At 38.3% G+C, this 67,576-nt stretch overlaps 2 protein-coding genes across 2 annotated transcripts in view; one reads left to right on the forward strand and one right to left on the reverse strand.

The window, feature by feature from the left end:
* Gzmk (granzyme K) overlaps positions 1-7,552 on the reverse strand; it is a 10,368-nt gene extending 2,816 nt beyond the window's left edge. The window contains exons 1-4 of the mRNA XM_027938137.3: positions 7,387-7,552; positions 6,975-7,122; positions 1,312-1,462; positions 310-579 (exon numbers count right to left, since the gene is read on the reverse strand). Coding sequence (XP_027793938.2) covers positions 310-579; positions 1,312-1,462; positions 6,975-7,122; positions 7,387-7,447 — 630 coding nt within the window. The 5' untranslated portion in view covers positions 7,448-7,552. The remainder of the gene's footprint in view (positions 1-309; positions 580-1,311; positions 1,463-6,974; positions 7,123-7,386) is intronic.
* A 21,109-nt stretch (positions 7,553-28,661) lies between these two features.
* On the forward strand, positions 28,662-36,269 carry Esm1 (endothelial cell specific molecule 1). The gene is made up of 3 exons (XM_027938156.2): positions 28,662-29,184; positions 32,469-32,618; positions 34,790-36,269. The coding sequence occupies exons 1-3, from the start codon at positions 28,884-28,886 to the stop codon at positions 34,888-34,890; spliced, it is 552 nt and encodes a 183-aa protein (XP_027793957.1). The 5' UTR covers positions 28,662-28,883; the 3' UTR covers positions 34,891-36,269.
* Positions 36,270-67,576: the final 31,307 nt, after the last annotated feature.

Here is a 67,576-nt window from a genome sequence, read left to right on the forward strand (position 1 = left end):
ACTTTTCCTCCTCTACAATTGTTCTGGTCAGATCTTTTAGTCACAGCAGTGAAATAACTGACTAAAACACCTGTAAAAATTGTCAGATACAGTCTACTTTCCTGATTAACAATTTAATGAGTGTTTATTAAGCATTGGGGAAAGTTCTTCCCATTCAAATTGGCATATGTGAAAGAACAGAGGGTAGAAATGAAGAGTACATTTCTAGAAGTGCGGCTTTGTGTTCTCCAGGCCTCCCCTCAGTGCTAGTAGGCACACAGTCTTGACTGCAGTACTCTGGAGATGCCTGTCTGAATGAGAGACTCTTACCTGGCAGGAATCCTTATTGCCTTTGGTGTCTCCTGCGCATATCATGTCTTTGGTTATAATAGGATTGTGGTTGTAATAATTTTGGCTGTTACAAAGTTTTCGATCTATGATGGTAACAGTGACTTCCTGAAGGGTATCAGAGATGCTGAAAACTTTTGAGTCAGTGGTTCCCCAACCAGTAACCTGGCATTTGGTGCCAGATCTAATATAGTTTGTGGATCTTGGGTGGAGCAACTGGACATGCTTGTTGAGGTTTGCGGCCCTGTGAAGCTGACAGAAAAAAAGTGAATGAATCATCGTTCTTTCCCAGCAGTATTCTGCTATTAGCCTGTGCATTGAATGTGTGGTCCCTCTGTCTTAGAAGGGCATCCCTTCTTCTTGAATCTACTTTGGTGGTAGCCTGCAGCTGCATTTGTGGTTGTTACTTTCCTGAACATGCTTTCTATTCCCTGTGGAATTTACTGATGCTCAGGGAATTTTGCCCAGTCTCAAGCAAGTGGCCTTTGCCCTGCCTTGGATGGATTTCTGTGAAATAACATTCAGGGGTCATGACTTTGAGGGCTGGGCTGTTTTCTGCTGAATAGGACCCTTGAGTATGGTCTAGACCAAATTTGGATTAGACAAAGTATGGTCTAGACTAAGCTGTAACTCACTTCTGAGTCCATGAAGTCACTTGGTTGGCTCTTGTATAAATGACTGTTGATTTTCCAATTGTTCATGAGAAAAGCATTTGAGAAAAAGCTTTTATTGTGAATCCTTGGGCTTGTGGGGATGTTCCTCTCTTACATATGGAGATTCAGAGTTGGCTTTCCTCATGTAACTGCATCCCTGACCTATTCTTTTAAGGTGATGAATAGAATAACATGAGTCCTTACAGAATTTATCATGATTACCTCAAATATGGGAAGGGTACTATCAGAGTGCTTCCTTGTAGATCCTTCAATTAACTGAACTATACTGTATAAGAATGTTGGAGAAATTGATGCAGACAATGATACATACCTTTACTAGCATGATGTCATTTGATTTAGAATTTGATCTAAGTCTTGAAAATGGTATGAATTTTTTAATCTCAAATGTTTGTTTGGAGGGCTCATTCTTTGACAGAGAATGTGCTCCTAAAACCACTGTGGGAAATTGGCCTTTGACCAACCTATAAAAGAAAGCAGAGAATGGCAGTAACAGAATGATTTCCAAATCCTCCGATGGGGAGCAGAGATGGCAGAGAGAGTCATAGACACAAAACCAAGCACATATTCCAGTATAACCTGTTTAGGATTGGGTAGAGTAACAGAGGTATCAATGGATTCCATCATGAATGAAAGACATCAAGAGCCAAATGATATGCCTGCAACCCCATTCTAGTCCAATTCCCCAGCGTTGTTAAAGAATATCAGAACTTGGACCTGATTGTGAGAAAAAAACTAGTGAGTTCCTGATTGACTTAGAGCAAGTTAACAATAAAATTGTGTTCATTTATGTAAAAATGAAGGACATTATACATCTTGAGTTTGTGGTTTGAGATTTATGCCAACATAAAAAAATAAGGGATTTTTTATTGTGCCAATATATACACATATATCAAAATATCTCATTTTAGCCATTTAAAAATATATAAATGATTTATACATAAAAATATGTGTGTATGTGTATATATAGCTGTTTATCCACCACTATCATTCATCTATAGAAATTTTTACCCCAATACTGGAGATTGAACCCAGTATCCCTGTACCACTGTACTACATTCTCAGTTCTTTTTATTTTGAGACAGGGGCTCACTTAATTGCTAAGACTAGCCTTGAACCTGTGCTTCTCCTGCCTTAGACATCCAAGTTTCTGAGATTACAGGTATGCACAACCAAGCCCAGCTTCCACCCTCTTCCCATTATTAGGTGTTTAAATGATTAAGATAAAGACTCAGCTCTATCCATGTTCATCTCTATGTTGACATCTGATCTCAGGCATCAGGAGATCCAATACATGGCAGTCAAATATGCTCAAAAGTCCTGTCTTCGCAGTTAGAAACATGATTTGGATGAGAAAGAAAAACTTTCATCAAGGTGAAATACTTGCCTATTTGAAATGAAGATATCTTAAGACTAGTAGCAATTGGTGATTCCATTGTGGAGATTTATAGGGTACAGCCAGGGAGTCAGATTAAGAAACAAAGTTTTTTTTTTGTTTTGCTTTTTGAAAAAAAAAATCTGATTGTACACAATTCTAATACTAGTTTCTGATTTACTTGTATGTTTTATAAAGTTATATTTATAGCCACTGGTGAAAATGGAAATGATTTAAAAATAGTTTTTGGTAACATCTCAGAGCCTTTGTATGCTACAGATACAGCCCCTTGCAATGTGCATCTTTTTGGAAGCCATCTTAAATCCTGTTTTGGTACAAGGAAGGTTATAAAAATAATTATATTTATTCATTTGCATATATTGATTTCTTTGCTATTTGAAAAGGGATCAAGAAATAAATCAGTGAAAACACATATACATACAGATTGCTAAATATTCATAAAATTAAGAAGGGCACCGAAACATACAGACAAAGGAAGAAATGACTGTTTCAGGTTGGGAGAATGTGCACATGACTCTGGTGGGAAGGATTTTGTACATGTAAGACCTGTGACTGCCTGGAATTACCACTTCTTGGTTTCTACCAAAAGAGTTTATTTTGGGAATTCCAGTTCTATTTGTTGAAAAGTTTGCCTATTGCAAAATCAGGATGGGTATGAAATTTCTCTTAGGATACAGATTGGATTTCTTAGGACTGATTCAAATTCAAATTCAACATACCCACTAACCCCAGAACTTTGGAGGGGAAGATGATATAAAATCCTCAGGATTAACACTCACAGAAAAGTGGGTATCTGCATAAACAACTCATACAAGGAAGGCTGTGAAGGACAAATCCTGAGTGTGGAAGATGGATTCTGATGAAGGGAGGGCTGTCAAGAAAATTTCTTGTTTTCTTTCATATTTTACTCATTTCCTTAACTAGCTATTGCTTTGGACATGTTTTGATTATTTTTGTCTCCACTGGGACAGGCTAAAACCAAAAACAACCCAAGCAGACCATTGTGCTTTCTGAACTTTCAATTTCTAGATACGTTTCAACTGTAGACTCTGTCCAACAAGGTCAATTTTTCTGTTCGTTGGATACCTGAAATTGCTTGAGTTGTAGGACTCCATTTCTTTAGCTAAACCTGGAATTCACATAGAGGAGAACTAATAATACAAGTGTTATTTATTTGAACAGTTTAGGATTTCTCCAAGAGTGGTCTTCAGAGCTGCATCAGAATCATCTGGAGCTGTTTGTTTAAAATGGAGTTTCCTGAATCTCACCCTGAACTTATCTGAAACAGAATTACACATAGAGCAGAGCCATAGTATTGCTTGTAACAATGTTTTTTCACCATCTGCTCACAATGTGGAAACACTGTCTCAATTGATCCTAACAATACCTTTCTTGGAGTTGTTAAAACTGTTGAGTGGTATATTCCTCGCTAGTAAAGGGGTGTTCTCTGACTGTTCTAAAGTGTCACATTGCATAACTGGGGGAATCAGGACCCCAGTCCAGCTTTTATGATTCCAATTCCAGTGCTCTTTCCTCAACTCCTCATTAAGTGCCATGCCAAGGCCCCGTCAAACCTCTTATTTCCTCTGTCAGCATGTCATGATGCTGAGAAGTACTTATGTTTAGACCCACTCCAGAGGCCTGGCAGCAAAGGCAGGGTTCCCATGTCTTGGAGGTCTCTCTTGCTTCAGAGACTTGAGATTTTCCCAGTCTCATCTCATGAATATAAACAGATCATCAGATTAGCCCCTTGATTATTGTCATGGAAGGCATAGATAATGATATAATAATACTTGATAATGTCTATTAAGGTCTTGTGTTCTGTGCTATTTTCCCTAGTGCCTCACAAGAGCCCCATGAGGTAGGTGATGATTCTCCACTTCATGATGAGGAATTTGAGGTTCAGACAAATTGACACATAGATATCAGGCGGAGGCTCCAGGCATCAGGAGTCAGTTGATTGGAAGCCAAAGTCATTTCACTTGGGGAGAGAGACTTGAGTGTTTGAGATGGAGTAAGACCCTGTAGAAGGTTCTGCCTAATAACATCCTGAGCAAGTGAGAGAGGGGGAAGCATGCAATGAAGGGTGGCATTAGAGGATACCTAGGAGGACAGTGGACAACAGCTGGTGAGAGTTTTGTTGCTAGTAAGTTAAAATGCTGAAGATGAGCGTATACAGAAAACCTTTTACCCATTTCCTTTTATATTTGACAGGGAACTGATAAAGGGGCTCAGGTACTAGGGGCTCAGGTACTAAGGAAGGAGCTGAATGGAGGGTGGTAAGAACAGAGCACTCCCAGATTTGGCCCATTTTGCTATTTTGCTGAGAGGGAGGCCCAAGGTTAGTAAACCATTCCCACAGGGTACGTGTGAGTACATTTGTGGGCAGCCACTATTGAACTATTTCATAAATATTTGGAATTTCATAAGCCTTAATATTTTTGTAAGCACTGATCTGCCTACATTTTTACACCCAAGTGTCCTGTAGAGGAAACTTGATCTACATATTTTGGAGTTCTTTATATGCTAGCTAGCCAACCATTTAAAATGATATTTAGCAATTTTTTTAAACTCCAGGATTTCTCTCCACTCTTTCTTAATTTTTTAAAAATAATCTCCCCCCTCCAAATTTGAGAATCCACTTCTCTTGAGTTAAGTCCACTTGACAAAACTGAAAATTCACTCAATATAGCACTTTATGGTTCTTCACACATCATGTTTCAGGCTTAACAAAAACCAAACCAAAACAAAACAAAAAATCCTCCAGTTTGTTTCCTTTTTTCCATCCAGAATTTGTTGAACATTTACAAGTTAAGCTCTGAGTAGGGAGAGATTATAGTCCATCTGAATATGTACCATAAGTATGTTTGAAGTTGTGCATGCTTTTATTAATAGTCATTCTTTGCCTCACTGGTCCCAAGGGGGTAAGAGTCAGGAAAAGAGGGACAGAAGTAATAGGGGTGAGTTTTATGAAGACAAGAACCCCACTTAAATGAAGGAATCACATGAAACTGGAAATCAGTGACTTGCTATTTAGAAATAAAACAGAAGTTCTCCTGTTTTCAGGCTTCAAAACTTCTATGCTCAAATAGCCCCATTAACATGGGATCATCAGACAACACCCCAAAGCATGAAGAGAAACAAATCAGTTCAAGTATTCTGTTTAGACATAGCTGATGCCTAGACAGCAAGCCATGGCAGCAAACCATGTGAAGGGCTGAAAAGCTTCTTAGGAAGGAGGAGGCTCCATCTCAGCTTATCCAGGCAAGAAACATAAAGAAACAAACATGCAATCAATCAGAAAAAACAAAACAACAAAATACAAATGAAATAACAAATACCAAATTAATTTTCTACTGCTTTTCCTCCTGAGATGATTGCAGCATCCTAAGATGGGTTTTGAGCTTTATCAACCAAAGCAAGAGAATCCTAGTGTGAAATGAACTTTGGGAGGTTATTCTCTGTCTTCAGAAAAGCTTTCATTCTAAGTAACCCTGAAAAATAACTCACTATTTTTCTCTTTGTACAAACCCTCTATAAACTCCCCCCACTCGCCCACACACAGGATAGTTGTTACCTCTTATGGATGTTTTTCCCAAACTGCGGGCCCCAGATGTCTGGTTTAAGTGACGGGCCTGAGTAACTAAGGAGTCCAAACATCCACTGGAAAATCAGACTTCTCATACTAACATTATTGGCTGTAATAGATTTGTGCTTATTAAATGTGTCAAACATGCTAAAATACTTAAATTGGTGCTATCTAATTCTCAAAACCCCATGAAACAGGGTATGTTTGTCTCTCCTCATAGATACACAGGTTTGCTTTCTGCAGTTTCAGTTACTTGTGGTCAACTGCTGGAAAATTAACATTTTAAACTTAATAAGCAATTCATAAGTTTTAAGTGACTTTTTAAATAGTATATTGTTATAATTTCTCTATTTAATTGTTGTGTTAATCTCTTACTGGGCCTAATCTATAAATTTGACTTTATCATAGGTATGAATATATAGAAGAAAATAGTACATATAGGGTTCAGTATCTTTGGAGGTTTCAGGCATCTGAGGGATATTTTGAAATATATCCCCCACAGATAAGGAGGGAACCACTGTACCATGATTATTAATTCCCACTTGTAAAATGGGGAAGATGAAGAAGACAGGGAAAGCTAGCTTTCTGATCTCCCCCTGAGCAGTATGGTCTAGAAAGGCCAGGAAAACTGCTGCTTCCATTATTGCTGTGTTCCTGAGGCATTAGATTGAGGTCTTGGATTTGTCTAATATCTTGCCTGATGAAGAGATATGGAACCTTGCATAGGTCATGGGTGCTTTACATTATGACTTAGCTAAAATCTGAATGTCATCCAGAGAAACCCATATGTTTTGCAGCAAACTTTCCATTATCTCTAAAAGGAAAACCCAGGACATAAAACATGGTTGTACAGGAGGGCACCAAAACCCCACCAGCTGGTCAGCTATCACAAAAGCTAAGGGCAGTTCAGATCTCTCACCCAGGAGAGTCAAACTTCTCTTCTAGCCAACTTGAAAGAAAAACAGGCACATGGAAATGTGGAGGGACTCACCGAGAGTGGCAGTGGGCTGCTGTCAGCACCCATTGTGGATGGATCAGAACTCCTCCACAAGTATGGTAGCCGTTGTACTGGATGGAGGCCATAAAGGGCCTGGAATGAGGTGGTACTTCCTGTCCTCCAATAATTTCCATACTGAAATCTGCAAAAGCAAAACAAAAGATTTCACAAAAAAGATCCAAGCATTTACATATAATTCTTCTGATTACAATCACTACATTTTCAAAGTTTAAAAGATAGCAATTTTACCTAGTAGTTATTGTGATTTTACTGATATACAATAGTATAAAACATAAGATGGTGTGGGGGGGAAAGAATTGTGAAACTCTGTTTATCTATAATGTAACAATATAATTGCTAGAAATTCACTCAATGTTTGCATGTGGTAGGAATAGGAGATACTTACACTCTGGAATCAGGTGAGCCCCAGCTACTAAGAAAAACAGAGACAAAGAATACCTAGTCATTTTAATGCCCTGTATTTGAGAAGCCTAGATGAAATACTTCCTTCCAGTTGGTGAACAAAGAAGGTTCTGAAGACTGAATTTTGTTCTTGCAAGTTTTAATTTTCTCACCGCAGAGCTCTAGAAGTAAGATATTTCACACCTAAATATTAAAAGTGTCATTTCAGTTTGTGGAGTTTCAGGCTTGCACTTTTAGTGCTTTGGGGGAGGGATATGTGTGCTACTATGATAATGAACTCATTTCTAGAGGTAACCATTTCCAGTATCTGGATAAGAGACCTCATGTTATAAATGGTGAAAGAATAAAAAATATCCAAGCCATAAGAACCTAATAAAATTGCAGGCAGACTTTGAAGATGATCATTGTTCTAAAGCAATACTTAGGCACCATTTTATGCCAGGAAAAAATAGTAAGTATTACTATTACTATTAAATGGTGCCTATCACATTTAATAAGTATTTTTCATGTGGACATAGGTTTTTGATGAAGAGACATAGAACCTTGTGTAGGTCATGGTCACTTTACAATGTGACTTAGCTAACGTCTGAATGTCATCCAGAGCAACCCATATGTTTTGCAGCAAACTTATTCCTAGTCCTGCCTTTTCTTCTTAATATGACCAAATTTGGTTGAATTTTTAGTTACATTTTTTGGAGATTTAATAATATTATTAAAGGGGAAACATTGGCAACATTATTTATTTATTTTATTTTTTTTTAAAATTCAGAGTCTTTCTTTTACTCATTTTAACTGAAAATGACCATGTGCCTCTCCAGGGCCTTAAGAATAATATATTTCAAAAATTGAGGAACTGCATTTCATCCTTCTCCCTAAAAATAGACAACAATGCACTGCCAGGTCATTAAATGAGAGCTCTCCTTCACTACAAAAGTATCTAAAGACTTAGGGTTCTACATTGTTCTGTTCACATGAGGTACTGATCCACAGACAGTATAAAATGAATATACTTGAATAAATCTGGCACCAGAACCCCGATACTTTATAGAAACACTGACCAAAATTTTCACAGAATTAACAGTCTTTCTTTCTTTTTTTTAAAAGATATATGCAATCTATCTTCTATTCTTATTTCATAAAGAATTAAAATCCAGAGTTGTTAAGCTTGGCAGGTCGTAAGGGACTCCTACCAAATTGTTGTTTCCTTGGACAAGAAAGCAGGAATAATATTAAATAACATCATATTGTATATTATACATTTTATATAAGTAAAATGCTTTCAGTTACTTCAAAAAATTCTATTTACATGATCACTATATCTTCATGTCTATGTCTGTGAGGAAGGCAGGACAATGATTATATTTACGTTATAACTGAAGAAATAAGCTGGGAGAGGCTAATTTGTCCAAGGGTACATAGTGTATGATCTGGAACAAATGCCTTGCCTGACCTGGAGAAACTCATATGTTAATAAGTGCACTTCCAGAGCCCAGAATTTGATAAGCAGCTTGTTTTTGTTTTATAAGTATGCAGCCACGGCAAAGCTTTCTGAATATTAAAAGGAATGAACAAAACCAAAACAGATCAGTGACTTCCTGCCAGAAAGAGCAAAAGGTGAGACAAGGAGGAGTCAGCTTAAGGAAAGCCACAGACACAATAAACCAAACTTCTTGGTTCTGCCAAATGTGCCATTGAATTTTCAAGTCATCTCTATCACAGTTGATGTGTCCTGGATGGATCCCTCTTGTGCATCTTTTCAAGTTGTCAAGTGCATGTGATGATACTAGCTCCTTTATAATCCCAGTGATTATGTTGGGAGCATAAAGACGGTGTGTGACATGCATAAGTGATTTGAACTATAGGGAAGAAATAAACTGTGGAAAAGACAAAGCTTTATGGTAGGGGCATGGTTAAAAACATCTCTCAGCTGCTTGTTTCTCCATAGTAAGCACTAACATCCCCATAGCCTTTTACAAATTCCTAAACATTTGCACCTGTATTTCCAGGGAGATAGCTGTCATTACTTTTGTTTTTTGGATAGAGAAACGGAAGCTCAGAGACTGGTTTAAGATTACTGGGCTAGCAGGTGGCCTTGAAACCCTCATGTGTTGGCTTCAGGCTTCATGTTTCTTTCAACCTGAACACATGCCTGCCCTGCTCTGAGAAGACCCCAGGGCTTAGATGCTCCAGCAGACAAGCTGGCTGTGCAGAAGGGAAAAAGGATTTAGCCTGCACCCTGCAATTAGACATGGGTGAGATTTAGTTCAATTGAAAAGATAGTCTCATAACTCTTGTAGCTGACCTGGAAAATTCTGAGAATCATGTTGGTTTATAGTAATGAGTTATTTGGTTTTGGCTTTAGACCAATGTGTTAGTTAATAGCATCGTTTGTTATTGTATTCAAGATCCTGGATTTGAAGACAGTGGGCTGTGTAACATGATGAGCTCCGCAATCTAATTTATATCTGGGTGTTGTTTTTTGTTCTGTTGAGTCTGCTGTGGGGAGAGCCGTGTTTGCTTTGGATGGTTTTTGCAGCAGCTGGGCCGGGCTGAGCAAGTGCAAGGCTGCTCATGCCTCCTGGGTACCCTTGCGGGGTTCTCCTTTGCAATGTGTTAACTGCTCTTAGAGATGTTGTTTTTGACCCTCCTGCTTTTCAGAAGACCCTTATAGACCCGCTGTCACAAAGCTCTGAAGGTCACCTAGGGATTCCTTGGGGCTACCTTTCTTTAACAACTCAGACACCTGTTTCATCAGATTCATAAGCCACGCTCTCCAGCTTGGCCTGCAGACCTTACAAGCCTGAGAATCCTGTGAGCAGGGATGCCTGCAAAGGGAAGGTTTTGGCCCTGACCTCTCTCCCAAACTTTGGCTTCTTGGGACAATGGCCTTGCAGAGAGGAAGGAGGGGATGATATGAACCTACTGGTGTTTTAGGGAGGAAATGGGTCAATATGTAGGCCAAGTTAAGGGGAAAACGACAAGAGAAGGACAAGGGGATAAAAGCCAGAAGACAGGTGGAGGCAAGAAGGGAAGGGAAAGAAATATTGCCGAGGAAAGAAGGACACATTTGAGAATGGGAAGCCTTATAATGGACAATTTCTATTTATATTTGAGCTTCTCAGATATTGTGATGTGTCCATGCCAAACATGATGTTGTCTCTTTATAATAGAAACAGGTCGTTGAAAGGAACATGTTGATCGTGTTGAAAGCAGTGGAATTTTAAACTAATCAGAATGGTTCATAAAATGAAGTCACATCAGGCAAAATAGTAAGTATTTTGAAGGGGATAATCAAAGGCACCAATGAGGGAAACAGTAATTGCTATGGCCACTCTAGAACTCATATTATTGATTAGTTGATTTGGTATTTCATAATTTTTCATTGAGAATGAATTAAAGTAGAAACTGACATGCAGTTTGAAATATGACAAGTACACACAAACATACATGAGTGTGTATGTTCACTCCACATCCCCACCTGACCTCTAAGTCCTTATCCTACTTTTTATCACAAATATCAGACATTCTTCATCTTTCCTGAGCCAACACTGTCTCTCAATCCACTATATTCTACCATCTATTTACTTTTTCCTCATCTTATCATCAAAATTCTGTCTTTTAATCTAACTGCTGATTCAGCTGGAACAAATGTTTTCTATAAGGAAACAAACTCATGATAAATATTAAATGAAATGGTTAATTAAAAATGTTTAAGAGGGAAGGAATAAAGGAAACCATTAATAAGTTAGACCATATAAAACTTTAAAACCTCTGTAAGAGAAAAAAAACACTATAAGCAATACCTAAAAACATCATAAAATGTTTGTCATTTGTATTGAAATATTTTCCCTTAAAGGTAATACCTTTAATATATATAGAGCCCTTATAAATCAATTGAAAAAGATGAGAGTATAAGTGGGTGAAATGTAGGTAAATTGATATAAATACAAATGGAATATTTTAGTTAACTTTCCTCATTAGAGACTTAACTTATATATAATATTAAAAATAATTTGGTGATTATATCATAAAAAAGAAAGCACATTTCACATTTTTGCAAGGCTTAATAAGTATTAAGTTTGATACATGAAGGATACAACTATCATGGCAAGTACTGATAAGAAGACCAAAGGCTGAGAAGAGATCTATCAACAAAAGCATAATCTACTAAATTCTCACTGTTGATTGACGAGTCTGTTGATGGGTTGTGACAACAATCATCCTGCTGTTTCTTTTAGATCCTGAACTAAGCCCTCTTTCCTATGACAACCTCCTTAAATTACCTCTTCAAAATCCAGAGTGCAAACTTTCTGTTCTCACCTGAATTTCAAATAACTGTTTCCCTTGTGGTTTTGCCAAGTCTAAGAACTCTCTTCTGGACACATATAACCTCTTTTCAGTTTGCATAAATAATCAGGTTAACAAGGTCCACATGCCAACTTCAGGTTTCCCTGCCCTCTTAACCTTTTACCACGGAACTGCCAAAACTTGTATTACTCTTATAATTTCTTTCTCAGATTCTAGTTTAGAGTATTTCTGGAGAAAACCACAGCACCTAGAGGGCTAGCCACTAGCTTGAGAGCAGGGAGTTCATTTTGCTTTCAAAATTCTTTTGCTCGTTTTTTGTTCATTATCTACATCACTAGCCACAATAACCCTCTCAGACATCCTTCATCTTTCCTGAGCCAACACTGTCTCTCACTCCACTATATTCTACCATCTATTTACTTTTTCCTCATCTTATCATCAAAATTCTGTCTTTTTATCTAACTGCTGATCTTTTTTTCTGGTCAATAAGGAATATATCCATAAAGGAAAGTCTTAGAAGCTCTTCCACCAGTCTGCCCATCTATCCATTTATTTATGCATCTCTATGGTAATTTCAAATAGCACATACAAGATTTAATTTTGCAAGCATATAGACTTACCTATTCATGCAAGATATTGAAAACTTAAACATGTTTGCTCCTTGACTTATGGTTCCCTTTTCTTTCTTTCTTTTTGTTTTTTTTTAGAGAGAGAGAGAGAGAGGGAATTTTAATATTTATTTTTTAGTTTTCAGCGGACATAACATCTTTGTTTGTATGTGGTGCTGAGGATCGAACCCGGGCTGCACGCATGCCAGGCGAGCGCGCTACCACTTGAGCCACATCCCCAGCCCTCCCTTTTCTTTCTTTCATGATCAAATTCTTTCTCTCTATTGTCTTAATGATAAATTGTTTTTATTTCTCATGGCATAAACCCATTGCCAATGAATCTTGTGGGCTTTTTTACTTCCATTTCTTCCTCCTGCTTTATAAATTCTCTTTTTAAGTCCCTTCTATTCTCTTTCACCCAAACTTTTCCAAAGTTTGTGCCATGGATCACTAGCTGTAAGTGTGAGGAAAATAGTTGTCCTGGGAAAAAAGTTCTATGGTTCAAGCAGTTTGGGAAACATAAAGTAGTAGTTAAACCAACTTTCGGGCTAGTTATGGACTTCAGGACTTCTCAGAGCCTTTAAAAGCTAAGAGGTAATGTTAATACCCAAGGGGATAGTATGTAATATCTATAGTATTTTATGCTAATTGTCTTAAATTTGCTGGACCATAGCACATTTCCTAAGGTGTATCAAGAGAACCGAATTCCATTCATGGTAGATTACTGTATATAATCCCCCATTCCTAAAACTTTAGTTATCAACCCAAGAATGGATTTTTTTTTCTACCCTGACTTCTTTTTATAATATTACTCCATTAACTTTTCTTTTACCTCTGTATTCTGGTCTCCTTACTATCAAGTAAAAATAGATTTTTAAAAAAAATTTTTTTTACCCACTGTCTCTGTGTTGGTCAAGTATTACTAATCAGGTCTTACAGAAATCCCACCTTTTTCACAGGATGCCTCCTGAGTACTTCATATAAAAGTGCTTTCTTCTCTTTTCAAAGCATAGGGAATCTTTAGAGGTGATAGACTCAACTAACATCTTGCTCGATATTATTACAGTACTTGTCATAGTTCCCTATTTATTTATTTACTCATTGATGAGATTGTTGGCTTCCTGAGGATTGTGCCTATGTACTTTGTACCAGAAAGGAATGCTTTTAGATGCAAGTAACAGAAAACCTCATATAGAGGGACTAGAATATGAGGAAATCTATTTTTCATCTGACAAAAACCTCAGAATAAGGTGTTACCAGGGTTGGTTAGTTCAGTGTCTCAGCATTGCTTTCATGATGCAAGAGTACATCTTCAGCCCTCATACTTACTAACCTCATGGTACCAGGTATCACACCTCTTCAAGAAGGGGCCAGCCCTGCTTGCTAGTGTTCATGTAAATATATGATAGAATCTAGTGGAGTGAGAGAGTGCACTGACACCTCTTTCTTACATATCTCACTGGACAGAACAAGATTAAATGTCTTCCTAAAGTCAGTCACTGGCAAGAGAATGGGATTTCCCACTGGACTGGTTCAGACACAGATATCAAACTAAATTGGGGTCATCTTCTATGAGGAATGGAGACCTGAACAAAATACCTTCTGTTAGCAAGATGGGAGTGGTATATGCTGCACTTTAAGATCTTATTCAGCTCCCCTGCAGAGAAGATTGCACATCTATAAACTTGCTGTGAGTAATAGAATGGCATGAGAATTGTTCCATATAATATATATGCATATAATATGTTTTGTCAAGATTTAATAAGTTGTTATCTGCCCACTATGCTACCTGACTTTCTATGAGGAAGATTAAAAACATTACAGGAGGAGTATTCATAGTTGTTCATTTATAGTTACTAATTCACTACTTTAAATATTATAGTCTTTTCCTCTCTATATTCTTTCCACCAGCCATCTCAGGAACCAGGGACATAATAGAGTCACTTTGAGTAAATGTCTCTAAGGGAATTCACAATGCTAAAATCAAAGTAACATGAAATAGATTCTAAATTAAGGTTTTCATTGTTTTCATCAACAAAATTATAATGTTGGGAAGCTTCTTTTATTTTCCCTCGTATTCAAGATAGCAACCATATTTCATTGTAAGTGATTTGATGCCAATAGTTGAATCAGTCTGTATTTTAATTTAGTATTTCCTCCAGACATTCTTTGAACATGTGTCAACAGGAAAGAACATGTTTCAAAATATACTTCTGCCCATTTCTCTCTTATAAACACAATGAAGTTTGAGTATATGTCTTTTAGTTCTCTCTATGCTTTTTGAAATTTGCCCCAAGTACTAGAATCATTAGAAAGGATCAATACCAAATTCCACAGCAGGTGAAATTGGTCATGGGGACCCTTCCATCTCTGTTCTTTACCTAATGTTTCTTAACATGGGCAAGGATTTATTGTTAGCAAATATCCACCAAAGTCTTATTGCTGAAGAGCATTTTAAGGTGTTTCCATTTTTCGGCGGACACAACATCTTTGTTTGTATGTGGTGCTGAGGATCGAACCCGGGCCGCACGCATGCCAGGCGAGCTCGCTACCGCTTGACCACATCCCCAGCCCAGTATTTCTTAACTTAAAAAAGTCTCTGAGGCTTCAGAAGAAGCATCTTCAATTATGAGGCTGATGAGGCATTTGGTGTGGTGACAGGGATGGAGACAGTTTGATAAGAGAATATTCCTTATTCCTATTAGGTCTCACCACACAGGCATCACTTACTCTGAGGTATGTAATTGAAGCTGGCCCTGGGATAATGTTTTGATTTAGTATATTGTTGGATCATAGATCAGTCTTTAAGCTGATGTTGCCAGGGGGACAATAAAATTGTCACACTAGAAGTGCCAAGGTGAATGGATTTCTGTCCAATGTGTGTATGCTGTGTGGAGAGGTGACTAGAGAAATATTTTAAAGTGGGGCATTCAATCAAAAGTGCTGTTCTCACTAAATTGAGTTTTAAACACCTCTTTGAAGAAGCAAAGAGCACAAAGGAATGGTATTGGGTTTTCATTTGAGAAATTATATTATACACATGTGTGTACACAAACACTCTCTTACACACACACACACACACACATACACACACATACACACATAAACACAATTTCCAGGGTAATAAATGACAAGAACATAGGAAGTCGAGCAGTAAGATAGCATGAAGTCAAGAAAGAAGCTTCATCCCTGAGTGACACTTCTCTTGTGTTCCTACGTTGTTTTGAGAAGAATGTCATATGGAGTCAGGAGTCTTATAAAAGTGTCCTTGTGACTTATTTGGTAAAGGATAGGACATCAGGTTGCAGTATCAGAGGCCAGCAAAGAAATCAACCCATATGAAAGCCAAGATGCTTGTTGTGGGATTCAAATCAAAGTGCTCAAAATGTTTTAGACAATGCAGAGAACTTTACTAATTTTTAATTTAGTAAAGAGTGAAAATGCTCCTAACAGAAACCTCAACTTTTCAACCCAGACACCTAAAACACTCTTCATTGTTTATTCTTAAGCCTTTTATTCTTAGAATGTTGTTTTGAGAATGTATCAGAAGAGACCCAGAGATAGAAGAGACCCATGATGAGATGGATTATGTATATTACCCTTGGAGAAAAGGACCAGAAAATTGATAGAAATTCTCAGGGTCAAAAACCAATATATATCAAACCTACATTTTATTTTAAAAATGATTTTTCTGAGAGAAATATCTTTTCTCAATTTTCAACTATAGGTAGGCAATGATTGGCATCTTGAACTATATTTTAAACTTATTGAGTAAAGACTATTCTACCTATAGGAAAACAAGAAATAAGGCAGCCAGTATTTTGCCAAGTGAATTGGAGTGAAGACAAGACTCCATAGTGATTTAGCAATAAAGGCTCAGACCCTGCTGAAATCCATTTTATAGACAGAGAATCAAGTTTTGGACACTAAACAAGATCCACATGTAACATACATAGAAGAGTCAGTACAATGAGGACAGCTGAAGTAAGAGAAAAGATACAATTCACTTGAGTCTATAACAGGGATTATTGTTTCTTTTTTCTACTTCATAGGGAACACAAAATTTGTATCTGAACCCTCACCATAATATTATTTCAGTATGTGTATATATACATATTTATATGTTAATATATATGTTTTTCAAGGCAACTGTTTAGTAAACTTGACATAATTGGATTTAATTATTATCCCAAGATCCTGTTATAGTTTAAGGACCTGAGTTAGAGAAAACAGCTCATATAGGATTATGTTCTGGCCTGATCGAAACCCATCTGAGTGTGGAAGTCAAGATTCTAGTGCCCATACTGTACTTCTTTCAGGATGTTGCTTTTGCATCCTGCTTGGACCACAAGTGTAGAATCACAGGATGTTAGTGCTGAAAGATGCCTGTTCCAATCAGATGCTATTAGGAAACTGAATCTCACTCAGGTTGTTCAAATGAAGAGGCTTTCATAAAAGGACTTCTCACAGAGGTATATGAATAATTAAGATCTCAAGGCACCCAGGGAGATGTCTCAGCAGAAAGCTGTTGCTGCTGCTGTTAGCCCAGCAAGCTGAGTCAGTCCAGCAAGGGCTGTGCTGTCGAGCAGGGCTTCTCAACAGCTGCTGTAAGCATGAACAATGAGACAGCCCCTGCCTGAGATGAAGGCCAGAGCAAAGGAGGAGTCGGGAAGAAGTGCCATGGTCCCCCTCTCCTCCTCTCATCTTCTGTAGCACCTGCCTCCCAGGCCAAACCCATCCAGAAGTCAGAAAGAAAGCAACCCTGGATGAAGTAGTGTGCATGGAGGGAATAGAACAGGGTAGCAAAGTGGAGAGATTGGATTGTGATGTGTAGAGGGAAAATGGAATAAATGGTTACTTGATACCTTAGAAAGCCATCCTTTGTACTCAGATGAGAAACTCCAAATTCTTTCTTTGTCTAGCCATAGACACAGCCCAAACAGGCAGTGTGGGTGGCAGGTATGTGATTGTATGAAGCAGCTTACACTTGGTAGAGTTCACCTATTAGAGGTGAGCAGGTTGGCCTCCCTAGGGAAGAGGTGTCCAGTGGATGCCTTAGTGCTTTCATTAATCAATCCTGGCCATTCTGTGTTCATGCTAGCAGACAGGCTGATGCTCCCTACATAGGGAATTTTGTAACTAGCTTATATTCTGAGCTATAAGGTCAGTCCTCAGCCTCCATCATGCCAAGAAAGACCAGCATCTCCCAAGAATATATGGATGAGGTGGTGGGATACTGCTGAAGTTCATGTTACTTTTGTGTCCAGTCTGATCATACCAGGGCAGGAGCTGGAACCCAAAGTTTATCTCTATTTGGCTTCTGTGTACTGCTGCAGATGGGCCACAGGGGAACCAATTCTATCTCCCCAGTGGATTCTGCTCTGTCAAATCTAGTGTACGTGGACCACTGAGCCATTTTCCCTTATTTATCAGATACCTAGATAGGTGGCCAGAATAGTAGGGGAAGCAGCAAGGGTCCCAGAGCAGATGTGTGTCCATTTCTCATTCCCCAGACCTCTATCCAGCACCTCCTTTGATCAACCAACCACATGCCAGCTCATGAGGCCAAACCAATAGTACATTCCTTACCTACATTGCTTTGCAAAGCAAGATGAATTGGATGAATATTGGACGGTGTGACATCCAGCATGTTTGACATTACTGTCATACCTCAGCCGTGACTCAGTGGGCAGTCGTCATAATGGGACAGAGAATACGAATAGAAAAGTGTATGAAAAACACAGTTACAGAAGTACACTTGAATAAATTAGTAATACTTATTTGTGGTGCATTGCAAGTTGCTCAATGATGTCCGTATTTATTTTTGAATGCTTTGCAAATTGTTCAACTATGTCTTTCATCCCTCCATCATAAATAAGGCTTTGGGCTTTCATTCATTTTGTTTGAGGGAAGGTATTGTGGGAAAATGTGGCTTTTTTTTTTTATTCTACCAAAGCCCACGTTGTCAGGGATCCAAGTGGCTATAGCAACTAAGTCTGCTGCTGAATCTTCCTTTAGACTCAATCCCTGAAAATTAGTTGGAACAGATTATAGAGAGCTCTGTGAAATGCATCTTTTGGTTTCAGAGGGGCAGTGAGCTGGAAGGCTCATCCGTTCTTTGATCCTCTGTGACTTCTCTGATCCTGAGAGTCCGTATGACTCATCTCACACAAGGTCTTGTTGTTTCACTCCCTTGGAAACTGTCAGATGGTTATAAATAAAGCCCACTCCTGGCCTTCAGCCTCTTGTCTGGATTCTGCAGTCCCCAGAGCCCCTAGAACCCTGGATCAATGCTGCGGGCTCTTTCCACATGCACAAGGCCATGTGTATAAAAATAAACTACTTTAACAGTTTGAGATAAAATTGATTTTTGTTGTATAACTCAAGCTTTATCCACCATCTCCCACCCTAAGAAAATTGAATCAAAAGGTTTAGTAGGTAGAAGACACAGTCTGAGCTTCTGTCACTTCTTAGGGACCTTTTATATCTTCTTTTCCATTGTGTCCATCCACTTAGGTGCTCTAAGGAAGCCAGGAGTCACAGGGTCATGGAGAGCCAGGGCAGCAGGGGTGTCTACTGCAGTCCCAGCCAAAGGCCATGTTTTGAGTGGTCACTACTTACCAGGTGCTGTGCTGAGTGCATAGGTCCAGCTCTAGAAAGTGGGGATTTTCACGTGTCCCTTCTTGTATCTGTGGATATCAAGGCTCAGATATTTAAACATTGTACTCAGCTTGGACTGTTAATGAGTTTTATACTCAGGATTCAAACTCAGGTGGTCTGACCCCAAGGTGTATGCTTTGTATGGTGAAATTAATCTGTGGCTTCTACTCCCTTTAATTTCTGACAGTGGAGCTAGGGGGCGTCACAGGGAGTCCTGGGCTTGGTGCAGGAATCTGTGGTGGGGAGGACAAGGGAAAGTGAGCAGATAAACTGATTCTTGAATATGCTAATGATGGAATGTAACAGTGGCCTCTAGCATGTTCATTTTTAAAGAGGGTGGAGAGAGAGGACATTCTCATTCTGTAACCATCACTCCTTGAACTCTTGGGCAGGTGGGAGGAAGCTGGGGTGCTGGAGGGCTATCCCATTCACCGTCATTTGGAGGGCTGTTTTCTAAAGTTTGTTTCTTCCTAGAGAATGTGCCACTTTGTGAGCTTCTTGTTTATGTAGCACCTGAGCCAGGCATTGTGAGGACCATGACAAGGATCTCAAGGTAGTTTTTGCTCCTGGGAACCAGAAGGTTCCCAGAATGCAAAGTTGAAATGAGGGATGAATCTGGCCTGAAGGAAATCACTGAAGGGATCACAGAGCCCCTGGCATTTTAGTCTTGAAAGGTAAAGGGTGGAGAAAAGAGTTAAAGCAGATGAATGGAGAGGAACAGGTAGGGGCTACATTTGCCATTGATTATGGACTGCAGTGGGCTGACTGTTGGGCTTCCCCCAAATCCAACCCCCATATGACAATAATAAGAGGTAGAGTTTTGGGGTGAATTAGGGGATAAGGGTGGAACCCTCACAAATGGGAGTAGTTTCCCTCTTCTGTCGTGTAAGTCTACAAATAGAAGTTGGTAGTCTACTGCCCAGAAGGTTCCCCCCAGAATCTAGCCATCCTGATCTTAGACTTCCAGCCTTTCCAGAACTGTCATATATAAATTGTAGTTGCTTATAAGTCACCAGTCTATGGTACTTTGTTGCAGCAATCCAAATGGACCAAGACATGGCCACATTTGCCTATGATCTGATCTGTTCTGTTTTCTACGAAAAGAAATCTACAAGTTATTAAACTGTAAATATGAACGTTGTATAACTGCTGAAGAACAAGATTAAGAAAAACTAAAAAGCTTTAGACAATATTTAGTTAAAAAGTAAATCATAGAATTCTAAGTTATCTAACATTTTTAAAGCTCTGGTTGTTTTGGCAGTTGAGTAAACAATTCTCCCTGAACTACTTAAATCAGACCTTTTCTAGTTCTGGGCTCAGAACTTTGAAGTGCTTAGGACTTGAGAAGTTTTCTGGGGCCCTCCCTACCTCCTCTTTTCAAGTACTGAGGGTCTTTGGTTACCCATATATCCTAATCGCCCTAGAAGTAGGACTGTGTACAGAGGAAAGCATTTGCTTTATGTCTTGGTCTTCAGCTCTCCTATCTGAATGTGAATGGCTCTGACTTGTGTCCTGTCCCTCAAAGGGGAAAGGCGTCTGTCTTCCTGTAGCAGATTTATGTTGTTTTCCAATCACAAATGAACACATTTAACAGCTTACCATGGAGGACTGTTTGACAGAGTGAATTCCTCATGTTATTTTTATTGTCCATGTTGCTTTTGGTTTTTGATTGTGAATGTGTGTATGTTTTCAGCAATTAGGGAGATGTCATCTGACCAGCATGCCACCTCGCCCTTCAAATGGTTTTACTCAATGGTTTCCTCTCCAGGCCCTTCACAGTGTCCTTCAAGTGTTCCCTGATAGGATCTGATGACCCTACGTTTTCTTATTTTCAGTACAAGTTCTTACCTGGATATGGGATTCTTAGAAGATGGTCATTCATGACCTTATTTAAAGTTTCATTGTTTAAAATTAGCAAAATGAAGACATTAATACTTAAAATACAGCCTGGGTCAATGTTCACCAACATTGCATTTGTAATAATAGTAAATCTCCCACAGACCAACATTCTAAAGTAGGCTACGTGAAAGTGGAAATTTTGATTTGTCATCTTGAGAACACTTTGAATACAGAAATCCAAAAGTACATTGGATTCCTTTTATTCTTGGGAACATTGTTTGGTGTTTTATTCAGCGAGTACTTCCTAAATATATTTACAAAGGAAGGCGTTCTCAGCATGCTGTCTGGAAGACTGTGGCCAGCAGGCTGGTGATCCACTGTTGGAACATATGCTGGGGTATGTGTGTGCACACTGTGGAATGGAGAGTGGGATATTAAACTTGGGTTTTACAGCACGTATTTTTTAACCTCAAAAATACCTCTAGTCAGATCAAGTTAGGATGATGTTTGTCAGGCAACTTCGAAGGGTAAGGTCTTAAATTTCATCATGTAGTGTCCTAGTAGGGGATTAAAGATTGATAAAACAGAACATATTCTACTGGTAAGCAAACTGATAACTACCACATTTCATTGAATCTAAGATGTCATCAGGTAATATGTTGCCAGTATTTTGTGTGTATCATTAAACAAGGAAAATATTCTTTCCATTAGACTCTGACATAATACTTTCATATCACTAGAACTTTTACTAATTGAAAGCACTCTTTTAGGCTTGTTTGGACATGGATTCATAAGAGGAAATATGTAAATTAAATGAGTTTGTTAAAATTTTCCTAAAATGATTCACATTCATAGCTGATCCTTCTGAATCACTTGCCAATGCCATGTCTTTTTTTTTTTTTTTTACAGACTCTTGGCCTCTGGGTCATAAGACCATTGGTAATGTAGCATTTCTCAAAAGATAGCTCTTCTAGGGTCCTTGAGAGTCTTCCAAATGCTTGGTACTCAACCTGCAAGTCCTAATGTGCACATGGTCAATGACACCTACAATATGATGGCTGAATCTGAACTTCATAGACACTGACATAGGAAGATATATACCTTAGAATCAGTGAAACATGCTAAAAAATTCATGTGCATGATATAATTAAAAATCCTAGGCAATCCCTCAAAGGTAATAGGCTTTTTCTGTTAAAAATCTTTAGAATTCTTAAGTACTTACTCTACTATTTTGAAGAGATGTGAAGGGGAAAACCAGTTTAGAGGTTTCTTAAAGTTTTCAGTTTCTCAGAATCAACTGGTACATTTGTAAAAACTTTTCATTCCCAGGCCCACCCTGGACCCATCAAATTGGAATCCCTGGCTGTGGCCTTTTGGACAAGCTCCCAGGTTGCTCTGATATAGGTGGTCTGGGGAACTGTTTTGAGAACCACTGAACAGAGTCCTGTCTTCATGATACCCTCAAGTGTCATGTATGCTCAAGCTCTCAGATCTTGGGTTTTGGGACTTCCTAAAGTCCATGGCAGACAGAAAAAGAAAAAAAAAAGCAAGTTACTTTTGTTTTTAAGAAAGTCACTGTGTGGCCCTTCATTGTGAACATCCCAGGAATAAAGGAGTTGAGATTTAGACACCAGATTAAAGAGATGAAACTGAAACTGCCAGTTCCTTAAAAAGTCCTAAATGAGGATCTTGGAAGTTATCCTTCCTATTTCTGTTTTTCAAGTGACTAACTTTGACCTTTTTAAAAAAATTTGATTATTTATTTAGCCCACATGCCATATAAAAGGCTAATGCTCTCATTGCTAGACAAGCTGATGAGTCTAGTGAGGGTGGTCCTGATTTATATTTTATTACTTATAAAAGGGGTCAGTTGAAGGTTAGGCAAAGGAAGTGCCACGTATTAGACAAGCAAAGTAGCAGAATCATTTCCTATGATTCTTACGTTAATCAGAAATCCATCTTTTAAAAATTCCTAGTAGAAATTCCAAATCTCTTAGTAGTAACTTCTAACATGGCCTATTAACTCTGTGTTCTTTTGTGTTAGACAGTTCTAAGGTTTAACTGATTTCCAATGCCTAAGCTAATACTTTAGGAAACCGACGTTTTAAAAAACTCTTTTAACCTAAAAGAGTTTTGTGAGTGTTTAGTCATGTCAAACTGGAACAGGGCGAGGCAGGCTCCTAAGAGGAGTGGGTGAGTTTATCTAAGGAAGAATGCTGAAACTTGGTCATTGTGGTTTTCTGTGAATTAAGTGAATGAAAAACTGGATCATTTTGTAAAAAGTGAGAGGAATGGAGAAATGAGTGAGTCTCGCTCGAGGCAGATACACTTTGGCCTGTTTTCTTTCAGGTATAAATTGTCTTATAGAATAAGTAACAGTGTTTCACACCTGCATGGTCATTTAGAGTCGAACCATGTTTTCACATATATATTTCCCCTTCCATCTTCAAAACATCTTTTTGAGAAAGGGAATGCACTTCTCTTTCTTTTTACTGGAGAAAAAGGGCTTCATGTTAATCAGGAAGGCTGATTGGTATCTCACCAGGACTGATGGTGGAACTGGGATTCCAACTTGGGTCTTCTGGTTCTGAGTTCAGAGCTCCTTTTGCAATTCATGTTGTTTCTTCTTCTTTTTCTTTTTGTATCAGAGCAGTGCATGGCACTTTTGGATATAGGTTAATATTTGAAGGTAGAGGGATACTCCGTGACTGAAATCTCTTGCAGATGGATTCATAAACCCAGAACCCTAATTTAAAAATGAGCCAGCTGTTAGAAAAACTTGCCTAGACACTTTTTATGTTTGAGCTTGCCAGAACTGGGGCAAGGGGGAGAGACATCTGGAGACAACCCGAGAGCTCCTCAGGTGTTCCCAAGTCTAAACCACCTGGCTCTAAACAAATTCCTAGCAGTGTAGCCCAAAGTTGAAGTTTCTAGATTTGACCAGGGTTAAAAAGAAACCTGAATCTGGCAACTTCCTCAGAATCCACTGGAGTCAAAGATGTGGCTATGGAGACAAAATTCTCTGAGTGCCCAGAGATTCTGGGTTGAGGTTTATAGCAGACACTGTGGATGCCAGGTCCTTATCACACTCACTTGTAGACCTCTATACTTGTGGGTCCCAAGGGCAACTCTGAGGGTGCCCTAGCTGCCCAAAGTGTAGACTTGTTTCTTAGTACAAATCCAAGAGCCTGTACCCAGGCAGGAGGCCCGGTTCAAACAGGTGCGCTTCACTGACTCTTCCAAACACATGTAGGTTTTGGAAACTGCCTGTAGTTTTGAAAATTGTCTTTATTAAAAAATTGAAGCTTAGAGAACTGTAAAGGTATTTCTTTTGGAGAAATATTTGCTCTAAGACCTAAGTTCACTTATTAAGAATGCAGCAAATCTTCAAAAATTAGACTCTTATGATAATGGTCATGATACTTTCTTGGCTGTTGCACTATTTGGTCCTCTTAATTCATTATTGAGGTAGAGAGAGAAGAGGGCTAAGGTATGTGGCATGTGACTTGCCTAAGATCACATAGCTTGCTAGTGGCAGAGCTGTGTCTAGTACTCCCCAGGCCCTCGCCTTTGACCACTTACTGTTCCTGCCATGATCCTCTGCCCTCTGACAGATGTATTTTGTCAGAGTCCCTTGACTCCGAGGGCTCCCATGAACTTCTCGGGTGGCACATGGTACTGCCAATCCCCAAAGGTCAAGAGGACCAAGTAGGTTAGTTGTGTGAGAGCTGACAATCATTGCTCAGACTCTGTTCAATGCCCAGTGGCTTCTGCTATTTCTGGAAACCTCTGCTTCCTTCCAACAGAGAAACACTCAGCTCTGCAAGTCAACCCTGCCCTCCTAAGAACCAGGTGCTCCCTTTGCCTCTCTTGGTGGAAAGACAGAGAAGGGGAACATATTTATGCCCATTTCAACTTGTGCTCTCTGAAAATGATTTTGAGAAAAGCTGGTTACATATATGTATTTCTTAAGTATTAAGCTCCTAAAATATGCTAGACCTTGCATTAGGCACATACCAAAATGTCACAGCTGGTGTCAGAGCAGGAAGACTTTCGGATGCAAACATATACACCCACACACACACACACACAAGGAAAAACTAAACTGAAATACCTAAAAGGTGTCACATATTAAAAATCTGCTTGTAAACGTCTGTTCTTGCTCCTTGGAAATGTTTGCCTTCAAGGCTGTCTTTGCAACTCAATTTAAATCAAACTCATCCGGTAGAGATGGGTTGTTAGGAAGGCACAGTTAATGTGATATAATCAGCTTGACCATGAACCATCTCCTGAGGATTTGGAACCTACCCAGAACTTTTACCACTGGATCATCTTTGCCTATCAGAAATAAATCCTTGGCATTTGGTTGAAATCAATCACTATTTGCAAATTAAAGTAGAAAATATCAGCGTAATTACGTAGGCTTATTTTCTTGGTTGGCACAATACCAAATTTAAGGAAAAAATCGCTGCATTTTAAATGTATGGTCATGCTGGGTTGAATAGTGATTTGGTTTTATCATTTCTCTATCCCAGTTCAGAAGACCACTTGCTATGTCCTGTGAATCTAGAGGTGGTTTGGTGTAACCCCACTAGAGCTTGAACTTACATTTAAAAAAAAACATTAATTTTTTCGTTATAAGTGGACACAATATCTTTATTTTATTTGTATGTGGTGCTGAGGATCGAACCGGGTGCCTCACACATGCTAAGCGAGCACCCTCTACCACTGAGTCACAACCTCAGCCCCTTGAATTTACATTTTTGGAAGATTTTTGGTACCAGGGATTGAACCCGGGGTGCTTAACCACTGACACATGCTAAGCGAGCACTCTACCACTGAACCACAATCCCAGCCCCTTGAATTTACATTTGTGGAAGCTTTTTTTGGTACCAGGGATTGAACCCGGGGTGCTTAACCACTGAGCTACATCCCCAGCCCTTTTTTTGTATTTTATTTAAAGGCAGAGTCTTGCTGAGGTGCTTAGGGCCTTGCTGAGTTGCCGAGGCTGGCTTTGAACTCATGATCCTCCTGTCTCAGACTCCTGAGCTCTTGAGATTATAGGCGTGTGCTACTGAGCCTGGCTGAATTTTTGGAATTTGAAAACTTGTCCTTTTTTTTTTTTTTTAACTCTTTATTGTACAACTGCTGCACAGGCAGAGCAAGCTGAGAGATGGGCCAGTTCCCAGCACAAAGCAAGTCAACCATGAGCTCAAGGTCAAGTTTTGCTTTTACCTTAATTTTGGGGGGAGGCTGAAAATTAAATTGGCTTCTTGGTTATTCATGCTCTGACTTCCTATCCCTTTATTAATTCCTAATTTTCTTAATGGAATTGGTTGATCTGAGCTCAAGGTTATAGGAAGATAGAAAAAAAAATGGATAAAAATACCATAGGGATTTTGCTGGGTTTTAGAAGGAATTGAAGGTTTTCCCAAAATGAGTCAGTTGTTAGATACTATGAATTGAGATAGTTCTGTCATTGATGAACTTTACTGATGCTATTTCATCTAGGCTTTGTTTGTTTTACTGTTATGAATTTCATACTCTCAATTTTCATCTTCTCTATTTAGTTGTCATTTACCAATGGCAGTATCAATTTGGTTTCCCTTTATCCATAGTGGAAAATATTTAAAACTTTGTATGCTCTTCAGTTGTACAAAATTCACTCCATGCCTTGTGAATCATACCTTGTATTGCTCACCACTTTACCCATCTGGGCCACTTGTTTGTCATCTATATATATTTGATTTTGAAATCCTTTTTCTAGTCTCCAAGCCCATTCATCTCAGGGCTGGAGTCTTGGCTTTATTAACTAACCATTTATTAACTATGTGCTGTTGGATGAGTTACTTAACTTCTCCAGGGCTCAGTTTTCTTATCTCAAATATGGGTATAAGAATAGTATCTAGTTCTGGATGTTGTTTTAAAGGTTAAATGTGTAATCTACATAAAGTGCTTAGTATAGTGTCTCATCCATAGTAAGAATTCTACAAAGGTTAGGTAGGTATTATTATTAACTACTATTTCAGATAGCCACTCTCTCCTCAGAAAGTGGTGTTCAACAAAGTTTGAACAAGAAACCTTTCTTAGGATCAACCTAAATTGTGAACCATTGGAGATACTGGCCATGGAAACTTGATTGTATTATAATAAGCAATTGACTGTGAGGCTTTGGGATTAAATTGACAGTTTGAGTCAATCTCTGACATTATGGCAGAATTGGGGCAAATTATTTGACCTCTCTCTGACTCAACTTCTCATTCAAAAAGTAGACATGATAATAATTACTTCATAATATTGTGGTGAGGGGCAAGTGAAACATGTGAAATGTTTAAGAACAGGGTTTGGTACATAATATATGCTCAATAAATATTATCCATTATTGAAAACAGTAAATCAGTGTTCCACCCATTATGTACATGTTTGTTTCTGGAGAGATGAATTTAAAGATAAATGTAAAGAGATGAATATAAAGAATTTCAAAGTAGATGGTCTTGGAAAATTTGGGAAATTTGGAAGCTAAAACTCTTGCCTTCTTTCCCACTTCCTCAATTCTCTGCACTCCTCCTGCTCCCTGCACCCACTAATATTTTATTCACAAAAGCAGAGACCAGGCCTCTCTGCCCTGTCTTTTGGAGAATCTCAGAGGTTGACTAACCTAATGCTGTCAATTCTCAAGAGAGGAAGCTGAGTCCTGTAGATTTCCCACAGCTAATTTCAACAGACCACTTTGCTGGGTCATTTATTTACCAGATGACTATGGGTTTGTTTCTATTTTGACAAGTGGGAAGGGGGGTTTATAATCCAACACATGGTTGGTGTAAGAAAACCCCTCTGTTTTCTTCCATCTTGCTCTTTCTGTGCCGCAAACCTTGCTCAATAAAGCCCTGGTCCAGTCAATATTTCAAGAGACCTCGTCTGTTTTCTGCAGTGGGACCTATGCCCTGTGACCTTCCATAGCATGAAGACCTTGCTTCCTGATGGGTAATGTTTTTCCTTGCTCGGGACTTGCTGGAGCTTATTCTCATTGCCCTGCTGGCTCGTTTGTTTCCTTGGGCTGGCTGCCTTGTTTGGCGGTTTTTAGCAAGGGCTCTGATAGATGCCAGGAGGTGAGGGAAGGGCTCCCGACGGACTCGATCATTGGTCGAGCAGACTCAGTGATGGATGAGCCTCTCTCCAGGGAGTTTTGGGTCAGGAGAAGTCCAACAGATAAGTTTCTCCAGAATGGAGTAAGCCAGAAACAGCACCAGTAAGATCTTACCTCTCTTGTGGCTTTTCGTGTTGATTTTAAAGGAAATTCTCAGCTGCAGTTCCACATCTTACTAAGAAACACAGCTACATCCACGATAGACTTAGACATATGTGACACAAATTGCTTTAGAAATAATGTTCAGAGGAGAAGGGCAGGAGGAAGGAAGAAAGGGTCTTTAAAAAATCCCTATCAAAATATTTTCTTTCTTCTAAGTATTGAAAAGGCACAATATAACCCTTTCTTCTTCCAAATGATCTCATAGCTATTTATTGAGGGGAAATACCAAATGCTTATTATTATTTTTTTCTTTTACAGAAGCTTCTTCGGTCTTGATGATTCATGTCGATATCATTTTCCTCCCAACTACAGAGACTCTGAGACAAAGCTACACCCCAAGTGATATGCCGGTGTCAGAACAATTCCTGTCCTGAAGGGGGGTGTGCAACCTTCTTTATTATTCCCCCTTCACAGACGTCCTTGAGCCCTTGAGACGGATGTGAGTGAGTTTTTCAGCCCTCATGCAAAACAACCATCTAAACATAACAGATGACATCAGCTTGGGCTTTTCAATTCCTGGATGGCAGCAGTGTGTTAATCCAGCCTTCATCCTGGATTTCATAAACTAAAACAAGAGAGGCTGGCAGGAGGACAGCGCTGCTGCTGGGTTGAGGAAATTGATGACGGGGAAGCATGCGGGCAACCCAGTGTATAAAACTCATAAACGTGTAGGCAGAGGCTCAGCTACCACTTTGGACTCTGCTTGCTACCAGCAAAGACCACAACTCGGAGCCGAGCCTGAGCCCACAGAGAAACATGAGGAGCCTCTTGCTGCTGACCACACTCCTTGTACCTGTGCACCTGGCTGTGGCTTGGAGTGTCAAGTACGCCGTGGATTGCCCAGAACATTGTGACAGTAGTGAGTGCAGAAGCAATTTGCACTGCAAGAAGATGGTGCTGGACGACTGTGGCTGCTGCCAGGTGTGCGCTGCAGGGCTGGGAGAAACCTGCTACCGCACGGTCTCAGGCATGGATGGCGTGAAGTGTGGCCCGGGGCTGAGGTGTCAGTTTTACAGTGAGGAGGATGATTTTGGTGAAGAGTTTGGTATCTGCAAAGGTAAAGAGTGACCCCTTGCTTCCTCCATCCAGGGCTCCCTGAGGGCTTGTAGGTAGTTTGGGAGGTGAGGTGGCTTTGCTCTTCAGGATGAAGAGGGAAGATGCAGGTCCCCTACAGGTGTTGTCCTGGGAGGAAAACTACATACAACATAGAAACCAGTGTGCAGGGAGCATAGAATGAAATGTAGCTCTGTACCCATTATGATTAGGAGATTTAAGAAAGTTGCAATGGAAGATGCATTACCTCTTTTTCTGGAAAACTTTAGAAATTTAACAAGTAATCTGTTATGAATGCTTTTAGGTGCTCTCTCCTGTCAAGGCAGAGATTACAGAGGTCTCACCAGATAACCTCTTGGAGTGGTTTCTAGTCCCCAGATTTAGTGAGTCTTTGATCTTGAAAGGGTCCACAGGGTGGAGAGGAGAGCTCCAGTTCGAATCTTTCTGATGAATGCTAATGTGTGTGATGGGATAAGGAGGGTTTAAGTCATCTAAAGAAATAGCTCACCTTCTTGCAGGAGTCTCTGGGACTATAAAACAAACCTCATTCCACTTTATAAAGATTTTTGTTAACTAGGAAAATAGCAGTTGGTCTAAGAAAAGCCAAAAATAACAGTAAAGAAAAATAAAAATTGAAAAGTCTATAAAGAATAAGGTCAGCTGTTTTATAGACTTAAAGGGAAACTTTATCAGATTGAAATTATAGTTAAATGATACAGTTAAGCATTTGTAGAGTTTATTTAAAACTTAATGACTAAGGTTCAAAATGTTTAAAATTTTAAAAATGTTTAAAATCAAAAGAATGGTGATTAAATATGCTCCATTCATAATCTCCTTAAGAGCTTTTACAAAGGCACAACTCATGTTGTAACAATATCAGATGTACAATAAAGGTAACTTGTCAAAATTCTGAGAAATTTCTAAATTTTCATATCTTATGTATTAATCCAATTGTATTCTTTTCTGAGATAATCATCCAGAGTTAAGCTAATCCATTAATTTTCCTTCCTTTTAGAAAATAATTTATAAGTGAATACATTAATCTGTAAAACCTATGAAAGGTCAGAAAATAAATTCTTGGACTATTGGGATAATTTTGTTTTTGTGCTTAGATTATTTTTGCTTATAACCAGTAAGACGTAGAATATTGAGTAAATATTTTCTTTGGTGAACAGATACACTTCTGTTTCTTTCAACTGAATAGGAACTGCATTTTCTGCAAATCACGGTGCTTATCAGTCAAGAAAACAGTACCTCACATAAGGAAATTAAGGAGGAAGTGGTTAACACAATCATGCTTATGATATAGCCAGTATATACAGTGGATTGCTTTTTCTCTTGGCATAGAAATGCCTTTTGTAAATGTGATGATACATGTACAATTGCATTAGTATAAAGAATCAAGCTGTAAGGTACTTGGAATTTTTAGCACTCTCATTTCTACTGAATGATTGAGGATGATATTAATGAGACACATTTTAAAAAATTCATTTTTGGATTCCTCTTTTTAGCATCCTTCAGATTGTTGACAAATTCTGTTTTTCTCTCTGCTGGATATAATGAGAACAGGTCAGACTTAGATATTCTAGGTAGAGATGTTCCATTTTGTTGTAGGAAATCTCCCTCTCTTAGCTTTTCTATAGAATACCCATAAAACTATACAATTCAACTGCATATCCAAATGTTTTCTAAATATTCAAATGCTTGCTTTTAGGCTGCTCAGATAACAATTATGTAGCCAACACATATTTATTGAACACTTACTATGCATCCAGCACTGTTGGATATATCAGGGGATACATTAGAAGTGTAACTGAAAATTTGGCTAAACTTTTATTTTTCGATTTCACTGCAAGCATAATTAAATTCCAATCTTGTGTTCTTTTCTCCTAGAGGTTTTCTCAGGATTCCTTTTAAGGATTTCTTCCCAGCAAGAGGACAGTGTACAAAAGCAGGATCCTCTGTAATCTGAAGGATGGTGAAAAGAGCACTCCTAAATCTTTATAAAAATGTACTTAATGGGACTGGAATTGTAGCTCAATGGTAGAGTGCTTGCCTAGCATGTGTGAGGCACTGGGTTTGATCCTCAGCACCACATGAAAATAAATCAATAAAATAAAGACATAGTGTCAATCTACAACAAAAAAAATTTAAAATTGTATTTTATTAATATCCATCTTGATCATTCTGGGGATTATTGGGTTGCTAAAGATCCAGATACCTCACAACTTGTTTCTCTACCTATGTGTGATTGTACATTTATATTTTCATGCCAGGAGAATATATAGTCTACATTTATTCTGCTGGCTTTTACAGACCAGTTGAGATGCTGTTTATGTCATTTAACTATGTCTTCTTAACAAATGACTGTCTTCTTTATCTCAGTGTAGTATGTTTTAGTTGAAGTATAAAAACAGTGAAGCTCTAAAGGCTTCCAGTTCTTGATAAGTCTATAAAAGCTAAACTTTCTTGTTCATTTTGCATCTTGCATCTTAGCTTGGCTGAGAATTTTACTAGTGAACCCTCCTAACAACTGGGGGAGTTAGGTTGGTTGTACTGCTTATTCAGACAGATAAGGAACTTTACAAGGGTTGAAGCAGTTTGGGGGTTGATTGCTTCCTGATGAGCTGAGGTGACAGTTCTCTTATCCCTGGTTAGTTTGAAGACCTTTGCTATACATTTAAAACTGTAACTTGTCAGTGAATAGAGTGGATTCAAAGACAGCATGACATGTTTTAAACTCTGAGGAGCTGATGTATATGTCCATTCAATTTCTTTTTTTTTTTTTAGCTTTGTACATGCTAGGCAAGCACTCTACCAGCCTTTAATTTCCCATCTTCACTGAGCTACTACAGAGATAACCTGTGAGAATCTGTCTGTTGACATCTAAGCAGAAAATAAACAGAATTAAGACAGGTCCAAGGAGACTGGCTGTGTGTAGCTGTCTTCAGTTAACCTTTACATCATTACACTAAGCTGGGAGCATCCATTGTCTGATCTTACTGTGTGATTTCACTTTTATAACCCAAAGTTATAAAATTTATGACTTTACACATTTTATAAAGTAATTCATGAATTTTATAAAGCTGTAAATTTAAAAGTTGATTCAAAGCCTGGGTTTTCAAGAATTGGATTTCATTGTACAATCAACATTCATGAGGTTGGTTCAAATCCTCAGGCAATCACGCAGGGCTGCTTGGATGGAGGCTTATGCACACACACACACACACACACACACACACACACACACACACACGGGTACCTCTCTAATCCTTCCTCTGCCCTCAGACTGCCCCTACGGCACCTTCGGGATGGAATGCAAAGAAACCTGCAACTGCCAGTCGGGCATATGTGACAGGGTGACCGGCAAATGTCTGAAATTTTCTTTCTTCCCATATTCATCAACCAAGTCTTCCCGGAGATTTGTTTCAAGCACAGGTAAGAATTTATTCTGGTCTGGCATGGCAACAGTAGTCTCATTTCTAGTTTTTAAAACTTAAAAAAATGCCAGTGAGTAGAATAAAACATTGATTTGAATGATCTTGTTTCCTTGATTGTACTCAGGAAAAGGTGGGTGGTAGTTGAGTTTGGTTGCTGTTGTTATTTTCTAAAATAATCCCGTTAATAATTTTGAGAATATATACTATAATTTCTCATAAAGTTAACCCATTTTATATGGAGGATACATAGGATTGATTACTAAAAAATCTGTAATAAAAATAACCAACTGAGATATGCAAAGTTCTTTAAATTCTTCAGTGATCTGTTTTATATATTTACTAGACAAAACTATTTCTCTCCCAACCAACTTCACATAGAAAATGTACTTTGAGGAATTTATTGGATAGGGTTTAAGAGCCAAGATAAAAAAAATAGAGAACATTTTTTTTTAACCCGATGGAAGCATTTAAATGGAAGCATTCCAAGCATGTATTTTTACGGATTTGGGAGAGGATAAGAAATACTAACTGTAAATCAAATTTGGGAAATGAATGAATTTGTAGTTATGCTCACATGCTGCTTATAGGTCATGTACATTTCTTACACAGTTGTGAGAAGATAAGGAATATATAACCTAATAAGACGGTACCATGAACATATTTGGTTATCAAGTTGATAAATGGCCTGGCTCATAGAGCTTTACTAAATTGAAATTGACCATTAAAAAATGACATATATTTAAATAAATAAAATAATAAAAGACATGTATCACTAAAGCATATTTGTCTATGCACAGAATGGTGACTATAATTAATAATGCACTATATGTTTCAAAATTGCAAAGAGTAGATTAAATATTTCCACCACCAAAACCTGGCATGAGAGGTGACTGATTTGCTAGTTGTATTTAATCATTATACACTCAAAATATCACACCATGCCCCAAATATATATAATTATTGTAGAACATTTAAAATACAGATGCCTTGAAAACAGATACTATTTTGCTTGATGGACATTCATGATAGGCAGCACAAAAATATTTTCACTTTTATACCAGAAATAAATATTGAGATTCTTATTAGACATTTTTTGGAAAAAGCATTTGGTTTTCTCCTTTTTCTGATCTGGAGTATTTAAAGATTATTAATTCATCTTGGTAAACCTTAGGTTCAAGATGGAGAACAGAAAGTTCTAAAGATTGTGGACAGGTTGCCCAGGGACCCCCTGCTTAGTTGTGCACTTCCTACATGAGACTTTCTGGATTTGAATGCTACAGTTTACAGGGCATCACCTTTTGAGAATAGATTAAATGGCTCCAAGGTTTACCAGCATAGGTTCTCTCAGAGGTCCCTTCCATTCCCTAATTGCTTGAGGTTGTCTTCTCCAACATTCTTGGCAGATGGGTTTCCTTACCCTAGTTGTCCCATTTATTTATTTATTTATGTATTTGTTTGTTTATTTTGTTAGCATCCTAAGACTGGGAATTCACAAGTAACTTTTTAAAATTTATTTTTTACTGGGGTGAGTGAGGATTAAGATCTGAAATATTTCATGAATTTATATGCATTTGTCTCCTAGGTCACACTCATCTTCTTATAGCATTTCATTTCAGGATGTGCACACTGAAGCAAGGACATGTAGCAGAAAGTTTCATTTTAGAAAATTCTAAATATTATAACTTTTCTTGTGTGTAAAGCAAGAAATAGCTATATAAAAATTATACTTTTTGATCTGCCTTCTGGAATCATACCACAAAGTTAATCCCTCTTCTCTAAAGTTAGTATAAAAATCCTACTTAGAAATCTATCCTTACAGCATTTGCTCATACCATAAATATTTATTAAGTTCCTACTATGTTCCAATTGTTGTTGTATATGATGGGATGTTAGAGCAAATGAAAGAAAGTCCCTCCTTCATGGAGTTGAAATTATAGTGGTAGAGTGAGATAATACAGAAAAAATAAAGAAAAAAATAATGTATAAGATAATGTCAGGTAATATTAGGTTTATAAACAGAAATAATGCAAAAGTGTTATTTTAGATAGGAGGTACTGATATAGAGCATAGAATCTTGACTCTATTAAAATTAAATAAAAACAAAAAAAATTGTGTTTGGTCTTTGAGTTTTAGCCATGTGGATATTATCTGTATTCCTTCTAATTTCAGAGCTTGACTTGGCATCTGGAGATGGCAATGCTGTCAGAGAAGAAACTGTGAAAGAGAATGCTGCTCAGTCCCCTGTAATGAAATGGTTGAATCCACGCTGATCCTGGGTGGGATTTTCAAGAAAAGCTTCTATTTTAATGATTGTTCAACACTCAGCCAACATTTAAAAATTTGTCTTGATTATAGCATATGGATAAATAATTTTTGGAGGTCAAGTATGATTCAGGGTAGATTCAGAAAAAAGAAAGTAGGCTACTTACAATCCATAAAATGCATATGATTGAACACATTTAGATATTTGTTAAATATTTGAATGCATATAGATTTGTTAAATGTGTGTGTATAGTATCAATGAAGAACTAAAAAATGCAATTTAGATAATCTTATATGGAGCCAGGTCAAAGAGAAAGCTAGTCAAAGGTGAAGACCACAGTGACCCCATGGGGGTTGTTTGACTTGGATGTACATTAATGTTAGGATACGTAAAGGAGGAACAGGCAGAAGCAAGAGAAGGTAGGGATGGGAGTGAGAGTGGGGATTATAATATTTAGCTTTTCCTTGTGGTAGCTTCAGTAGAACCTAATTTAATTGGGAGGATGGGTGGGGGGTGAAATTAAAAAATAAAGAAACAAACTAGAAAACCCCTGATGTGTGATGTTTAAAACTTGTGGGTATTTGACCTTGAATTGGGGTTGTTGCCAATGCAGCACTCAGGTGGGTTGAAGGATGGTTCTGGGGCAGAGGATCAACAATACATTTCCATCAGTGTTTAAAGAATGCCTCATCTGAGATAGTACTAGGGAGTGTTTTGCCTGCTGGGGGGTGGGGAGGGATGAAGGTAAATATTTATATATTTTTATAAACAAATATGTTTAATACAAGTCATCCTCCATGCTCATATTCATCACCCTCTGGGGGCAATGAACATGAAACCACTTGTTTAAAATAGTTGCAATAAAGGTGTAACTCTATAAGGCTTTCAAACATCTGAGGCTGGAAAATATAGCTATTGCAAAGTAACAGTAATTAGTACAAGAGAAAAGAAAAATTTAGTCACTCTAGATTTATAAAATATCAAAAAGCGAACAACAGAGGGAATTTACTAAAAAGAAAGTGTGATGACTTATATGTATTTAAAATCTAAAGTAGACAATAACTGATTAGGAGGTTTGGAACTGAAAAGTCAATTTCAGCAGGAAACATCAACTTAAAAATATAGTGTATTTTCATATTTGTTTTCAAACTTGATTGACAAGTGGAAATAGGAGTACAGTTGGGAGGATCTTAGCACAAACAGGACTGTTGTACTAGATGTTGTTAGGAAATATTTGCAGAAGTGTTTTATTTGGAGTAAAGAACTTATTTAAGATTTATTTCCCTATTTACCTATATTTTGTTCTCAAAGTTTGCCATCAGAGTTGTGAATGTGTGTGTGGGAGGGTCTTTGAATGTAAGCAGTATAAGCTGTTAGGTTTTGTTTTAAAAGGACAAGTTTCTTATTGTTCAATAAAATGAAAAGACACAGCTGTTCCATGTCAATTGACTTTGTTAAATTGTTAAATCTTATTTATATAATGAATAAGAACTCTTTAATGCATATTAAATGATAAGCTCTTCAACTGCATTTTCTGCTACAGATAAACATCCTCCATGAAAACAGGAGGCTAGAATATTTATTTCTTTGCCTCACATCTTTGGTCTACTCATCCTTTAGATCTTTCTAAAGAGTAGGTTCCTATGTATTCATCCATTTTACAGAGTTTTACTTCTACCCCTGTGGGTTTTTTTTTAAACCACCACCACCATCACTTGTGATGTTATAAGGAAGTTGTAGATCTAGGACCTGAAATGATGATTTCCACGTCACTGATGGCTCCTTCATACAACACTGAAATACTAAACGTAAGAATATATTTAGTTTTGTTTTCTCTTCCTGGATTTCAACTTCTTTGAAGGCAGAAACCTTGCCATTTAACAGCTACTGCACCTTATTCTATGTTCTGTGAGGAAACCTCCAATAGTAAATAACAAGCAGTTGTTAGCTGAAGGTTACAGTTCTAAAAATGTCAACCTATTTCCACTTTCTACAGTTTGGTATCTCATTCGTATTCTCACTCACAATCATTACTTAGTATTTTATTTTCGTATTGCTTCTAATATTTTTCAAAATGGTTGTACTTTTAAAAATGTGGCCAAAAGACAAACCATTCTGTACCTGTGAAAGAAGAGAGTAGCTTCGGGTTTGAAATTTGAGAGTATCATATCAAAGAATGGCATACTCAGCTTTATGGGCAAATGATGAAATCTTTTAAGTGAACTGATAATATGCTAGAAAAGTTATGTCTGTATGAAGGAAAAACATTCAGTTTTTCTTAGGTTGGAAGAAACATGGTATGAATGTGATACAAAGTTATATCAATGAAAGTTCCTCATTTTCTTATTAAATTAAAACAAATCACTGACATCTTTACTTTCACCTGTACGTAATGAAGTTTCAGGACATGCTCTTAGGGAGGTTACTTAAAGAATCTGCTGTCTTGGCTTCAAGTTCAGGCTACAGTTCCATGTTCCTTTGTGTGGGCAGTAAAATAAGAGCTAGACTCGGGCATGACTGGCCTGTGTTCCTGGCTCAGCAGTAACCACCCGTGTGACCTTGGACAATGTATAAGATAGCTTTTCATCGCTGTGTCCAAAATACCTGACAAGACCAACTTAGAGGAGAAAAAGTCTATTTTGGCTCTTCATTTCAGAGATTCAGTTCATGGACAGCCGACTCGATTGCTCTGGGCCCAAGGTGAGGCCAAACATCATTCTGGAAAGGCATGGTGGAGGACAGCTGCTCACCTCATGGAGGCTAGGAAACAGAGAGGGCGAGGAAGGGGCTGGAGAGAGGATAAACCTTCCAGGGCACACACCCAATGACCTACCTCTTCCAGCCATTGCCCCACCTACATCTCACCTCTTAACAGTTCCTGCATTAGCACAGAAGCTTTTGGGGACACCTCATACCCAAACCATAACACACAATAACGTGGAACAAAGGTGGGCCCATCTGCACCGGGTTGTGGCCATGTTTTCTAGATGTCCAGCTTTACAAGACTGTGACTGGGCCTCTTCTTGCTCTTTACTCCCAAAGCGAGTACTTGTGTATCCTCAATTGCTCTTGTGGTCTTTTGAACATATTCTTCATAGCTGTGGTCTCCAAAATATTTGTATTCTCCATGCCTCTGATTGTACACTTTTTGATTTTTTGAGAATGTAATTTTTAAATTACATGTTTATGATAGTATTAATACATTGAATTCACGTTATAATACAGATGAACTTCAAAAACACGCTTAGTCAAAGAAGCCAGTAACAAAAGGCTATATAGTGTGTGATTCACTTACACACTCAAACTAGAAACTTCAAAAGGATGGGTTAAGAAATATAAATAGAAGTTCTGAGATTTTCTTTCTGCATTCCAGGGACCATTCTGGGAAATACTGAGGAAACCAAAAATACAACAATGACAACAACAAACAAAAACCCTAAAACAAAACAAAAACAAAATATCATGGATTGGTGGTCTCTGATGAGGTCCAACCTCATTTGATATTGGAGAGAAATCAAGCTGGTACACCAGTATTTCTAGAATTATGGGTGAATGGGTGGGTAGATAGATAGGAGGAGAGCAGGGCAGAAGGGAAATGGGATGGGTGAATGGATGGCTGGAGGAAAGCTGCTCACCTCATGGCGGCTAGGAAACAGGGAGAGCGAGGAAGGGGCTGGAGAGAAGGTGAACCTTCCAGGGCACACAAGTAACAGGCCTCTGCCATCACCAGAGCAGTGGCTGCTTAAGAAGCAGACAGTATTCCCCTCCCTTTCATCTGCCAGTTCCCCTGCCTCCCTCTATGCTGCCTGTTGGTATGTGAGGTGATTGCGAAAAATAGGGGTCTCCACTGGAGTCAGTGAATCTGGCAAATAAGGTTGTCCAGGGCAGCAAAGGGAGCACTTCCCCCTCAGGTACTAGGGAACATCACCAGTGGTAGCAAAAGGGGTAAGGTAATTCCCATGTAGCCAAACTAGGTTCTCATTTCTTGTGAGAAGCAATTTGGGAGGAGTTCTATTTCTATCCTGCATTTTAGTCCTTTCTTTTACCCTGATCTCCTAAGGAATAAAGGATCCATGTATGTAATTCAGCATTACACAGCTACTTAAAAGGAGAATTCGTTATTTCTGATTCCCCCAGTTATCCTAGTCATTAAACTAATGCCTCACATTAAAAGGGTGCATTATATAGAGTAGTGGTTTTTAAATGTTAGCATGCATCAGAATCACCTGGAGGCCTTATTAGAATACAAACTGCAGGTTCAGTAGGTTTTGAGATGGGGCCCAAGAATATTCTAAAAAATTCGCAGGTGATACAGATGCAGTTGGTCCAGGGATCATACTTTAAGAGTCACCCATACAGGGAAAGCTAGGTTTGCCTAGAAGAGTATGAACGACAATCATTTTTGGCCTTACAAAAGAATACTTTGCTTTATTTATTAATCAGTTGTACATTTAATGTTTTGTTTAAAGATCCTTAATTATTCCCTGCATCTAATAGAAAAAAAAAGTAGGCCCTAATCTCCATCATGTGGGATTAGGCCCCAATTTCCTTCATATGACTCCTTTGGTGTAAGAATTAAAATCAAGAATCAATCAATGGGGTGGATTAATACTAAAAAGTTTCTTTTCAGCAAAAGAAACAATCTGGGAGGTGAATAGAGAGCCTACATCTTAGGAGCAAATGTTTACCCCTCACACATCAGATAGAGCACTGATCTCTAGGGTATATAAAGAACTCAAAAAGCTAAGCACCAAAAAAAACCAAAAACAAATAACTCCATCATTAAATGGGCCAAGGACCTGAACAGACACTTTTCAGAAGATGATATACAATCAATCAACAAATATATGAAAAATGTTCATCACTGCTAGCGATTAGAGAAATGCAAATCAAAACTACTCTAAGATTTCATCTCACTCCAGTCAGAATGGCAGCTATTATGAAGACAAACAACAATAAGTGTTGGCAAGGATGTGGGGGAAAAAGGTACACTCATACATGCTGGTGGGACTGCAAATTGGTGCAACCAATCTGGAAAGCAGTATGGAAATTTCTTAGAAAATTGAGAATGGAACCACCATCTGACCCAGCTATTCCTCTCTCGGTCTATATCCAAAGGACTTAAAAACAGCATACTACAGGGACACAGCCACATCAATGTTTATAGCAGCACAATTCACAATAGGTAAATTGTGGAACCAGCCTAGATGCCTTCAATAGATGAATGGATAAAAAATGTGGCATATATGTACAATGGAATATTACTCAGCAATAAAAGAGAATAAAATCATGGCATTTGCAGGTAAATGGATGGAGTTAGAGAAGATAATGCTAAGTGAAGTTAGCCAATCCCAAAAAAACAAATGCTGAATGTTTTCTCTGATATAAGAAGCCTGATTCATAGTGGGGTAGGGAGGGGGAACATGGAAGGAATAGATGAATTCTAGATAGGAAAGAGGGGAGGAAGGGGAAGGGAGGGGGCATGGGGTTAGAAATGATGGTGAAATGTGATGAACATTATTATTCAAAGTATATGTATGAAGACACAAATTGTTGTGAATATACTTTGTGTACAACAAGAGATATGAAAAATTATGCTCTATATGTGTAATAAGAATTGTAATGCATTCTGCTGTCATATATAAATAAAAAATTAATAAAAGAAGATCTTTAATTATTTAAGCAGCTGAAAGGGTTGATAAATGTCAAAGAAACTTTAAACTAAAGAGACAGCAGGTCAGGTAGAAGATCACAAAAGGAAGATGGAGATATAAGAACTGGAGACTTAAGAAGAAATCAGGTAATGTGTTCTCACAGAAAGATATTCAAGAAGAGTGACAAGTAATGTCATGTAACATCAAGAGAAAACAGTAGAACTGAAGAGTTTTTAAGTGTTTGCTGGTGATCACAGTAAGGATGGAAGCCTAACTGAATGGTGTGAACTGCATGGTGGATGAGCATTTTTCTAGAAGGTTGTATGGGAAAGAGGCAGGCAATTAGTCTGCAGCAAGAGGGAAACCATATTTACTAGGAGGGCACTTGTTTGTTTCTATCCCCCATCCAAGATTAGAGAGATACCATTCTAAGCTCAGGATTATCTGTAAGAAACAATGAGGACTTTCTGCAGCAACAATACACCTCGATTTGTTTGTAAGTCATTTGTGTGTGTGTGTGTGTGTGTGTGTGTGTGTGTGGTGCTAGGGATTGAACCCAGGACCTTGTGCATGAGAGGCAAGCACTCTACCAACTGAGCTATATCCCCTGCCCTACAAGTCTACTTTTATGAATTTATCCTAAGGAAATAATTTTTAAAGTATGGAAAAATGTATATACAACAAATGTTGCAATGGTTTTAGAGTATTGGAAAAATGTAAAAAAGTTGAAAAAGTCACCAATACAGTATTGGTTGAAGAAATGACAATACAACCGAGAATTGAATATGGTGTAATCAGTAAAAATGATGAGGTGCGTGTATAGTGATTGATGTGGAGGTGTTGTTCACTTCAAAGCTAGAGGGACAATGTGTTAGTCAGCTTTTTGTTACTGTAACAAAAACAGAGATAAATAAACTCATAAATATAAAAGGTTTATTTGGGCTCATAGTGTTGGAGATTTCAGCCTATGATCAGATGGATCCTTTCCTTGTAGGCTTGTGGTGGTAGGGGCTGCAGCACATTGTGGTGGGAGCATACAGAATAGATAAACCATTCGCTGATGGCTGAGATAAGAAATAGGCAGAGACAGGGGCCCTGCCATCCCCTTTGAGGGTACTCTGCCGGTGGTTGGAACAGCTCTCACTAGTTGGACCTCTTCAGAGTTTCCACCATCTCCCAATAGTGCCAGGTTGGGGACTAAGGCTTCAACAAAAGGGCTTTTGGGCGACATTTGGGGTCCAAACTATGACAGACAACATAAGTGCTTCTTGGAGTTGGCAACTAAATTGAGCACACAATTCTTTTCTTGACTAAACTTCAATCATGGTGCAGACTTCTAGATTTTCATGACTCCCCATTCCCCTGACTTGAGAGTAGCTGTTTTTTGTTTTGTTTTGTTTGTTTGTTGGGGATACCAGGGATGGAACTCAGGGCACTTGACCACTGAGCCACATCCCCAGCCCGATCTTGTATGTTACTTAGAGATAGGGTCTCACTGAGTTGCTTAGGGCCTTGCTTTTGCTGAGGCTGACTTTCAACTCGAGATCCTCCTGCCTCAGCCTCTCAAGCGAGCTCCTGGGATTATAGGCGTGCAACATTGCACCCGGCTGCTTTTTTTTTTTTTAAGTGATAACTTTATTATAAAGTTTTCCCTAAAACATTCATCCTCATTTTTGTAGGAACAGCAATACTCTTATTGAATTGCTAGCTTATTGATCTATATAATATATAATTAAGTTATGTAACCGGCACAAACAGGTTTGGGAATAAAGGGAACAGACTCTTAGTATGTTTTAAAATTCAACCAGTGGTAATGTGAGTGTCAGCTATATCCCAGAGGAAGGTCTGCCTGTCTGGATTATTCATTGCACTCTATGGATATCAACATTCTAGTGTTTTTTTTTTAATTTTTTTTTTTTAGTTGTAGATGGACACAATATATTTTATTTATTTATTTATTTGATGCTGAGGATTGAACCCAGTGCCTCCTGCCTGCAATGCAAGCACTCTACCACTGAGCTACAACCCCAGCCCACACATTCTAGAGTTTTCTGGGATACAGGAAGATACATGGTGATTTCAGTGAGATACTTCAGTGGAGTTTGCCGAGGAAAATTTCTACTGCATATTCAGTGGGAAAAAAATGTTATAAAGCCATACAAATAGATCTAATTTTTGTGAAGAAACAAATTATTGACTATTAGTCAAGGTGTTAACAGGGATACCTATTCTTTATATGTCTATCTATTTTCTGAAAAAATTATAGCTTTATAATTGGAAAAAAGAATAAAGTTCTCACCATTTGTGCAAATTAAAATTGCAGCATGAAAACAAATTTGTGATTTACTACCTAAGTGATTATTACTAAAATTCTATATTTCTGTTGTTTTGAGATGTACTTTATCATTTGGAAACTCTGTTAAATATGGAAATAGGATTTTAAACATAGGAAATATGGACAATCGTACTTCTCTTATAGAGCACATTTGCACAAATGGTAGCTGTTTTCTGGAATAAAAAGCTTTGGTTCAACAGAAGCACAGCTTAGGAATTCTTGGTGTGGATAAAATTTTCCAAATCAAAGTGCGCTTTTCAAATTTTTATTTTTTTTTAAAGAAAACTTCTTTATTCTAATAAAGGTTATAACAATGTTTATATTATTTGTAATATTTAAATAAAATGAAACAAACATAACTCATGGGGAAATTTTGAAATCAGGAATAAGGCCACAATTTTCATAAGTACCACTTCCATTTAAAATTTACTGGGACTTCTAGACTCTACAATAAATGTACACATTTTAAATTACAATATACCTTCTGCACCTATGCCCAGAAATGCTATCTGCTTCAAGCAGGTGGCTCAAGCCACTAGGGTTTTAAAAGTATTTCCTGACACCTGTGAAGTTGGTAAATATTTCCTGTTTTTGTTGTGTCTAGAAAAAACAGGAATTAACAACTTGGAAGTAATTATGAAACACTTGAAGTGGATGACCTCTACATAGGCAGTTCCCAGTGAGAGATACCCATTTTCTTAAAATCTGCCATGAAATACTTCTCTTAAGGGAGAAAAGTAATTGTCATAATACTTTGAGGATGAATGTTTTAGGGAAAACTTTATAATAAAGTTATCACTTAAAAAAAAAACAACAACAAAAGCAGCCAGGCGCAGTGATGCACGCCTGTAATCTCTAATAACTAGAGATTTGATTGAGTGGTGGAAGATCAATCTTATACCTAGGAGCATAAGATTATTCCAAAATAAGCAGGACTGATTAAGGAAGTAATAAATATTGTATTGATGGCTCTGAGCTAACTACCCTTAGTTAGCCTATTTTAAAGGTAGTTTTGATCATCTTAAAGTACCATGGAAGGACAAGGACCCTAGAGTTGTGAGTCAGAGGGAGCCAGATGCTAATTGATATCTATTGACCTCAGGTATGTCATTCAACCTTGATTGCCCTTAGAGTCCTCTGTGTAAAATGGGTATCATGGCTTTGGGCAAAGATGAGAATCTTTGCAGGTGCTCCGTGTATGCCACTAGATTCTGTCACTGCGTCTGCACACATTAAGCCTTCCAATTGACGGCGGTAGATAATTTGTATTGTTATAAAAGCCAACTTTATTGGTCTTTTACAAATTTTTGTTGTCTATTAATTGCTGCAAGATTGAGATATTCAAAAATATTTCATGCATTCTATTTAAGATGAATAAAGAGATTAAAGGAAAGCAATTTTTAAACCAAACTTTTATATCCATAAAAGGTAAATAGCAATGAGTGAAATTCAATTAACATCGTCTGAAACTCTCACAATTCTACAAAAGAAGTGACTATTTTTAAAGAGCAAATAATAGAGTTCTATTTAAATCTCTAAACAATTATTAGCATGCTCCTGAAGAAAAAAAAAAAGTACAATGTCTCAGGAGACTGCAAGGGAGCCCTACAGATGTGGCACACTTCCCTGTGTGTTATTTTTAGTTTTCTATTCCTGCCTTTTATTTTGGGACTTGGCCCGCTTCCTTTCTGGCTTCCCCTTGACTTGTTCATACCTTTATTTCTTATATAATGCATGTTAAGCTGCCTTAAAAAAAATTCCACCTCTCAAAGGAAACCCAAGGAATGTTGGCCAGTTCAGGAACTCCTGATAGTCTTGGCAACAGAAAAGTTCTTGGTTTGAAAACAACCTAGAAAACCCAGGATCTTGGTTTACTTTCTAGTTATTTAATGTATCAGAGCTCTTGTTTGGATCTGAGATTAGAGACAAATAGATTTGGAATACCATTTTCATGAAATTGTTTCATGACTCCTGTAGGATCTGGAGGAATTGAAAATGAACTGTGATGGATTAATAAAAGCAATGTTCCGTTTTAAAAACAAAAAACCTCCAGTATGTCTACAGCTAGTAGACCTTTTATCTCCGCACAGTGAGTCTCACTGTAGATGTGTCAATGTGCACGGTAACAGCAGGAGCAGTGAGGTAATAAACAGGGTCTCTGTCTCTAAGGAACCCTACAGAGAAAACGCAGAGGTTGGATAAACAAAACTGAAACACATAATTGCAGAGTTTAATCATGTGTGGTAGTTTATGGTTCCTTGGTTGCAAGTAAAAAAAAAAAAAAACTGACTTAAATTTATTGGTAGGACATAGGATGCCTCACAAAATGGAAAACAAAATACTTGTTGAATTAACTGGTTTGGAAAATGCAGGGAAGCCTGGGAGGTGCAGGTGGCTGAGCTGGTTGACATCCTTGCTAGGGCATCTCTGAGACAAAGTATGGTGATTGTTATCATCTTTTGGTGCCATATCTTGCTCCAAGCCTCTTGAAAACTCTTTTTTGGGAGACTGGCCTCAAGTCTTGTGGCCCATTTTAGAGTAGACCTCAGTGGTGGCTGATATCTTTCCCTTGTAGGTGGATGTCATTTTTTTTTAATGTAGCCAAAACTATTCAGAGTTCTGTTTTGGCCAATGAGATATTGGTGAATATGGGCCATACCATTTTGGTGAAAACCAGGATGTGTAGAGAAAAGGAAAATTAATTTTCTCTCTACTCCTCATACTTCGTAGCCAGGTCTTCCTCTTACAGAAGATAGATTAACAAGGAAAACAAACAGAGGTTTATTAACACACATACTTCATTTGTACATAGAAAGTAATCCTCAGAAATTAGTAAATCTTTAGAGTAGATCTCAAGGGTTGTCTTTGACTTCAGGCTTAAATGACATCGTTTGCTGAAGCAAGGGGCGAAGGTGGCCAGAAAAAGTATATGTAGAGCTGTCAGTGCCTTCCCTGTTGATTGAGAGCCCACACTGAGGGCTGGGGTGTGGCTCAGTGGCTGGGTGCACTGGCCTAGCATGTGCTGCTCTCTGGGTTTGATCCCTAGCACTGCCAGAAAGAAAGTTAAATGGAAGAGTCTGTTGTGATTTAGCCATGCTTTTCTTCCTACTGCAGAGAGGAAGATACCCTTACACAGAGATACACCTTATCCATGGAAATTTCTCTCACATAATGGCAACATTTCAGAACCACTCTTGTGTCTGTTATTTCCCAAAATAATCAGCATGAAGCAGTCCTTACGCACAAGATGCATATGTGGGGAGGCATGCTTTCATCTCCTGCAGTCATATTTTGGGGTAGTTTGACAACCCTTGGGAGCAGCATTTGGGCAGGAAGGAGCTTTGGGGGGAAGTCAGGGGTTCACCCTCTGGTGTGGAATTAGGAAATGGGGGCTCACGTAGATTATTTATGTCACTGGCACTTTGGGAGAAGAACAAGGTGTGTTCCTCAGGTGTCCTTGGGGTTGGATGAAGCTCCTCAGTGGGGAGTGGGACCATGGATGGGGCCATGTGAAGCAAGGGCTCAGGGTGGGGGTGAGGGAAGAGGTCATGCTTTACTTGTCTCATCATCTGATCATTGATTTTTTACAAATCTCATATGACTATTTGATGTCAAAGACCTAAAATTAGGTAGAATTGCTTAAAGGTAAAAATGTTTTTTTAAAAAATCAAAATCCAGTTATTTAACATCAGTGACTCTACAATTAAAGTATATTTTTAAATCCTTCTTCCTTTTAACATCATCTAAATGGCTGCAGCTTATACTCCAAAGGCACAGAAAAATAATATATCTATACATATCTATATCTATATCTATCTATTTATATAAAGACAATGGTTAAATAAATGTGACCAAAAAGTCAATATTTAGGGAATTTGCACGAAGGGTATGGGATTCTCCTGCTTTCATTCTTGATACTTTCTGTAGGTCTAAAATTAAGTCAAATTAAATTTGTAAGAAAATGGTCATTAATACTTCATTTACCCATTCCATGCTGCTTCCTTGGCCATCTTTTCAATCATGTCAACATCATGTCTAAAAATTCTTGAGAAGCTGCCACTCTTAGGAAATGTGCCCGGGTTGGTGCTGTCCCTTTCCTGTATGACCTGTGCTTGCCGGAGCAGTTACATACAGACAGACTTTAGAGGCCCTTCAAGCTCTGCTCCCCCATCTCTGAGTCTGCATGGGCTTTTGGGGGCAATACCCAGACACAGTGGAGAAGCCAGGACCTCACCAAAACTCTGGAGCACCTGCTATTGCAGGAGGAGGTGCAGCAGGACCATGAAAGCCAAGTGAACTGACTCTGACACATGCAGAGAATAAAGACAAGGATTAGAGGGAAGTGTCAGTGGCCAGGTGAGATAAATACAACAGGAATGCTGGGAGAGTTTCCAGGGAAGACAGAAACCCTACGATCCTTGACTCATTGTAAAACACCACATTTAGTCAATACTTGTCTTTATTTTTTGGTGTAATCATTTTCTAGGCAGTAAAAAGAATCGATTAACTACGTCTTTCTGTATTGTTCCTATTCAAGTAAGATCAATATTCAGAGACATACCGTGGTTGATGGGGTAACAGTTTTATCGATTTCCATCTTTGTGGATTGATGGCACTTACAGAGATTATATGTCATGCCAGGATTGTAATTCTGAAATTCAGGACAAATGCAAATTTTTAGACTTGCCTTAGTGAAGTTTGACTGTTTGATGGGAGAAAACTGAAAAAAAAAAAATCTGGGCCCAAAGTTATCAACTCATCTAGCGTCTGTTTTCTTTTCTTTGAGGGTGTATTTGCTGCCCTTGTTTAGTGTTCTGGGTGTTTTGAAGGAAGGAGAGAAGATGTACAAGAGGGAGTGCATTTCCTGGGGAAGGACGGGAGCCAGGGGAATCGGGGCACCCTGTTTACTGACAAGGGAGCTGGAATGTGTGTGGCTTTGGGATTTCTTCTTGGGGCACATTTTATTTGTGATTTTTGGAATGACACACCTTGGGTGTGATGAAGGGGACTCTGCCCATTAAGCTGTGGGAAGTTTTTCCCTTAATGACTCGAAAACATGGGCTTGTTATTCTGAAAAAGCAGAGTACATCCTCATTCCACACAAACAATGTGACTTGGACCTGGAGCCAGGCCAAGGTTTTCTATGAATAGAACTCAGCGCAGAGAGTGTGAGACACAACTTTGGATTCAAATGGCAATCCTGGATGCCTGATCCTTGTAAAGGAAATGATTTACCTGCTCTATGAAGGTGGAAGTTGAAAGGATTCCCTTTTACCCTCCTACACACCACTGGACCAGAATTCCTGGTTAGCACAACATGCTGTCCAAAAACAGGGGTGAGGTTGGTGCCTATTATCAGAGAGGTATTTGCTTTTAAGTTATTTTGCATAAGATGAATTTTGAGAGGAAAGAGTACAGTAGCTCCCCCTTAACAACTGGGGATACATTTGAAGACATTCAGTGGAAGCCTGAAGTCATTCATAGGACTGAGTCCAATATATACATTGCTTTTTCCTATAATGCATATGTAGGACAAGGTTTAATTTATAAATTGTGTGGAGTAACAAATTAACAACAATAACTAAGAATTAATGAAATGACATAATTTAACAATATACTATAATAAAATTGCCAGCATCACTATTCTTGTACTTTGGGGCCCATTATTAAGTCAAATAGAGGTTATCTAAACACAAGCATGCAATACTGTAATAGTCAATTTAATCATTGATTCAGTTGCTAAGTGACTAATGGGCAGGTAGCATACACAGCATGGACACACTGGAGGATTCATATCCTGAGTGGAACAGGGTGGTATGGCTTCAGAACAACCCAGGGTGCTGACCAGGTAGTGCCATCTGGTCTGGGCTGCATTGTGTTCTGTAGACACAATGCTTTTGTCTAGGTTTGTGCAATTGCAAGGAGTAGGAAATCCACTCAAAAGGATTGAAATTAAAAGGGGGGTAGGGAGGGACAGGTGGGTATCATAATGAGATAGGAAGTATGGCTGGCTTGTGGGAATCAGGGAGGTGATCACTACTTTCCAGGATTCTGTCACCGTTTTTCCTTTTTATCAATTGGCTTCTTCTGCTTAGGCAGCAACAACAAGACAGCATACCTCCTATAGTAATAGCTAACGCTTATTGAGAATTTAATCTGCACAAACTCTCCTCTAATTACTTTACCTGTATTCATTTTTTATGTTCTCACAACAACCCCATGAGGCAGATACTAGTTTTGTATCCATTTCTCGATGGGCACTCTGCAGCCTGTGGAGGTAGAGCAGCTTGCTGAGGATGCCAGTGTGTGGCAGCGCTGAGGCTCAGACCTCGCCTCTGATGAAGGGTGAGAAGGCAAATCCTGCTTGCAGAAGGACCATTGATTTGTGGCTACGTGGGGTTCCTAATGTTTTCCAGTCAATGTTAATGAGGACTCTTTAATGTAATGCCAGGAGCCTGCTCCTTCCTTTCTTCTCTTCTGCTGACCTGTTCCTCTGCGCAGTTTGAGGCTTGCACAGGTTTGCCATGCTCCAGCAGTGACTTTGTCCCAAGACCTACATAACCTTTTTATCTTCTGACTTCTAACACACTGGCTGCCTAAAACCTGGCCTCTGGCTGCATTACTACAAAGTTTTACTGTTTGTCTTTTGAAAAAAAGCTCATCTACTGTGGCTCTTTCATTGTATGTTCAAAGACTTTTTTTGGTGGCAAGGTGACATCAAAAGGTGAAACCCAATATAAAAATCATTTTACATAAGATATGATTGTATGGTTTGCCAGGGTTGTAATTCTGAAATTCAAGACAAAAGTAAATTTTTAGATTTGCCTTAATGAAATTTGAGAGATCATTTCCAAATTACAACAGTTTGACTTAGAATTTTTCAACTTTACAATGGTGTAAAAATGTATGCATTCAGTAGAAACTATACCTTGAATTTCCATTTTTTATTTTTTTCTAGGACTAGCAGTTGGTAGGATGGTGTTCTTTGTGATGCTGGGCAGTGGCAGCAAGCCACAACTCCCAGTCAGCCACATGATCATGAGGGGAAACAACTGACTTCTTATGGTGTACTGTATTGCTAAGCTAAGATGTTTGGAAGATCAGATATTTTCAACCCTTTTTCAAATTAAAGATATTTTCAGCTTATTAGGATAAGATCCCATCATAAGTTGAGCATCTGTATTGTCTCCTGTGACTGAGGTGTGTCTAGCTGGCTTCAGATTGGGCTGAGTCCAGGGGCTATACGTTTCCCTTGTCAGGGTCCCGTTTGCACTCCTCGGCTTCCAGGAGCAGGTTGCCCATCTAGTCTGGCATACTGCAGAACTTTCCCAATAGTTACAGCAGAAAAGTCCTAGGAAGTTCCCTGATGGGATAGATAGCATCAGTGACCAGGTCAGGGTTGGTAGTGGTGATGAAAGGATTTTCCATGGAAAGAAGGACTTGGAAACAAAAGGACAGTGGGAAGGGTGTCGGAATGTAGAGCAGCAGAGACAATGCTCATTAATTCTAGGGCTCTAACTCTCAAAATGCACTGTTCTGCAGTGAAGTAGAATACAAGTTATATGGTGCCAAATGAAGGGATGAGATGAAGAGCTGTAGCCAGAAGGAAAAGTCTCTAATAGGAGGGACTGGGTGGGGCAAATGGCCAAATCACACCTGACAGCCAGCATGACATTTCCAGGGAAGTACATGGAGGCATCTGACTTTGAGAGGAAGAACGATCCTAAGTACCAAGAGACATGAATCAGGTCTATGTTGCACAACTAACAAGGGGCCTGAACAAGTAACTCAATCTCAAGGACTTTGTTTTTCTCTTCCAAAAAATGAGTATAGCTAATTGATCTCTAAGGATCACTTTCAGTTGTAAAACTCTTATTATTCTACCTCGTGGGTCTTAAATTATATTGTACCCCTCTGAGCTGTAATGATCTTGCCTATTCTGGTTGAGAGGGGAAGGGCTGAGTCCAGGGAGTATGCTGGGTGGACTCAAGAGCATATATACTACATTTCTGGCTCCCCATGTAACACAATTTAAACACACAAGACAGCACATGTGACAACATAACTGTCACTTGACCTTAAATCTCTTTCCCTGTCACAGTGCCTGACACTCTTTGCTAGAGTGTGTTTGGGTTTTGAGACAGATCCAAGTTATTTCCCACGGTGCTTACCCAGCGTTCTCTAATCACTCACACTGGCTTCAGTGCCTCTTGTCCTCTTGCCTATGTCCCCTTGACTCCTGTCCTGTATCTCATAGTCATTCTTCATATTCAACCCAACCGTTCATTTCTTAGGGAAACGTTTGCTAGCCTCCAAGTCTTGGCTAAATCTCTCTCCGATCTGCTTTCCAAGCGTTATGCATGTCCTCTGCTGGCCTCCAGGGGGAGCTGCGCTTGTGTCATTTGCCCACATGCTTGGTCTTCTCATGACACCATGAAGGGAGGAACCTGGTGTCCCACTTGTCTGGGGGAAGAAACACATGCTTGGCCTGTAGTAGGGACCCAGACATTTGTGACTTTTTTATTTTTAAGGTGACTTGAACATCAGAGAGAATTGTACATGGTAACGTTTCTCTTCTGTGGATTCCTCCTCAACTTCACAAGTGTGGTCTACAATTGGCTGAGAAAAGTAATAGATGATTAAAGAAGGTTCCAGGAACTCGCTGTCTTCCACTTTGTCAAGAGCAGCAGGATTTTTCCTTCGAGATCTACTAACTCAGTATAAACTCTAAACTCCAATGATCTTGTAAGACTCTCATTCGGAGACACCATATCGAGCCTTCCTTTGGCAAGATGTGAAAGGCTATCTTCACAATACTAGGGTGTGATTCTGTGTTAGCTGGTACTTGTGATCAAAGCTAGAAATGGGCTGTTGCTAATGGTGGCCATGAGAGACAGGACAGAGCCTTTCATCCACATGTCTCTGTACTGACAAGAACTGTAACCGCTGGATCCTTGAAACCAGTGCCATCTGAAAAAGAGACACAAAGGCAGAATGCGAGGGCAACATTTGGGCTTTCCTCGTTTCTTTCCATCTTCAGAATCTAGGCACACCTCAGAGAGACACTGCTGTCTCTAGTGGTAGTGGGCATGAGCCCACAGACTTCTCTTAGTGGAAGAGGCCCCTTCTTTGGAGAGCTGCAGTTGACTCTAGTTTTGTGTCTTTCCTGCTGAAATCACACACACCTACCCTTTCATTCAAGCATATCTTTACTTTCCTACATATCCTGATTTTATCCCTCAGAGCTCTTTCCTCTGTATTTGAGGGTTTCATATCTGAAAGGTAAGGACAAATGTTGGCCTGGGGATATGCTTGGGTAGTAATTTATACTAAACATAACCTGGGGTGGAGTCACAATCCATAAAATAGTATTTTATGAAATACTAAATCTCAAGTGCTTGTTAGCATCTGGGCTGCTTTTCAGGGCTCCTACTGTGGTCCTAAACATCCAATGTGGATGTTGGTGTTGTAGCCTAGAGACTCAGCCTCGGAGACACAAAACTTCATTTTCTATATTCCTTCTCATGTTCATGGCCCAGGAACTCTCTTCATTCTAAGAATAACCCAGAATTTACCCCATCTGACAACCTACCTCAACGAGGGTTTCTTTTTTCTTTGGTCCCTGAGCTGCACCTCCTTGGGACCAGTTCCGTCTCTGTCTCACCCAACTTAGCCAGCAATTGAGTGAAGACCTTCCCCTCCCTCCAGCCTCCCTGGTTAGCTTTGGCTTCTTTTTAGAATGACTGTCTCTTCAGTTCCCCACTAGAAAAATGGGAAATCCTGCCCTTCCCTAGAATTCCTCCTGGCCAAGACACTTGAGATTTGAGTTTCATTTCTCCTTTATGTTTCCAAGACACTTAGGCTGTGATTTATTTGTTTTGAGTTTGCAAGTCAGGTTCCCCACACTCAGCTGCGGTTTCTCTGCGCAGTACTTCTATTGCGGGTCTTGGTATTCACTTGGTATTGAGCAAGTTTATATTGAGGCTGTCTTTACTTGCTGTGGTGCTGACACATCCCAGAGACAGTCATGGGTCTTGGAGGCAAGGAACACGCTAATATGGACAGCATTGACAGGCAGTGCTGGAGGGCCATCCAAAGCTAAAATGAGGGACTATGATTATACAGCTCTACAGTGAAAGCTCCCACACTCTGCCCAGAGACCTCTTCAGGAATGAAGGACTTACCCATTTTCTGGGTGTGCTGTGAGCAGACAGACGCCCTCATTTCCCCTTTTAGGATTGTGTCTGCTGGAGGGAGTCTTTCTACAGCGCTGCCTGCATCCAGAGATTAACCAACATGGGAATCTAAAGACCCAGTTCCCATGCTCCAGCTCAGAACATCTAGGAATGGTCTTCCCCTGGCTTTGAACTTCCAGCAGGGACCCTGAGGCCCCTGTGGAGATTGCATCACAGCTCACATTTTACCTCTGCACGTCTTGCCCTTCCCTTTCTTCCATTCTCTTCCACAGGTGTTACTCTTAAGAACATTTTCTAATAAACCACCTGCTTGCCAATCTCAATCTCAGAGTAGGGGTGCTAGTCTGCTTTCTATCATTGTGATAAAATACCAGAAACAAAGGAGGAAAGGTTTATTTGGACTCACAGTTTCAAGGGTTTTAGTCTATGGTCATTGCTGTTGCTTGGCCTGTGGTGGCATAGCACATCATGACCGTAGCATATAGTAGAGGAGGTTTGTTCATCTCATGGTGGCTGGAAAGCGGGGATTGGGGGGCGGGCAGGAGGGTAGGAAGGCAGGAGAGTAAAAGGGGTTGGAAGTTGTCCTTCGAGGGCACACTTCCACATTTTGAGGGCACCTAACTTTCTCCCACTAGGTTCCACCTCTTATAGGTTCCACAACTCTCAATAGCACCATAGGCTGGAGACCAAGCCTTTAACACAGAGGCTTTGGGGGGAAATTCAAGATCCAAACTACAGCAAGTGGCTTCCCAGGGAACTCAGGCTGAGATAAGCATTCACCTTGGAGCTACTGGGGTTTCATTATAGACCAAATATTCCCCACTCGGTCTGTAACAGTCGCCTTTTCATGATCATTTACTTGGAGTATATAATTTTTTTTGCAATGCCTCTTCCTGGAGGGGGCATCTTTGTGTAATTCATCATTTGGGAGGAACCACATTTGTAATTTATATGTCTAGAGGTTGTTCTTTTACCATTTGGATTAAGCCTTTAGAAAGAGTCTTTTGCCAAATCAAGCTCCATATCTCCATGGAGCAGGTCTATGATGTGTTTGGATTAAACTATAAAGAAGATAAAAATATTTCTGAGAAAAAAAGCTCAACACGAAAGCGAAATATAGTATCTTGAATTTGAGGGAAAAAAATAAACTAAAAGGAAATTGCATAGGTTGTCCATTAGAGCTCAGGTCCTTGGGTTTTTATTAATCTGAAGGAGAAAAAAAAGGGGAAATGGAAATAACTTTTCATATTTAAAGGTAGCTCCTGAGATCACAGGAAAATGTCCAAGCAATCCATTGCTATTTGCTATTTGGGCATAATCAAAAAATATTTTTCAGGGTTGTGCATCTCCTGGATACTGCAATAGCTCACCCATGGGTTCTTGACAAAAAATAGACAGGAACCAGAGAGAGAAAAGGCACCACAATTCCATCATGAGTACTTAAATTTAATTTTAAGCCAAGTAAAAGAAACTCTAGATGGAATATCCAAAGTGTCCACATGGTAAAAATAGAAAAATTCTTTTGTAAAACAGACTTGAGGGCAGCAAGATGGGTTTGAAGATTTACCTTGAGTTGTGATTTGTGTGCGTTATTAACCCAAACAACATAAACTCCTCAAAGAACAGGGGAGATCATTTTGTATCCCTGATGAAACTGGTCCCACATTACTCACATGTTAGAAAAGCAATGAGTGCTTACTTACGAATGCAGTGAAAATCCTGCTTTTTACAAGATGTCTTTTCACTGATTTATTCATTCAATAAATTTACTAACAACTCTATGAACCAGATACTAGATCTATAAAGATGAAAAAAGGAAGCTTACGGTTGAGAAGAAAGACAATTTTACAGAGAGGACAAATGAGTGGGATTAAGCTCTGAAGGGAGGTAGACATACGTCTACCAGGTCTCAGGGAAGCATCTCTAGTAGCTTTATAGGGTTGATAAGGAACAATATCACGGAAAATAAGGAAATACAAGGCAGAGGGAACAGCAAAGGCAAAGGCATGGAGATTTCCGAGAGCAGGGCACATGAGCAATTTCAAGTAATTTTTATGACTAATCAGTGTAGAAGATGGAGGAATTAAAGATGAAGCTGTAGAGGAAGGCTCAAGATAGATTGTGGAAAATCTTTGGAACTATATGGATGATCATGATTTTCTTCTGTGGAAAGAAGACGGAAGCGAAGAATGAAATGGTGGTGATAATGGTGATAATGGTCTATGTGGAAAGAAGATCAGAAAGGAAGGAAAGGTAGCCAGTTTTGAGGACCACTGGTGTTACTTTGGTCCTTAAAAAAAAAAATTAACAGATACTAAAGAGTTGGAACTAACAGAATTTGGTGAGCAATTGGATGTAGATCAAAGGTGGCAAGAATTTGATGATGGTTTTTATTTTTGATTTTGAATGCCAGGAGAATATAGAAGGAGGTTTTGATGATTGGGGGGATGTAGATTGGGGAATGAGAATGAAACAAGATGAATTCTGTCTTAGACATGGTAAGAATCTATGGATCATGTAGATGGAGATGTTTAGCAACACAGGTCTGTAACCCAGTGGAGACTCTGGCTACAAATCTGAATTTGTTACTGACCAGAAAAATTAATGCCTGGTGTTCAATAGTTTTACTTCTCCTTACTTTTCTAGATGAAAACATTAGCAATTTAGATGCTATTTGTTGTCTAACTAGAAGCTATATCCCCCTTCTCAATTTCTAGTAAAATTCCATTTTTTCCCAAGTAACCACTCTCAAGGAAGATGACCCTAATATCAGTAAGAGGAAAATGCTGATGAGTGTACATAACACTCGTGATAATCCTGTTCTACTTGCCAAATATTAATTGAGGGTGAATAAATTGCCCAAGTCTACCAAATGAAATGTGAAAAACTTATTTACTAGGAGTGTGGTAATGAGGAGTCCTATGAAAGGTTATAAGAAAGAAAAGCTGCAATTCTCCATTGGTTGTAGTCAAGGTGGCGTGGCAGCCATCTTGTTCCAGCCTGAGGACAAAGTCCACACAGAGAAGTGAGCAGAGACAAAGACCGTGGTAGAGGAAAAGAGCGGGAGCCTGCTCTGCCTCTGAGCTTTTAATCTTCAACAGATGGAGATTATATTGTAATTATTGTAAATTGGTTTGTGTTTTTTTTTCTATTAATTGTGGCACAAATCATCTTAACTAAATCCTTGGTTTACTCTGAATTGAGAATGGGACCCAGTCCCCTAAAGCCTGGCAGCATTTCAGGGACAGCAGAGTCAAATGTACAACCTTCAAAACTGAGACCTAAGTCCCATGGAGCGGGGATGACTCTAAGGACTGTCCTCCTGTGGAGATTTTTGGGTGATGAGATACTTTTCCTAAGCTACATTAACTACCACCCCCCCGCCCCCCGCTTAAAAAAAATAAAAGAAGAATCACTGTGGACCTCTTTAAATGCATCTTGATTTCATTATGTGATATCTCTGTTTCCAAAGACATAAGGAAAGTTCAGTATATTGATGAATTCAATTACAACCATGTATACTAATGTAGCAGACACAAAATGGCAGGTGACAAAGTGTTCTCTGAACTTTGCCAGGGTAACTGGATTCCAAGAATGAAACAATGAGGATGTCTGAGCTATTGGGCTATTTTTTATGGGGTAAGATGACCTCATATTCATAACTGGCAGGGCTGTTTATTATATCCAGAGCTGGATAAATGCAAATAATTGTTCAATAATACTCTTTCATGTTGAGAGAATTTTATAGTCCTTAAAACTCTTCTAAATATAATAGCTTTTGGATCTTAACAACAGGTTAGATGGTCTGGGACAAAGATCTTTACCCCAGGGCTCTAGGGATCTAAACGGCACATCTAAAATTGCTTGATGATTTCTGGCAGGTATCTTCTCTCTGGAGAAACCTCTAGTTGCTGGAAGTGGTCCATCTATTAGGAAGGCAAAGAACTGTAGGTGGGCCCTTTTACACTGCACAGCTATAGTAACTGTAGAAATGTGGTACTGGGTTAGCAGACTCATTAAGGAACAACCCCAAACAGGAGGTGTGCTCCCATGGGGTGGCCTAACATTCAGGAGTACTGAAGGAATGTCAGGAATGCTTCATGACCACAGACATGTGGATTCCTGATACTCTCAGTCATCTTCAACAGGCTTTGTTAATTTTGATTGGATATGCATAAAAAATTACAGAGTCTTCCTTAACAAGATTCCAGATTAGGGAGAAGGAGAGTGTGAAGCCAAACAGAATAAAGAAAGCAGAAATCCTAGGGGAGAACAAAGTTCTTCATTGAAAAAAAAAATAGGCGTCATTGGCTCCAAATTCTGCTCTTTGATTTGAAATGTTTGTTTAACTTTGCAAAAAAATGTGAAAGAAGAAAAAATAAAAAAGTAAAATCTTGAAATATGTTTGTTATCAAATAGAAAGATAAATAAAGACTTTTCATATTTCTTTTGAGTACATTCAAATTTTCCCCAATCGGAGTTTTGCCAAAGGAATGGTGTATTAGAAAAAGTTTGGCCAAATGATAGACATATTTTGAATTTCCTATCCTCCAGTTTAATTGGAGATTTGGCATATATTTTTGTGGCTTTCTAAACTAGTCATTAACTTTATACTTATAATTTTCAGCCTAGTATTTACTCCATAAACAGTGTATTGAGAGAACAGTTTTTAAAATTTTGTGTTTGAATGTTTTTTTAAATGTGATATATTTATAACTTAATAGTCCAGAACCAAAATTGCTGTGTAACCACATTGCCACCAACATTTAAGAAATGTCTCCAGAGATAACAAAAACTTTAACAGAAGAAAAACATTCAAAAATCCAAATAAAGTTATCTTCTACAATTTAAACTGAGCTCCCAGTTCACATTTTTTTCCCTAGTAGCACTAAGATGTAAGAGGAATATGTTACTTCTTGAAAAAAAAAAAGTGAATATGCTTATTTGTTGTTGAATATAAAAGTGGCAAAAACTATCATTAAAAGGGCTCAATAAGTTCATGGTTAAGTAATCTCTTCTGTTATAAACACATATATTGGGAAAATAAAAAACGATATCATGACATAAGAAAGCAAGATAAATGTCCCCATGAATAATTTTCATAAAATGAAAGACATTTGATTGTGGAGAGGAAGGCTAAAGCTATGAACCTGCTAAGCTCTGAGTTGGAACTAGAGGTTTATCTTCTGTAAGGATAATGAGGCAAAGTAAAAATAAATAAAAAATAAAACAACCGTGTGAGGTGGGGACTGAGAATCAGACTCATTTGGAGTGAAAGGTCAAGGTAAGCTTCTGCATATGTGAAAGAAGGTTAAACCCCTGCCAGGGGCTACTGTTCAAGAAAACCTGCCAATAAAGTCCCCTGAACTAAACAGTGTCTTTGCTGGCCAAATAGATCTGCAGTTGCTATGAAACATATCCCTGTGTAAGTTCCCAGCCTGTTGGCTTCTGTGGAGGGCTGGTGGCACCCAATGGAGTCAAGTACAAAATCACTACTAGGGAGTGTCACTCAAAGGAAGAAAGAAAGAGAAAACAAAGCAAAACAAATCACTAAAACATAATCTGAAAGCTTTCACTTAAAAATATGGCTGCATACCTAATTCCAAATACATGTGAAGAAAGACAGTCAAAAATCAAAATTATCCAATCAAAATCAACAGTTGGAACACAAACTTCTAAAAATTAAATTAATTTCATAGAACTCAAGGACCATGAATTCACTAAAACTTTTATGCAGAAATATACACATGCATGCAAAGAGAAAAAAAAATGTGCTAAGAGGAGAGAATTATGTAAGATAATTGGTTAAAAAATTTGAAATTCTAAAATGTAAACCATTCAGAACATGAACCCAGATACAGAAACAGAATTAATCTTGAAATAATGGTTCTTGGAAATTCAGTCATATGAAGCATATAAAGACAAATGAAAACCTTAATGAGCAATGGAAAACCACACGAAAGTCTTTCAGCCTTTTCTTTATTGGCATGCTAGAAGAGATCAAGTAGGGATACAGAGAAGCAGTAAATAAAGAGTCAAAATATGAATCAAAAAGACATGAGCTCTCAGAAAATCTACTTCAGGTAAAAATAGAAATACATAGGCTCACATTTAAATATTTCATGGTGAAACTACAGAATATTAGAATATTAGAGATAGCTGGGTGATGTGGGGCAGTCCTGTAATCCCAGCAGCTCAGGAGGCTGAGGAAGGAAGATCATAGGTTCTAAGCCAGCTTCACCAATTTAGAGAGACTGTAATTAACCTAATGAGACCCTGCCTCAAAAAAAAAAAAAAAAAGGTCTGGGGATGTGGCTCAGTGGTTAAATGCCCCTGGGTTCAATTCCTAGTACCAAAAAAAAAGACAGAAAAATATTTAAGTTTCCAGAGACAAATGACAGGCACTCAAAGGAACAGCAGTTGGTTTGGAATAGTGATTTGACACCATATTTCTTATTGGCAACAATAGAGGCCACTAAAAACTGGAATAATATCTTCACTGTAAAGGGAAAATGCCTACTAGCAAGACTTTCATACTCACATGAATTATCATTCAAGAATGAAAGGAAACTGATGACATTTTCAGATATGAAAATGAAGACTGAAAGAATTAACCATCTTTAGGTCCTCCGTGAAACAATTGTTGTTGTACCTACTTCAACACAAGGCAAAGAAAATTCAAAGAAAAATAATTGGAATTAAAAATACAATTGGGAATATAAAAATCAGAATTTTTAAGTTGATAAAATGATTAAAAATATATGAAAATGATCAATAATTGTATGCTTGTATGTGTACATTTATTTAAAAGAGGTTAAACTAAATTTCACAACCATATCACAACTGGTGTTGATGTTAAAAGAATAGTTAAACCATGTTCAACTCTTTTCATTTGTTCTGAAGGAGTAAGAATAATTCAATTAGTTTTTAAAACATACATAAGAGTAGCCACAAAAAATTGAAATATAGCCAATAACTTCAGAACTTACTGAAGAAAGGAGAATGAATAAAGGAACTTTACTGTCCTTTTTAAAAATTGTTTCTACCTTCTGTTGTATAATTTTCTTTAAAAGATACTAGGAGAAATAAATATATCATTAATTATAAACAGTGCAAATGGATTCCCTCTTCCTCTATTAGAAATAAAAGTTATTAGATTAGATGACAAAAAAGACAAATTTAACTGCTTTCAAAAGTCATACCTTAAAACAAAATGATACAAAAGATTGAAAATAAAATAATGGAAAATGTTACATTAGACAAATTTGGAGAGTAATACTTGTAACTTAATTTTAAATTTTTTTTTAGATTTTTAAAAAATTAATTTATTTTAATTAGGTATATATGACAGCAGAATTTATTTTGATTCATTGTACACAATAGCAGTATTTTTCATTTCTCTGGTTGTACACGATGTAGCGTTGCACCATATGTGCAGTCATACATGTACCTAGGGTAATAATGTCCATCAGCCCCCATATCCCCTCCCCACCCCTCCCTCCTCTTTGCCCAAAGTTCCTCCATTTTTCCCATGCGCGCCCCCCATTATGAATCAGCGTTCACTTATCAGAGAGAACATTCGGCCTTTGTGTTTTTGGAATTGGCTTAATTCATTTAGCATGATATTCTCCAACTCCATCCATTTACCTGCAAATGCCATAATTTTATTCTTTTTTAATGCTGAGTAATAGTCCATTGTGTATATATACCACAGTTTCTTTATCCACTCATCTACTGAAGGGCATCTAGGTTGGTTCTACAGTTTAGCTATTGTGAATTGAGCTGCCATAAACATTGGTATGGCTGCATTACTATGATATGCTGATTTTAAGTCCTTTGGGTATAGATCGAGGAGTGGAATAGCTGAGTCGGTGTTCCATTCCAAGTTTTCTAAGGAATCTCCATACTGCTTTCCAGATTGGTTGCAGCAATTTGCAGTCCCACCAGCAATGTAAGAGTGTGCTTTTCCCCCTACATCCTTGCGAAAACTTATTGTTGTCTGTATTTTTGAAAACTGCCATTCTGACTGGCATGAGGTGAAATCTTGGAGTAGTTTTGATTTGCATTTCTCTAATTACTGGAGATGTTGAACAGTTTTTCATATATTTGTTGATTGAATATATATGTTCTTCTGAGAAGTGTCTGTTTAGCTCCTTAGCCCATTTATTGATTGGGTGTTTTGTTTTTTTGGTGTTAAGTTTTTGGGGTTCTTTATATATTCTGGATATTAGTGCTCTATCTGATGTGCATGTGGCAAAAATTTACTCCCAAAATGTAGGCTCTCTCTTTACCTCATTGATTGCTTCTTTTGCTGAGAAGAAGCTTTTTAATTTGAGTCCATTCCATATATTAATTCTTGGTTTTATTTCTTGAGCTTTCAGAGTCTTGTTAAGGAAGTCAGGGCCTAATCTGACGTGATGAAGATTTGGGCCTACTTTTTCCTATATTAGGCACAAGGTCTCTGGTCTAATTCCTAGGTCCTTGATCCACTTTGAGTTGAGTTTCATGCATGGTGAGAGATAGGGGCTTAATTTCTTTTTGCTGCATATGGATTTCCAGTTCTCCCAGCACCATATGTTGAAGAGGCTATCTTTTTCTCCAACGTATGTTTTTGGCATCTTTGTCTAGTATGAGATAATTGTATTTATGTGGGTTTGTCTCTGTGTCTTCTATTCCATACCATTGGAAATTTTTAAAAATTTTAATTGACAAAATGTGCATATTGATGGCATACAGTGTGATAATTCCGATATATATATATATATATATATATATATATATATATATATATATCGGAATTATATATATATAATATAATATTATTATATTATAATTATGTGTGTATATATATATATAATTATTATATATATATATAATCAAATCAGGACACTTCTCTGTCTCCTCAAATATTTATCGTTTCTTTGTGTTTAGAGTCTATGAATTTCTGTTTTTCAGTTCTTTGCAAAATATAAGTTGTAAACTACAGTTATTTCTCTCATGTAGAAACTAAAAAAAAAAAGAGGAACACTTGGAAGTAGAAGAGGGAAGAGTGCAAGAGAGGGTAGTAGAGAGGGTACATATGATCAAAGCACAATACATTCATGTATGGAAATGTAACAGTCAAACCCATTAATTTGTACAATTAATATGTGTTAACAATCATAATTTAAAAGCCCACTCACATATGGAAGAATGAAAATGCACTTTATTCACATTGTCTCTGATTATTTAGCTTTTAATGGGTTGTTGCCAGTGACATATTTTGTGGACTAAGTTGTCAGCAGAAATACTTGTTTCAGTGACTTGTCCTACCATTCATTAAAGAGAATATCTTACACAGGAAATCTTTTTTTAAATTTTTAAAAAATTTTTAGTTGTAGTTGGACACAATACCTTTATTTCACATATTTATTTTTCTGTGGTGCTGAGGATCGAACCCAGGGTCTCACACATGTGAGGCGAGCGCTTTACCGCTAAGCCACAACCCCAGCCCGGAAATCTTAATATTAGAGAAGGCAAAACTATCACCATAAAAACAAGTGGTTATTTGGCATAATATTTTGACCTACAACCTATGCAATTGCCTGTGTTTCCCGCAAAGCAGAGTGGTACAGTCTTGGATGCAGATATTCATTAGGGAAGTGATTCCAGGGAGTAGGGGGAAGAAGAAAAGAAAATAGGAATGAGGAAAAGGCAATATTAGAACATATTATCAACCTGTCCACAGCTTGGAGCAACAGGTGGTCCATCCACTGGTCTTGATGGAAACCTTATGAAGTGTATTTCAGAACAGTACTCCTGGAAGGTGAAAGAGTGGAGCACATACCCATTAATTCCGTTACCCATTACATGGGAGGCTCCCCAGTGGTAAACTCTCCTATATTAACAGATTGTGCTTGTTGTCTTCTGTATCCAACTTCACAATGTTGGAGAAGTCCCAGAGCATAAAGTGAGAAACTCTCAGCATGGCTAGAAGGGGAAGCACTTAAAGGTGTATCTCATGAACTTTGTCAAAGCCTTCTCACCTTCTCTTTACCAGTAAGTCCACGGTCTACTTTGGACCATAACCACGCAAACTTGTTCTACCTTCAGAAATCACTACTTCAGATATTTTGCTCCCTGACTACATCCTATTCTCCTTTCAATCTGACTAGTGATTCACATACCAATACGCTTAAGCCTTCCTGGAACCTCCAGTCACAAATTCACCAGCTTTTGCCTGTTTCCATTTCCTTTCTTATTTGCCTGGGATTTCATGGTACATTGATTTTGAAAAGCAGAAGAAAACAAAACAGCTCTTTCCAATTCCACAAATTTAGTGCTGACAGAATTTCTGATTCATTCATACATCTAGCACTGCAACACCCATTCCCTCTAGACTGTCAACAAGGGATCAACTCCTACTTGAGACCTTTAGGTAGGTAGATTTAGATGTTGGTGGTATTAACTACTATGGTGTTAAGAAGAGGATCACACAATTGTGTGATCTAGAGTAGATGTCTAAATACCCCCAATGCATATTAGTCCTTAATTACATCCAAACTGATTTTTAAACTCCCTTTCAAAGCTAGTTGTCTCTTGCATTCTCTGATGTTTTTCTTATTTCTTATTGCTTTTCCTCCCTTATTCTCCATGTTAAATCTTGTTGACTGAAAGTTAAAATCACTCTCAACTCTGTGCCTTTCTCCCCTTCCCTGCTACTGCCATCTCTGACATAGACTGGCATAGACTCATATGAACTGTGGGAATAGATCCCTAACTGGTTTTACTTCTTCACTTCCGCAAAACACAGATTAGAAGATGTTATTTCTATTGCTTGTGGAAATTTTCCGTGGATCACCAGTTACTAATAAAATTCTTAGCAAAGGTTAAAAGTGTTTTACCTTCAGTCCCCAGGAACCTTTCCAGAACCATCTCCTACTCTCCTCCTCACATGCTTTTCATCCTGGCCAGAGCCAATGATTCCGTGTTCCCAGAGGACATGCTGTACTCTGCCACCCTCCTTGTCATTGTTCATGTTGTTTTCTTGATAATAAAAACTCTTATATTCTTCATCTGTTCTCATCCTACTTAACCTTTAGTGCAAATAAATGTGTATGCACAGATGTATATACATATGCTTACACTCAGTGTGTGCAGGTACATGTGTAATAATCAGCTCTCTGCTGATTCTCGTGGTACAAATGTTTCACTAAGGACAATTTCCAGTTATCAGCCTGATCTCGCTGGACTTGGATTTAGGAAGAGATAGATAACCTGGTTTTCCTGAGCCAGTGGAAGCTGCCTCCAGTATATCCCTATTATGCATATTTACATATGAATATATATACATACATACATGAATACATCTTATATTTTATCTAGTATATCTGACATTTTTGCAGAGATAATGTGACAATTCATAGTTAAGTCTTTTTCTAATAGTCAGGTCCATTCAAAAGCATCTTTGATGTCTGAGATAAAATAATAAAGGACAGCATCATTTAAGTAAGAATTTATCTTCTCTTAATCCCAACACAAAAACATGATACATATGTATTTTCTGTATTAAAAATATTTTAATTTAGTTTTCATTATATTAATTAAAGATGACATACAGACAAAAGTAAAATACAACTGTCTGCTTTAATTTTGGAGTCCAGCTCTGCTTTCTATTTTTACTCATTAAATTTGTGTATGACAGGCCTTCCCATGGGGTGCCAGCGGAACATGACAAAAAGAAGAGGTGAAATTACTGAATATCAATAGGGATTCTGGAAAACCTTTAAACATCATAGGCAGGCAGAGATTTACTCAACATGTGAAGGATTGGAAAAGCAAAACTTGGATGTTTCTTTCAGGCTGTGTAAAAGACTTTTTTCTTTATACGTTTCAGTTTTATGTAAATATTTAAAGTTTCCCTAAAGAGAAATGTCAGAAAAATCGAGACTATATGTTATAGCCAAAGAATCAAACTTAAGCAAAAATTTGCAGTGCAGTTTGGATAATGACCAAGTTTGCTTCTGTAACTTTCTTATTCTGGAAAAGTGATGATTTGATTCAGGCCATTTAGATATGAGCATGTTTTAATTTCATAACTCCTGCATTTCCCATTAGAAAATTGGATATAAATAAATGCTACTTCTATGTAGTCAAATATATTATTAAGTCAGTCACCTTCATTTAAACAATTAGCTTTGTAAATAGAAGACTAAATGAAGTCCCATGCATAATGGTATCTTTTCCCCTGTAGACATCCACTGAGTTCTGGACCTCAGTTGACTTGTGTGCTTATGGTTTGGAATGTTGACAACTGACTAAAACATCCCAGTTCAAAAGCTTGATTAGAGCAGAGATTCCCCCTCCCACTCCCATGTGCCATGGGATTCAGGTGTGCCACAAATGGGTCACAGATGTGCTGAGATATTGATCCCTTGACCATTTGGGCAGCTCCCGACTGTGGCCGACAGTCAAAGGCAGTCTCATCCAAATTCTCTGGTGTTCTGTAGGAACATGGTTGTTTTATGAATGCCACAATAGGGAAAACAAGAGGTCCTATGCAAGGTCACAAAGTGTAAACTCCACGTGGCATTCCAGGCTGTTACGTCCTTGCCCATGCACCCGCGGTTCCAGACTGACCTCTCTTAGTTCCTCATGTACACAGCCCTTTTTAAATTCCCCAAACCCTATTTCTTAAAACCCCTCACTTTGCCTCCTATGTTTTGTTCCTTCTGTTTATCTACTTAAAATGCTTTCCTTCATTTGCATCACAGACATTTTTATGATCCTTTAAAAAGAAAAGCCAATGTCACCTCCTCCATAAAACCATCAGGGCGTTCTAGCGCCAAACACTCTCTTCTTCCTGTTGTTTCCACAGAAATTTGTTACCTTCTAGGGCAATTGACACATTCTTCCTTGGATTATAGTTGTTTGTGTTTTGTCCCCCCTTCTCGAGTATAATCAGCTCTAGAACAGAGACCACTTTATTTATCCCTATTCTAGCTGGGTCTTGCCCATTCAGCAAAAGCTTGTTAATTGGAGTGATATCTATTTATTGCACATCCACCAGGTGCCAAGCTCTGTGCTGGTACATGCAGTTTTCACAATGTCCTTTGTGAGATAGGCAATTTGCAGGTGAAGAAACTGAGGACTAGCAAGATTAATTACTTCCAGATAAGATATATTATACTGGAAAATAGAAAAAAACAAAACAAACAAACTGCTGAGCAATTTTACAGAGAACTTGGCTCTATGAAGATTTAACAGAGAACATGGCTCCATGAAGATGTCAGGGATTGACTATCACCCTGACAATTTAAGTCTCTAAACACTAGAAAAGAGCAGCAGAAACTTGCTGGAAGCCTGGTCTGAGATTTTGCTGCATGATCTGCTTTGGCTGGTAGAGTCTTGGCTGGAGATTCATTTTGCAAACCACTTGCAAACCATTTATTTGAAAATAAAACATTCTTTCCTCAACAGGGAAATCCTTCTCCTTAGAACCAAATCTGAGTTATCTAGGTATAAAAGGGATAGAAAAAAAATCTATTTTTTCTCTTTGCTTGGAAAAGAATCTTGTAGTGCAGCTTAAGTGAAAAAACAAAACCAAATGTTATAAATTAAAAATAGTCTCTTTGGATAAATGTTTTTTTCTGTTCCTTTTTGTTATGCTGTGACTTTGCTTATTTTGTGATGTATACATCACATTGTATTATTTTTTATTCAACAGAGTTTTGAAAACAGTTCTCATATTAGATGACTTTAATAATTAGATTATGGATGTTTCTAATAAGGGATTTCAATGTGCAGTCATTGCACCTAACTGGCCAAGACTTGTGGGTCTTGGGCAAGCATTTAGATGTTGAGTGTTGATTCCTGGTCTCTAAAACAATGTTCATAGAGTATCCGAGAGTTGATGAGTTAAAAAGTCTGGTTTTCCTGGAACTTTATTTTACGTTGGGATTCAGTTTCTCTTTCCCTGTGACTCCTTGGTGCTTTGGCCTTCAGAGATGACATGTGACCAAGAATGTAGAATAACTGATGATAATAACCACTTGCCTTTCTGTTGTACTTTACAACCACCATGGTGCTGTCAACATCTGTCACCTTCCTGGACCTTCACAGCATCCCTATGGAGTGGGTGTTCTTAGCAGCATCCCACATTTTGTATGCCTGAGAATCTATTGCTCAGAGAGGTGAAGTAGCTTGCCTGAGCTCATGTGGCTCATGGTAAGTGGAAGATCCAGAACTCAAAATCTGAGCTGAAGAATGTTCTCCACTTCTCTTTTTTCCATATTTAAGGAATCACCCGGCTGGAGCTGAGTCAGAGGATGGGGAACAGAGTAATAACATTTGGGAGATTATGGAAAGAAGGGGCTTGATGCTAAAGGTAAACAGTTCATAAAGGGAATTTTCAAAAACTGAATTTTTGAAATTTTAAAACAAAAATTTTCAAAAACTCTCCATATTTACGTTCCAGGATGCCCACCTGACCTCCTGAACCGGTACCCCTTTGATATTTTAAAAGGAGGG

The sequence above is a fragment of the Marmota flaviventris genome, chromosome 5 (assembly GCF_047511675.1).
Source record: "Marmota flaviventris isolate mMarFla1 chromosome 5, mMarFla1.hap1, whole genome shotgun sequence".
In the NCBI taxonomy this organism is placed as follows: domain Eukaryota; kingdom Metazoa; phylum Chordata; class Mammalia; order Rodentia; family Sciuridae; genus Marmota; species Marmota flaviventris.

Bases quoted from the DNA above. Each gene is read 5' to 3' on its own strand.
- Esm1 (XM_027938156.2), top strand. From the start codon at position 28,884: ATGAGGAGCCTCTTGCTGCTGACCACACTCCTTGTACCTGTGCACCTG. The intron at 29,185-32,468 runs GTAAAGAGTGAC...CTCTGCCCTCAG, and splicing joins AGAGTTTGGTATCTGCAAAG to ACTGCCCCTACGGCACCTTC. The intron at 32,619-34,789 runs GTAAGAATTTAT...TTCTAATTTCAG, and splicing joins GAGATTTGTTTCAAGCACAG to AGCTTGACTTGGCATCTGGA.